The following is a 71,733-nucleotide window of genomic DNA, read 5'->3' on the forward strand; positions in this document are numbered from 1 at the left end:
CTTTGGTGTTTTTCGGCCAGAAACAGCAATTTTGTCCAGCGTTTGCACTTTTTTAAGCTCACTATTTCGAGTTAGGTACAAAAATAGCATATGCTTGCAATATATCTCTCAATATTTTGAGAGCTTTCCAAAAAGATACAACAGGTCTCTATTTTCTCAAGCATTTTCATTAATTTTCGACCCTATAATTTTTGCCTGAGACCGTCATATTTGTCCGAAAATCACACCAAAGTGTCCGAAAAGAAACAAGAGCCGCAAAGGAGTGGATAAATATTTCCTTTACAAATGTTGAAATAATAAGGGAGCGGTCATAAAGTATCTACTAGGGGGGGGGTGGAGGATTCTAGGGGGGGTTCGAAATTTTTTTCGAGGGTTTAGGGGGGTTCCAAATTTTTTTTGAGGGTTTAGGGGGGGGGTTCCAATTTTTTTTGGGAAACTCAAGAGAAAATGTAGGAAGTCTAATTTCATAGTTTTACGTTTGAAGATTTCAAAAATTTTTCGGCCTTACGCCCGACAACCCATACTTTATCTTATTGGGTATATGTTCATTTCATATTGGCATTATTTGGGCATCATCGCCTTGCCCTTTTGGTTTGTAACATTGAGCTAGGTGAGGGAAGTAGATTAGTGGCTCTCACTGCTCATCAGAGTGGTTTGAAAAAGTACTTCTTAAAAGAAATTTGTCAAAACAAAGTGTCTTTTAGCTAAAATGGTGGTGAAAAGTATTGAAATTTTCGCCCGTCGGCGCAAACCATGGTTGCGCCTCCTTAGCATCTGCTAATGTCAAAACACCTTAACATTTCAAATTACAAAAAAACAGATTCCAAAGTTTCTTGACTCAAAGATTCCGGGCGTTACTTTCAACCATACTGCTCTTGCAGTTTAATATTTTCACTTAATAATGGAGGGCGCAAGTAAGGACAAAAAATACCAGGGGCGCCAATTTCATAGTTTGCACCCCCAGAAAATTAAGCCCGGTCGCTACTGGGGAAAGTAAGCCGTATTTTTTTCCAAAGCTCAGAGAAAACCACTTAACCCTGTTATACTTTAACTTAACAGGGCTAGACTATCTCCCTTACCTTATTTTGACATAAAAAACTGTCATACAAACAAATAACACTCTTTGTACCGCATCTGGATGAATTCTTTTTCGCGTAAAAATTTTCTTATTAGAGGGGGGGGGGGTGCGAAAAAATATTGGGCCTTATGAGGGGGGGCTCGAAAATTTTTTCCAGGTTAGGGGAGGGGGTGCGAAATTTTTTTTGATTTTTCAAAATATCCTCCACCCCCCTCTAGTAGATACTTTATGACCACTCCCTAATTGATGTCCTCAAAAGATTTCAAAGTGCTTTAAATCTCAGATAACATCAAGCAACACAAGTCCCTAAGAATTTCAAAATTCCATTTATGTTATTGCCAGTATTTACAGGATTATTCATAAGATGACTGTAGGTTCAAAGCTAACGTACGGATCACATAATTAATATTAAAAGCGCTGATTTGCAGAAATATTATATAGCCAAAAAGGGCAAATATTTAAAATGAAAGAATGACAAAAAGGAGAATATTTCGCAGTAAGAAAACCAAAGAAAATTTTATATATTTTCAAAATGAGATGAAATATTTTGCATTATACTTTCATATATAAAATATTGTAAAAAATGTTAAAATTTAAAGTAACTTTTGGCGAGTTTTTTTAAATAATGTATATACGTATATACGTGCTAAAAAGTAAAAAACAGGGAAACAATTTCATATCTTCCGACAGAATGCAAAAAAAAAAAATCTCATCTTTATATACTGGGAAACATTTCATAATCTGAAAGAATGTCGATAGGAAAAAATTTCCCTAACAGAAGCCATTTTATGATTTCCAAAAGCATGCTACAAGAGCAAAAAATGTCACATACTAGGAAACAATCAAAATTTCCAAAAAAATGTCAGAAAATAAAATAAATTGTCATGCCAGGAAATCACTTGAGTTTTCTTCATTTTTTAAATGCATGTGGAAGAAAATGTCAAGTTCACGTCAAAAATTTTCCACGTTTTGAATGCACGTGTAAGAAAATCTCCAAATTTATCACAAAAGTTTCCACGTTTTAAATGTACATACCGTCAACTGCATTAACTTGGGACGATTGGTGATTGGTCGAAACATGGGAGTGTTTGATATCTGGTCTGTATTTTCACTAAATCTCTTTGACAACAAATTTGTTTTGATAACTCCACCAAGTTTATCAATCATTACTTCCTTTCATAACATGTCACGATAACTTTCACTGATAGCGCCGATTGGAGAATTAGAGAACGCCACTGCCTAACCGCCTATCGCCTGATGGGATTAACAAATGACGCGTGTGTAACTTGCTCCGCGTGTGTAACTTGCCCCGAGAGTGACGTCAAACGCTCCATAGTTTTGCCATTTTTTTAATATGCCGTTCATTAACTCAAATAAAATGACTTTGGAGGTTCGGTGAAATCCCGGGGGGGGGGGGTACTACCCTTGCCGACCGACGGGGGTGCTCCGCTGAGGTTCGAAAAATGGACCCTACGTGGGACTCGAAATTTGCGAAAAAGTGACCCTGAATGGGACTGAAATTCCAAAATTTTCTCAAATTTCCTACTTTTTCCCCAAATTTTCCAAAAATAGGCACCCTACGAGGGACTGATTTTTCTATTTTGGTGTTTTTGCGACCCTACCTGGGACTCGTGGAGGCTAGAAAAGGTACCCTGACCAGCAGAGCATCCCCGTAACCCATCTTGCCCTAGTACCCCCCCCCCGGGGGTGAAATGGTGGCCACATTGCCGTCCCATGTTTTGTCAGATAGTCCCAAGTTGGAGCAGTTGACGGTAAGAAAATCTCCAAATTCACGACAAAAGTTTCCACGTTTATTAAAAACAAACATTGCAAAAGATCTCTAAATTCACAACTAAAGTTTTCCACGTTTTAAAATGCACGCGGGGAAGAAAATCTCCAAGTTAAAGAAAAATTGTAATTGTACATGTGAGGTGATTTCAAATTATTTACATCCATATTCAATGCAATAAACCTTTTAAGAAGTATAACATAACATTCTTCATATTGGGGCCGTGGTGTTCCGGATCCGGTTATCAGCTTTAAAATTTGAAATTTATTATAACCGCAACGAGTTTTCACTAACTGTCACTAACCCCAGCAGTTAATTCATTGTTGTAGATAAAAAATCCAAGGGAAATGCAATCATTAACCAGTCAATTTTGCTCCATGTTTAAATTTTTAGCTAAAATCAGTTCATCAACCATTCCCATTGTTGCATTGTCGACATTGCTTTCGTTGGGTGCAAACTTTTTTCATATTGCAAGTATGTAATTTTTCAGGTATAACATGGTCAGATTTATTCACAGTCACTTGCCTTCGTACGATTATGTAAATATACAAACAAAATTGAAGTTAGTGTGTTGTGAAAGTTGATAAAATGTCCTGTTTTTCCAAGACCAAGAGATTGCATCATCCAGTCATCTCTCATTCCAAACCAACAGAATGTAAACCAAGGATTTATTATACACTGGATATACAAGAAACAGATTTTTGCCGATTTCTCGTGTACTAGCTATGTCCGCAGTAATGATATTATTGTTCACTCTCCTTCCCTCATTAAATGATTTTTCGAAGCATTTTTATTGCATTTCTTATCAAAAATCACTCATCCAATTCCCAAAAGAGACTTAAAACTTTCCTGTGAGAGTCAGATTCTTCCACTTAATTGCTAATCATAAGTCGTTATGACGTTTCAAGCTGTGAGAAAGATGCAAAAGACGTGTTGTGTATAAGAAATTGAATGTTGACACCGGAAATTTTCAAACTTTAACCTCAAAAAAACCACCTTGCCACCACGTGCCTCCAAAGGATTTTCATACCACAGTTGAACCAAGACACTCAAGTCTTTTGTACATTAATTTCAGCTGTTCTGGGGACAGTCTAGGAAAGATATTTCCAATTGAAAATTTTGTGTCATTATAAGCATTCTATCTGAATTTCTTGTTTAATGATGTTTTTCTCACATTAGATTTCACAAATGTATCCAGCTCGAAATGCTAGCCTTACTTTCAAACTTTTTTTCTGTAAATGTACAAAAAGAAAGAGCTAGAGAATCTTTTAAAAATAAGACTGATAAACATTTTCAAAAATCAGACATCTTCGAGCCGCCATGACAGTTGTCCTTTGCGGACAAAGCTAGAACATCCATTGTTTTCTGAAACAATGAAAATACAATGAGCGCTCTCCATCGTTTTATGAGTCGTTTATCCAGTGTATAATAAATCTTTGTGTAAACGAAACATCAAATCTAGAAAAGAAAATTAAGAAAAGTTCACTATCGACCATTTCTTGTGACAATCGTATAAAAATCATGATCCATTTCGACTCATCAAAGCATCAAAACCAAAGCAAGCAGTATGGTCCGATCAACAATACGCTTCTGAAACGGCCGACGTTATGCATTATGCCCGATCGACAAAAGGAGAATAGAGCGGATATTTACCACAGACGTTTCTCGAAGAAATGACGTCTTCCGCCTCGAAAAAAGAACATCCTACTGTTTTTACCGCCGGAGCTTGATTTAAAAAGAGACTCATGCACAAACTCACGAAATTGACCAAAACCGAGCGTTAGACTTGAAGAAGGAGAAGGAGAAAAATTACCGTTTTAACAAATATTTCCTATCTAGATAGGAAATATTTAATTAGCACCTATTTTTTCATGAGTCCCCTACAGCTTAGCTTTCCAAAAATGTGCTTTGACTAAAAAAAATCGAGCGATTTTACAAATTTCCCCCTACTAATAACTGATAAGTCTAAACTGTAAATTATTATATACAGTTGCAGCTCTTTCATTCGATCTTCAAGGGGAATTGGATTTTCATCGAACAAGGGAGCTTATCGAATAAGGGAGCGTCGTTTATGAGAGTTTCTTGTTGACGGGGACTTTAAATTTCATCGAATAAGGGAGCCTATCGAATAGTAGAACGTCGAATTAGAGAGCGTCAACTGTATGTAAAAGTGCAAATCACACGTACCTCTTTGCAGACGACACACTAAGCTCGTAAAGAAGATAAATAGTGTTGAAGATGTCATTAGCTTGCATCATGATATCGAATCAATGGAAAAAAGGTCAAAGGACTGGCTACTGAGATTTCACCCGGATAAATGTCACGTGCTAGCTACTGAGAAAATTTTTGAACATCAAACATGGTCATTCATACAACATGGGCGGGCTAATCCTGGAGCACGTGGAACAAGAAAAAGATCTCTGAGTGATTATTGTCGAGGAAATGAACTTTGAAGAACACATCTTTGGTAGAACGAAAGCCAACTCAATCGTTGGTCTGATCAGCAGAATTTTTGACTTTCTTTCATCAGAAATGCTCCGCACTCTTTTTATAGCGCTCGTCCGACCTAATCTTGAGTACGCTCAAGCTGTTTGGTCTCCACGACTCATCAAACACGCTGATGCCATCGAGAGTGTTCAGAGAAGGGCCACGAGACTGGTTAGCGGGTACAGGAACACTTACAAATACCGTCCCCATAAGGTTAACCTTCCGACACTGACGATCAGACGTAAAACTGGCGATATGGTTGAAGTATAAACATCTTAACGTTTATGATAAATGATGCCATGTCAAAAGTTTATCCTTCGCAAGCGCCCGAAACGTCAACACGATTACAAATTACAAAGAAAGTTTGCAAATGATGGTGTCAAAGGGTATCAAACAAATAACTAATAAGATAGTTCAATGTCCATATAACTTTCAAACAACTTGAGAAAAAAAGATTCCAAAATGGTTTCCTGAAAGAAAATGAAATCAGCAAGAAGTGACAGTTTTAGGCATATAGTACTTGAAAAACGAGAAAAATAGAAGTAAGTAAATTTCAAATTGTCATAAAAGATTAGCCAGCTACGACTTTAGGAAAATTTGTTGTAGTATTCACAAATAGATAACGAAAAACTATTTCAAAAAACTTTAATCAAATTTTCCAAAAGATTGTTCACTCTCAAAAATCTCGGATTTGAAAAAATTTTCACAGAAATATTTTCCAATAACTCGAATCATTTTGACAACAGGTTCAAAATCTATGATCATTATTGTTTTTATCACTGAACAATGTCAATTGAGTATAGAACCTTATCAGGAAAGGCAAGCAAAAAGGTTGAATTTTTGTCACGTGATCAAAAAAATTTCTGCTGGGTGACGTCACAACAGCCACTCCACTACAGTGGCTTTGAAAGATTATTGACCAATCTTTGACGTCAATTTTGATCATGTGACCAAAATGAACACTGCTAACATGGATGGAGCTTTAATTGTTTTTCTTGTAAATGATTTTATTTAAAAAATAAAGACACATATACGACAACTCCTTTACAGGCAAAGAATCAGGAAATTTATCATTTGAAACATGGAAATAAGGCCCCCATTTTTTTGTGGAGACATTGTTTTTACCCTATGAAGTGCTAACAAGGGAAATCCCCCTAAGGACCATATAAAGTATTCCTTGCACACCTCTATGCTGACAAAGCAGAATTAAAAAAATATTGTCCAATAATTTGTGTTTAAATAATGCAGTGTAAGCAAACAATAGTAGAATTACTTTAAATGATGTTTAATTTTCATGAAGAAATAACATTTATACTATTGTAAATATAGTAGGCCCGGCTCGTAACAAAAAAACATCAGAGGCGTGTAAAATTGGAACAAAGCACCAAATTTGAACCCTATGAAGGGTATTAGAAGGGTATTAGAAGGGTGACCAAGAAAAATTTTAAAGGTCCCCCTTATTTTTGAAACCGTTTAATGGAAAATCTAGGCTCGAGCCCAAGGGCCCAATTTTTATGGAAGTTTCAAACTGTATAGGAAAGGAGTCTGACATGCGTCTGATCAAAGTTGTCTTTAAAGACACTCATTTTAAATACAGATTTATGAAGCAATTGAGAGAACTAAAGAGATATCAAAGGCACGACAAAGTTAGCATTACTGACGATTTAACCAAATCCGAACGCGAACAAGTTAAAGAGTGAAAACTGAAAACTCTCGAAAAACTATATCTAGAAGACTTTTTAAGCGAGTATGTTCGATTTCTGTACTAAAAGGGAATTGTTTGATGTAGAAGTGTCATTCTTTAAGCGATTTATGACCAAAATGAGGGGGAAACCACCATTTCTTCATCAAATAACTCCCGTTTAGTACAGAAATCGAACATACTCGCTTAAAAGTCTTCTAAATAGTTTTTCGAAATTTGGTGCTTTGTTCCAAATTTGCATGATAATCAGACCTACAAATACTACAATTGAGCAAATCATAACAATTTTATTTACAGATCACCAACCATCTAGTTAGACAAAATCAAAATTAGTCATAAATGTTTAAAAAAATAGTGCCGGCATGCAGTGCAAAACTTTATCATGAATATATACAACAAGAACCAAATTAAATGTCTTTACGCTAATGTTTACAAAAATCTCTTTTTTTGTCAAGAAAATAATTCAAACTTAGAAGGTTGTCCGTGATTTAAGACGTTTTATCTCATAAAATTGTATTACTTGTCTCCAAATTTGGCAAATTGCGCTCGAAAGTGGAGCCATATTGGTTTTGGTATACGCTCAAAGAGTGGTCGTTATTCACACTCACTCTGCGTTTAAATATCGGTGCCGGTTTTGTGGATGGTGAAAAACACATGGTTGCAGAACGCTGATTATTTTGGCAGATTTCTTCGGATGCCGTAAAAACACCCACCATGCTTTTTGGTCTCGCTCTAAGTTGAGCTGGTTTCTCACTCTCGCCTAGACTTCCATTTCGAGGTGGTTTGGGCGGTGTCTGCTGAATATTGAAGCTGCTTCTGAGTAGCAAAGAAGGCTCGGTTTCTTTTTTCTCTACTTTACAAAAGCATTCTTTCGTTTGAATCTCTAGCGAATTTCCGTTAAACGACAGTCGAACATTAGAGTCGACAATGAATTTAACATCCATGAAAGTGACAAGCTTATCATCTGTGCCCGGCATATTTTCCATACGGAAAGCACCGATTTCATTATCATTCGGACTACCTAAACTACGGGAACGCGGCTGCCTCGGAACACTGTAATGTCCATCATTGTAACTTGACATGTATACGTAATTTTGGTCTTGAGTACATGCATCTTGAGGTTCTTTAATTCGAGAGCTTCCTGTTGCTTGTTGAATTTTTGTATGATTACAACTTTCAAATTTGTGCTCATTTGGTGGGCGTTTGTTTTCTTCAATACTGGATAAAGAATCTTTGGAAGCTCTGCTGGAAAGGCTTCCATTGCTCAGTCCAGAACGTGTCCTGCTACCATTACTGCGACCACTGTCCCTAAGATTTTAAGACCAGAACACAATATGAAAAACACCGTAATACATCAAATTTCAATGAATTTAGTAAGTTTAGTAGGTCAGTCTCAAAAATGCTCGTTAAAAGATATGCAGGAGTGCAACACTTAAATAAAGAAAGAATTTTTCAGTCTTGTTGAAAAGCTCCACTTCTAATTATAGTAGAGGGCATTTTGTAAAATCGCTCGACTGTTTTGTTAGAAGCACTTGTTATACATTTTTGGAAAGCTAAGGGGTAGGGAAATCGAAATTACTATGTTTCCAATTTTTTTTCGGACACTTTGGTGTGATTTTCGGACAAATATGACGGTCTCAGGCAAAAATCATAGGGTTAAAAATTAATGAAAATTTTAGCTCGAGAAAACGGAGACCTGTTGTATATTTTTGGAAAGCTCTCAAAAAATTAGGATTAGAGATATATTGCAAGTATAGGTGATTTCAGTACCTAACTCGAGATATTGAGCTTCAAAAAGCGCAAAAACTGGACAAAATAGCTGTTTCTGGCTGAAAAACACGGTTTTCAAGGGTTAATATCTCGAGTTAGGTACAGAAATCACCTATACTTGCAATATATCTCTAATCTTAATCTTTTGAGAGCTTTCCAAAAATATACAATAGGTCTCTGTTTTCTCGAGCTAAAATTTTCATTAATTTTTAACCCTAGATTTTTGCATGAGACCGTCATATTTGTCCGAAAATCACACCAAAGTGTCCGAAAAAAAATTGGAAACATAGTAATTTCGATTCCCCTACCCCTTAGCTTTCCAAAAATGTATAACAAGTGCTTCTAATAAAACAGTCAAGCGATTCCAAAAAATCGAACAAAATTCCCCCTACTATTATCTTTTCAACGATCGCAAAACCTATTTAGTTCGAATTCTATAAAAGGTTACAGCCGTTTGTGTCTTCCTTGGAGTAATTTGAGAAGACTTTGATTAGCTTTATCAGTTATGGAAGCAGTAGTTATGGTTGTTATGTATTCATCAGAGGGTGTTTTGCGCAGACTGAACCAAGTTTGAAGAAGTTTGAAATAATCCTGATCCAAGATGGATTTCCCTTCTCCAAAGAATTATCATCCATAAAAAGGGTTGAAATTATTCGATCAACTATTACATGCTTACCTTGAGCTGAATGAAGAGGAGTCACAGATGAAGGTGTCATGTTCTTCAAAAACAAAGTCTTCTTCACAGATCTGCTGGTAAAGCTATAAAAATGGAAATATATCCAATAAAATATCAATTACATTGAGCCGTATTGGTCCTTTTGACTATTTGGATCAAATTACAGTATCATTCTCATAATTACACCAGTACCAGTATCTAATTCAAGTAATGAATAAATTTCCCTTACACGCACTGCTCCCCTATTGCTTTCACCAAATCTTAAGACACTTTGTGTATCACCCTTTTTGAGAACGAAGGAGTGACTGAAACTATTGGGAACAACCCGCAGTTTTGTCCCGCAAAAATCGAGGAAGGTAAAAGCGCTGAGTAGTCAAGTCAATAAGTATTTTGATAAATAACTGCTACTGAAGGCACAACGTACACAAACTCGCTATAGAGAGCCTTTATAAGCTGCAAAGAAACGTATAACTTACCAAATAAAAGAAATTCAACAAAACCTTATGAAAAACATCATTCATTCTTTACTTTCATTGAAAATAGTTCAAAAGTGGGGTATGTATACAAATTATAAGTATCCAATCGTATTATTATATAACACCTGTATTATTTATCACACGAATTTTAAGCGACTTCAACCTATCCAGCCCGCGGTTTAGGTGGCCAGAGTAAGGTTTTGTGCTTTCAGGGCTAGTAGTTGTATCCGTACGAAATAAGGTGCATTATTCTTTTCACCAATCTTTGATATGTGGAACGTCTTCCGTATAACTTCGAGCTAACACCCCTCCTTTGAGTGAAATTCTTCAATAAACGCCCTCTTAAATAAACAACCCTTTCGAATAAACACCTCCCATCTAGGAGGGACATCTATTTGAAACAAATAGTCGTAAGGAAGAATCAAATAGAGAAAAGCTTCATCATCGTACCGGTTGCGTAGGTTTATCAAGATATTGTGAGCTTAGGGTTAAAGTTTTTTAATGATTCCTTCAAAAAGCTTTTGGTATATAAAACATTAAAATTGGCTCAGTCAGTCAAAAGTTATGTACATTATGTTAAAAAAACTTGAAAAGTTTGACCTATCCAAAATGTCAAAATTCATTAAAAACAATGAGCAAAAATTTCAAAACTTGTTAATTTTATAAATAGAAAAGGAAACAACGAAAATTCTTTGACCATTTAGGCAGTTGACGTCAAATACAAAACTGAACGGTCGTCGTCTGAAAAATGCACAAAGATGGCGGAAAAAATTCAAGAAAATAATCAAAAATCACCATCAATAAACGACTTTTGCAGCCCGTCAAAGTGCATCATAAATGAAGAAAACGCACTAAAAGATACCCTACAATGCAGGAAGTGCCACCGTTTAGTCCATTATCTTTGTACAGAACTGCCACTTTACCAGATCCAGATATGCTTGTCATACAAATCAAGAAGTTTCCAGTGTCAAAACTGTACCAAAATCGCGCCACAGGTAATGGAAAGGTATAATTCAAATGAAACATCAAAAATTGAAGGATTCAAAAACGAAATCAAAGCCTGTGAGAATATAATGAAAAGGCAGGACGAAGAAATAAACTATTTGAAAGCACAAGACGTCAATGTTATGGTCAACGAAATGAAAGAAACTATGGACACCAGAATAACCACGCTTGAAAAGAAGATTGAAAACATCATCGAAAAGAAAGAAGAGAAAAGACCACCAATGAGCTACGCTAAAATCACATCCAAACACATCGAGAAAAACATTGGAGATGCGATTCGAAAAGAAAAACAGGAGGAGCAGCTGATTCGATCTACAGCACGCAACCTAATTTTTCATGGGATTGATGAATCGACAGATGAAACTGAAGAAGAAACAAAAATCGAGGACGAAGAATTTATCCATGATAAAATTATTGGTCAGCGGCTCCATCTGAGGAATATAAAGATTACCGAGACGCAGCGGATCGGGAAATTTACGAAAGAAAGAGAAGATAAAGCGAGATACCGACCAATTAAAGTCACATTTACGAACGAAGAGGACAAGAACACAGTGTTGCAAGCAATAACAAAAGAAAAACGCTTTCCTTACCGAGTGACAGAAGATTTGACCAAAAATGAAAGACAGATAATCAAAGAATGGTGTAAGGAAGCCGAAAAAATGAATGCTAAAATCAAGGAAGACAACACAAAATGGAAAGTCCGGGGGAGCCCGCGAAAAAAACTCTATTTCAAAAAGATCATTGTAAAAAGTACGAGCGGTTTATAGAGGCCCATGTGTCTTCACGGTGGCCTGCAAACCTGTAAAGCTTTATTATTATTATTTAGGCGAGGCCAATTTAGTTCGTTTTTAAATTGGTCTCGCCTTAGCTCACAATATCTTGAAAAGCCTCCTGTATACTTCTTGGCGCACCCGGTAAATTCTTTCCGTAATCAAACTAATTTCGACCCATTTTTAAATCTTTAAAATGACGGGCGTTAATTCGACAGACCAGTTTTTTATTAAATAAAAAAATATCAATTACCGGTGGTGAAAACACACCGTCAATTTCATCTTCGCCAATGAGACCATTACTGCATTCATCTATAGAACTTTGTAAGAAGTCGAACCATTCCATTTGTAGCTCTTTATTTTGGGCAGAGAAAAAGTATTGACGTTTCCCTGTAGACAGGATGAGCAAGTTCTCAAGTTTGTGGGGGAAGCAGTGGACATCTTTGGTAGTGATGGTGCATTGCCGCAAGTTGATGATACCTATGAAATGGCGAATCATATGATTTTGAATTTTTGATTTTCACATTGACCCCTACTGGAATTTATCCGGGATTCTTAAAGATCAATCCAACCACCTCTCTTCCTTGAAGTCAAGGCTTTAGAAAATATTTTAGCCTGAATATTCAAGCTTTAAATTTCAGAAAAATGTAATCTTTTATCTCAGCAGTTTTGAAATTACAGCTTGGTCTTATACACCTTTTCGACCGTAGCTTTATCCGACTAAAACCGTCCCAGTCCTTTTTTCGCACCTATAGACACTAGAAAAATATGTTAAAAAGGATTGGTTCGAGTTTAGGGGGGTAATTAAGTGACATGCGCCTGACCGCGCGACTATGGTCGAAAATGTGTATTAAAGACACAGAAATTTATTTTAAATCAGCAAAACATATTCTAAAACCATTTAAAACATCCAAACACTGAAGTCCATAAACAAGTTTGCAAGTATGCAAGTGTACACCATGTTTTCTTTGAAAATAAATTTTTCTTTCACTTTTTAATGTTTTCATGTAACAGAAAGCTGTACCTTCACAGCCTATTTCTATTAAGGAATTTATCCTCGTATGTAAATTGAATAGTGCGGAAAGGGGTCTGACCCCCTTCTTCTAGGCATCCCCCAACCTTTAAAAATGCCTATCCCCAGGATTTTGGACAATAATAGCTAACAAACATATGTGAAATATTTTCAGAGAGAGAAAGCGAAATAATAAACTTCTTTCTTCTTTTTGACTACTCTAATAGAAAACTTCCTTTCTTGAAGACCGGTTGCAAAAATCAGTTTTATTGACAATTGAATCATGCTTGATGGTGGGCATAGCATATTTCCGGCCGGAAAAAAAAAATTCTCAAAAATCACACTAGGCTAATAAGCATCTTTGCGCAAAAAATCAGAAAAAAACTAAGGATGAAATTTAGAGAAAATGCTAAAAAACCAGTTTTTCCGGCATATTTCCGGCATATTTGGCCGGAAAATTTTTTTCTCAAAAATCGGGCTCATATTTTAGGTATTGCCATTTGAGTGTGCAAAATTTCATGAAAAAACATTATATTAAGTACATCTCGACAAATTCAAGAGAAACCGTTTTTCCGGCTGTTTCGGCGATTTTTAGAAAGTTCCAGCTTCAAAGATCGGTTTTATTGGCAATAGCGCACCGCGCTGAATCAAAAAATAGATTTTATTTTTGACATAATCATTACTCTCGAGTTTGTACAAGTTCCAATCCCATCAACCTTTGCGTTAATCTCTTTTGCACGTTAATTGCATCGTTTGACAAAAGATATGTAACAGCTTGCACGTATCTTTAATTGAGCCGCGTTGAATTGTGGGATTGCAACTCGTACAAATGTCAAAAATAGTGAAAAGTAATAATTATGACGTATGCGTTGCGGAGCGCTATTGAATCATACTTGATGCTGGGCATTGTTATCACTTTAAATGATGCTTTACAAAAAATAAGTTCCGACGGAGAAATTATTACTTCTTTTACAAACAATGATACAACAGACTTGTTTACAAGTCCAATGTAATTCCCAAATGGCATTCCTTAATTAACAGGTCATTACCACACAAATTACGTCTGAGATTATTTTGAACATTTTATTTTGATTGTTTAGAGTAAAACCAATGAAATCTGACGTATATCTAAAGGGGAACCGCCCACTGGGCGACTCATTTGTTGATGTAATTATTCAATGATTATTGGTTTAGCTATATATGCAAAAAATACCCATTTAAGTGGGGGATATGCCATAAATTCACTTTTACAACTAAAACGATTGAAAAGTTATTTGGAAAAACTCACAACAGCTTGACGGAAGGTGAGATTTACTTTTTTCAATTTGTTTGGGACAAAGAAACACTGCTGTCCCTTATAAAAAAAGGCTGTGTGTAATAAGTAGGGGCTACAAAAGGTGAGGTGAAAAGATACTTTTACTTTTTCGTGCTTTGATTGTAAGGGTACAACGCTCAAATCGCCACCATTGGTCTTATTTAAACCCTGAACTACACACAAATCTGTAAGGCCTAAAGGCTAGACCCGCGGTCTTTATCGAAAAGTGAAACACGCAATTTCACTGGTTTGAGAGATGCAAAATAGCGTTTGCCGCCTACTTTTTTTGATCTCGCGCTCCGAAAACAATTAAAATGCTAGATTCTATCCGTTGATTGGCACGAATGTTAAAAAGTCAAATTTCTGCTTCACTTTTTTTGTTGGAGAAAGCTGAAAGTTGCCTATCTCGCCCTTCGGGCTTTACAGATCTGTGGAATTACATAGGATAATAACATTAGGATAGTACTGTAATTTACACAGTGCTTTTCTTGAAAGTTGCCTATCTCGCCCTTCGGGCTTTACAGATCTGTGGAATTACATAGGATAATAACATTAGGATAGTACTGTAATATTATGGAACAGATTTATCTGTGTATTCAATGAATCTTTGTTTCTTTCTTCCACTAGGTCACAGAAAAAAAACAAGATGAGTACCGATATTTGATGACCTATCTCAATTTCATGGCCAATTGGGAACACCAAAGCGAAACAGATATTCAAAGCGTCATCGATGAGCAACGACTATTCAAACAACTTGACGATTTCGAATCCGACAAAAAAGTGGATGACGTGTTTAAAACCATGATTGATCTGGCGAAGAAGGTACGCGATGAGACGATCGAGGCTGATGCAATCCAAATAGCAGCTGATACAGCGGCTGTGGCTTCTTTCTGGTCTTTTGGGATGGGTATGGCCGCCTTTGCATCTCTCGAAGCTACCGAAATAGCCTTGAAAGCTAGTATTTCCAAGAAGAGCAAAGAGTTGAACGAGAAAATGACAACGGCAGACAGTGATATTGCTAAAAAGATCAACAAAAATGTTTTTGACTACATCAGTCTTTACAAGAATAACAACAACATTATAAAAGCTCAAGATCCAAAGGGAATGGGTTTGAGAGAAGCACGTGATGCAATTCATGTCTGAAGTTGACACTCATTACGCTGGCGATGGAGGCTTGACTGTCTCCAACTTTGTGCAGATGGCAGCATCAGCACGCATCGCCTTCAACGAACAAGAAATTAACGACGTTTACGACGCGCTCGATTCACTTAAGGGCTCTGACCATAGTCAGAAAATTGATTTTAGTATCTGAACATAAAAGTTGTGTTTTAGATTCTCTAACACTTTTAACAAAGAATTGCCTTTATAAATTGCTTTTTAATCAAATCCCTTAAGAGTAATTAAGAATTTACTTGCAAAAATGACGTTATGAACTTTAAAAAGACGTTAATAATATGTTGCATCAATTTCTTTTATAAAAAGTGCTAAGTTTTAATGGGTAATTAACCTTTTTGTTTCGAACTTTTTTCAAACTGTCCGTAAAGAATTGAACTATTTTAAATTTTGCGGAAAATTTTTCTAAAAAGATGTGTCAAAAGTTATGACTGTTTTTTTAAGCAAAATCCAGATGAAAAATTGATGAAAAACCACTATTTTGAAGATTTCAAGACAAAGAAGCATTTACAAAAATTTTCCGCAAAAATTGTTATTGTTCGGTAAAAGATACACCATCTACTGCGAAAAAAATTTCAAAATGTTTTTTCTCCGCCAAAACTAAGGTCTTCAAAGTTGAAATACTCTTTCTCGCAAAAGTCTTCATTTTCTTCTTCATCAAACTTTTTCAATGCAATTTTTGAATTTTTAGATTCAGGAATAGTTTGTCTAACAGAAAATGTATAACATGCCATAGTCTTGTTGGTTACATCAGTCAAAAAACACATTTTAAACACGGCAATTATGAAAAATTCACTATGGTCAGAGCCCTTAACATGAGTAACAAAGCAGAAGGAGAGGTTCAAAAGTTTACCGACAAGTTAGCAGGATTGAAGATTAAAGATCACGGAGCTCTCTTCATCGTCCACGGAGCATCATTGGCGTTCGCTCTCAACATACTTGGTGTCGCTAAAGATATACTCCAGCGCTGCGCAGAAGCATCAGAGTTACCGTTGGAAGAGATTGACAATTCGGCGTTTGGAATGATGGATGCTTATGGGAAATTTGCAGCCGGTGTGGCCATCATCTTATCTGTAGTGGATGTCATCTTGAAGATCCTGGATATCAAGAAAGTCGTGCAACAATCCAAGAAAATGGTAGACGAGCTCAACCAAAACATTAAGCCTGATTACAAAGAATTTTTCAGAGGAATCAAAAATGCAGCGAAAGCTTACAATGATGCTATTTCAAGCAAAAACACCAAGCAGTAAATAGAAATTGACAGAACATTGATGACGAATTTAAAGAGATTTTTTTATTTGTTAAACGACATGTATATTAGTGATTTTAAGACTTTATAGCCACGAAATATTTTGATTATATGAACAGAATTTGAAGCGGGTGAACCAGACAATTGTGTTTCTGTTTTCTTTAAACTCTGACTTACGTCCTGTTACTCACCAGACCTAGAAGGGTTAGGATTAGAATTTGTAAGCGTCTTAAGGTTAGTCAAGTGTTGTGCTATTCAATTATTTTCCTGACAGCATATAGAATATGAAAATACTTTTAAGATTTTGGAAAATTTTTGGGCAAAATTTATGGAGAAATTTAAAAAATGTTGGTTATTTTTGCAATTTTTTAAAGTACATCGACTCAACTTAATTACATTAGGTATTTCGATTCGGGAGATTTCCAGGCAATATTCCAAGTCTTAATGAGAAATTTTGGAGCAAGATTTTGAATCCTGAGGTCCTAAGAACGTCCTTACTAGGGTTAGGGATACTAGGGTTGCGAGTTGACGGGGGGGGGGGGGGGGGCCGCCCGACTTTCGAACTTTAGACCCTTACCCGGACTAAAAAGAAGAAAACAAAGGAAATTTTTGGGAATTTTACGACCCTTAGCGGGACAAATTTGACCAAGTTTGACCAAATTTCCATCTTTCAGGGGGTAAAAAGTTTAAATTTCCTATTTTTCTGACCCTTAGAAGGGCTGAAATTTTATTTTCTGATTTTTCCTACCCTTAGCGGGACTTTGGAAGTCCAAAAAAGGTACCCTTAAGGGCGGCACATAGCGTACCCTCTGCCTAAGTACGGATTTTGACGCAGAAAACTTTGCATTGATTTTTTTATAGATTCTTATACCTAGAAGAATCTACACTACATACCATATTACTTCGAATTAACGTCTCTCGTGTTTATCAATTTTCATTTACTAGAGAAGGCACTTAAAAGAAGGGGCTGTTTATTAAATAATTCATTAACAGACCAAGAGAGGAGGGAACGTTTATTCGAAGTAATACGGTATTCAAAACTTCCTTTATTTTTGGTCCAGCGCGCAGCAGAATGGACCTTTAAAAAGCAACTGATCGAAAAGACTTTGTCTTTGTCGGGGCCTGTGCGTGCAATAAATTAACAAGTCCAGGCTAAACCAACCGCCGATCTAGAATTTTTTGCCCCGCCTACCCGCGCGATGTTTGACCTATGTTTTGGATTGAATTAGTAGTAGAGTCAAATTTCCCGGTTTAGATTAAAGGGTCGTTTCAGGTAGGGTTAGGGCTAGGGTTGGGGATGGGAGTTAATCCCGGGAAATACATCAAAAACTTTCAAAACTTAGCAATACATAGAAAGTGTCAAAGAATAGAAGCTCAGATAGGAGGATGGGAAGGAATTTTTTTGCGTCACTTAAGGAACCCGGTACGAACGACATTCGGTTATTGCCACGTCAGCTGGACCTTCACACCACTCCGGCTTCTTGTTCTTTTTAATGAAACAAGCGTGAAATGAAAATCACCTCAAGTTGTTAATCCAGGCCAACAAAAATTTTTATCGGAGTTTTTGGAAAAGGCGCCAAATTTTAACTATTCAATGTTGGCGTTGCCAGAATTCATCATCATCACTATGATTATTGGCTCACAAAATAATTTAAAACACCATAATAAAAATGGTTCGGGGCGTGTCCTAGATGAGATCCTAAAATTTATAACTAGCAACTTTGCTTTTAAGGAGAGAAAAACAAACTATTCAAAGCAGCCGACAAAAGAAATATTGGACATCGAATCTTGGAAGAAAATCGTGTGTTGGAAGTGAGTATTATTGTGTTTTTCTACCAGCTTACAAGGACTTATTCTTTTTGAAATTGTGTTAGATTTTCCACAAATTAACCAGGAATAAGAATAACTAAAACTCTCTATCGACAATTTCAGAAATCTGGAAAGCAGTGACACAACAAAAAATCTGTTTCCAAATCCTCCTTTTAGTGTCTGATTCTGTTGGCACCACTAGTTTGTTGGCCTATCTTAACTTCATCTCTAATTGGGAGCACGCTGTGGATGGTGATGTCCAACAACTCATCGAAGAACAAAAATTATTCAAAGAATTGGGTGATTACCAGTCAGATACTGCCGTCGACCATGTTATTGATCACATTATTCACTTGGCCAAGAAAGTGCGTGATGAAACCATTTCTGCTGATGCAGTTCAAATATCAGCTGATGCAGCTGCCGTGTCTTCCTTCTGGTCATTCGGAATGAGCATGGCTGCTTTTGCATCTCTAGAAGCTACCGAAGCCGGTCTAAGAGCTGACATTTCCAAGAAAAGTAAAGAATTGAACAAGAAGCTTGAAAGTTGTGATACTGACATTGGGTCGAGCATCAATCAAAAAGTGCACCATTACATTGCAAAATATAAAGCCAATAATAGTTTGATCACTGCTTATGATGTCAAAGGATTCAGCTTACGTGAATGTCGTTCGGATTTGATGCAGTTCATGGCAGAAGTGGACACGACGTTCAAACACAAAGGTGGCCTAACTGTCAACAACTTCAAACAGATGGCTGCTTCAGCTCGAAAAGCCTTCAACGCCAAACAAATAGAAGAAGTAACGAAAGCAATCGATAAATTACATCTGAGCACAAAATCGATAAATAATGTACAAGATTTCATCAACATCTTGGCAGGATTTCAAATCAATGATCAACATGCTGTCCAGATCGTGCAAGGATTCTCATTGGCTCTTGCTGCTTCTTCGAAAATAAAGGTTGCTAAAACAACGCTTCAAGAGTGTGCCAAAACTGCTGACATCCCAGTTGCAGAGGTTAGTAGTGAAGCCTTTGAGATGATGGATGCTTGTGGAAAGTTTGCAGCTGGTGTTGTCATCATTATCTCAGTGGTCGATGCTGTCTTCAACGTTCTGGACATCAAAGACGTGGCGAAACAATACAAACACTTGGTGGACGAACTTAATCACAACATCTAACCCAACTACAAGGAGTTTTTTAATGGTATTCGTGACGCCTCAAAAGCTTACATGGAAGCTTACAATGTTACACCTCTCTCTGTTTCTGGTGGATTCCCGCCTTCTTCAAACTAAGCGATGTATATTCAGCACAAGTATTTAACTTAGCACTGTGTATCATTTATTTGTGAATTTTCTTCTGTCATTAGCCAAAAGCCAATATGAGAGTTTGAATAAAAATTTGAGCATATGATTCAACTTGTTTTTCGATTTGAATGATTTTGCAACCACAATCGAGATAGACAAGAAAACTTTTCCTTGCCTTAGCTGTCTACCAGCATGCAGGCGAGGGCACCACTCTACTTACTTGCTCTTGAGCTGCTGAGCATCAAGCAGCCAGGCATCAAATGCCATTCAGGGTGTCTATGGCATTTTTGTTCACCATTTTCAAGGTTTTCAAGGTTTTTTTGGCAAAACTTTAGCGTTTTTTCAAGGTTTTATACCATTCTGGACCATTTATTGGGTATTTTCAAGGCTTTTCAGAACTAAAATTGACTTAAATAGTAAAAATCTTTGGAGCTTAAACATCGACCAAAACTTCACTGAGGACTCAAGCCAAAACAAGACAACTATACTGTCACAATCATGCATTTTCAAAGTTTTCAAGAAATTCTTTCCCATTACATTCACTTTCAAGGTTTTCAAGGTTTTCACCCTGCAATTTTTTAAGCCTTTAGCTTGGATTCGAACTCACTACCTTATACGTTTCGTGGGATAAGTGTACCTTTACGGCCAAACGACCTTTTAGTGAAAACCTTTTAGTTGAAAAACCCTGTATCTCTCCTTCTCAGATTTACATCTTAGCTTCTCAGACTCGAATCTTTGTCTCTGGAATCTTTAATACACAAGTTGAAAAATCAAAGTCTGAAGACAAATCACGCTTTTACTCGAAATTTTTATTTGATTTTTTCGGCCTGCGGGATAAAGAAACGGACCGAAACTCGATGGGGATTGATGTTCACATATCTATATGAATGGGGATTTCAATTCTTTTGTTTTAAAGTCAGAAAATTCAGTGGACCATCATGGACAAAAGGTTGTAGACAAATGAAATTTTAGTGAAAAATGATGAGAAATAGAACAAAATGACTCTTCAATGTGTCTGAAATAGGAGGGAAGTTAAGAAAAACACTTTCGAAGTTGTTGCATTGCTTTTGAATTGCTTTTGAGGGAACCACAAGCAAAAGGTCAGCGTTTTGATACTGGTGTAAGCCAATTAATCAAGCCCTTGTGGTTTGCCCTTGTGGTTAGACTGCAGTGGGTGACTTTCAAAGACTTTGAATGGGTTTGGAAAGCACCCAGAACCTCTTGGAAAATTGTTTTTGATCGATATTGAAGTATTTTGCAAATATTGCAGAAGTCTATACAAACCTTTTGTCCATGATTGGAGATGGCAGTTTATCTAATTATTTTCAGTTGGGACAAAAATTGGAGTATAATTTTCCAATGGGAACGATATTTTGGCCAATATTTCCAGTGGGAAGGGTTCCCAGTTGGTCAGTGAGTTTTTTTTGGGGTTTGCAAAAGCACACTCATTTCGTGGCCGGATGTTCTAACTTTATGCCACGGTGGACAAATTCGATTAAGCTATTAGTTCGATTGTCTTTTTCATCATAAATCAAGGTATTAGCAACACTTGCCTTAGCTTTGATGTATGTTCTAAAATCCTTTTTAAATGCGTGCACTGCTTCGACTTGATATAAATATTAAGTTAAAGTTACTTGAATTGGGATCTCAAGTGGGGTAATGTGATATATCTAGCATTTACCTTTAGGTTCTTTAGCTTTCTTCTTTTCAGTCAAGTTTTTCCAATACATCAGATAACTTTCTGTTCTCTGTCGCACATCTTCGTGGAACCAACTTTTATCTTTGGTGTTTCGCAAGTATAACGCATCGTTGCGTCCAATGTCTGCTAACACAAAATACCTGTTGACAGAAATAAAGGGATAAAGAGCGTTGGACGATCACTTTATTTTACTTTGAGCAAGCCTGGCTTATAATTAGCAAGTAGTAAATCACCGGCACCTCAAAGACATCTATGATTCATGAAGACTAGAATGTTCTTTTACTCTTTCATGTCCTAGTTAAATGTCTCTAGAAAATCACTTCTGACCAAATTCAATAATTCTGTACAATCCTTCATGACGAGAACATGTCAAAAACTTTATTGAGTTGGTTTACAGACTGTATTCTTAGATGACGTTGATTCATGTTGAATTCGTTCAAATTCGTTGCAACAATTGACGCGTATTAGACTTTGTCATTAACCCTTAAAGTACCAATGACTATATACTAGGCATGGGCTATATATGGCATGTAATGCCTAGTTTGAATTAGAAATCGTCATTTTTGGTCTAACTCGTAGAAATTGGATCTTTCCAGCGAGATTTTAAGCCAAAAAGTCAAAAAAATGCAAAAATTTGACAAAAATCGACTTTTTTGCGGAACGACCGTTTTGAGGGCGCGAAGCGCCCGAAAGGGAGTGTAGCATCCTTTCTCTAGATCTGGGCGTGTGGCGTAAAAAATTTGTATATGCACGAAATTTTCAAAAAAAATCGTACGGTGACATATCGACTTTGTTTCGTGTTGGATGGGATCAATTTTCTGTAGCACTATTAAAAGTATCTGTTTTGTAAAAATATTTATTGCAATAGAATATGATTGATATCAAAAGTATTATAAAGTAAGACTTTTGATTAAAATTGCAACTTTTGTACAAATAATAGTAATAGTACCAAAACTTTATCTCTTTTGCTTTTTTCCCGCTTCTTCCAGATGTCTGGGCTCAGTCTTTTTTTCTGCGTTTCATTTTCAAAACAACAAAGATGGCCCTGAAAACCAACGAATCTCTTCGGTTTTTGAGGTGCATGCATTAACTTTTGGACTGATTTATGGCCCATTGAAAGGTAAATCTTCATTTTTTTTCACCTTTATAGTTTCAACTACCTTTGGAATGTTGCTTTAGTACTTTTTCTTTGTGTTGACTTTTTTGTATTAAATTGGATTTCATCTCACAAAACAAAATGTTTTTTTCTCGGCCATGTGTTTCATGGATATCATATGGCCATGTTTTCTTTCCACAGCTTATTTTTTTTCATATGGGTCGTGTGTTTATTATTTCATTTTACTCTAACTATAATTATTTTCATCTCTTCTGTCTTCAGGGTTCAGGTGAAGGAGCTTGATTGATGTGATGGGTGACTTTTAACTACCGATCGGCCGACTGGCTGAATCAGCAGTGTTTCAGAGTTTTGGTGGGTGAACGTGCACAACAAAGAAGCAGCATAAAACTAAAATATACATAGTATATTATGACTGTATGAACAGATTGTGATTGATGGAGAATAATAAAATGGTCCTATCCTGCTGAATATAAATTGTGCCAGTTCCATGTTATTCCGTGCAATGTTTATGAGACAAAAGAGAAGACTGTACTGGAAAGCAGAATCAAAATGATAATTACTAGTTGCTATTTTCGTCTTTGAAGATTTCTTCAATATTTATTCGATAATGGAATCATTTTGATTTGGCTTGATTGATTGTTGATTCCTCCATTATCGCTTGCTGACTCTCGAGAGATTTTTGTTTAACATTGGAGCTTGATCATCATCAATTAGAATAATGCCGATTTATATTTGTACGATAAAGTGATAACAAAAGCATGATTGATGACTTTAGCCCAAAAGACAACTTAAATGATAAAAGTACCTATATGTTACTTTTGATGCTAGCTCGAATATATTTTCAAACAAGATATCTTTCACAAAAAAGTGTTTTTTACTGGCGAATCAACTTATATTTTCATAAACTCTTTGACGTGAGATTGTAGATAACGCTTGTTATTATTTACCGCCTAATAAATAGTAATGACATTACTTTAATATACTTATATGAATTATAGAAGTTTTTGAATTTTATTCTGCAAGGCAAGGTTCTTGAAAAAATTAATTTGGGCTGGTTTGGATTGATTTTATAAATGAAACATTGGAAACATCTTTTTGCCGAACACACAATATCGCAAAAATAGACTCACAAATAGACAAAATTTCCTCACGCAAAAAATCTCACTAGTCTTGATAAGTTACTGGAAATTATTGCTAGGCTGCTGATTCCTTTTCGAAAAATTGATACTACATTTGAAGTGAATGATATCATAAAGAGGTAGCACATTCTGAGAGATTGTATACTAGGTTCTAATGGCTGAAAAGCTCAAGATCATCGTTCAAACTACGCACTATTTTCTTTTAAATTTTGAAGGGAAATGTATAATATAATTTTTGAATTGTTGATAAATTTGTCTTTGTAAAAGTTTTATAGAGAGCTAAGTAATTGTTTCAAAAACTCACAAAAAGATGGGATAAAAGTATTTCAATTTATTCAGATAAACTACCAGCCTAAAGCCTAATGTAATATCTTTGTTGTTGGTCATTCAGCCACAAGAAACATGTGTGTTCTTTTTTGTCACTTGCACTATTTTTTATAAGAACCAGTAAATTTTTGCACTTTGAGCCTGAAATTGTTTTTGAATTGCTCAAAACCCGGCGTATTTAATTTTTGAGCCTCGTATTGTTCTTATAAAATTCTTATAAAAAAGAAAGAGTTGAGTTGAAAAACATTATCAATAAATTAGAGCTAAGCATTAGCTCATGTTAATTTCGAGGAAGCGACTAACGCTACGCCCATCACGGCTCTTACGCCCTTACGCATCAAACATACGCCCGCTTGGTGGCCATCTTGAATCGTAGCCTATAAACCGTGACCGAAAATCGAAACACATTCTTTTAAAATCATAATGTTTTGGAATTTGATGAGTGAAGTCATGTGGATTCTTGGAAATTTTATCCTGTAAATTTAATCAAGCTGTTGTAACTCGTTCATCCTGTCTTAGTTGGAACCATCTTTGTGTAAATTATTTGGCATTCTGTCGTGCATGGTATCAATCAAATTTTGGGATACTGAACATTGCAACTCCCCTTTCTTGTGTGTTTACATTCCGCCTGGTTGATTTGAGAATCCGCGAAATGTGGTGACCTTTCGAGACCGTTCCCAATCCATTTGTGGCCGTAACGTAGCCTTGGCTTGTCTGTCAACCTCCACACACCAATCAGCGGAGTGCTTCCTGCCAGTCCTGCCCTGTTGTGACCTAGATTCCATCAACAACTCCAAGTGTGCTGGGTGAGTCGTTTCCTTTTTAGAGTTTGTTGTCCCATCTATACGTGTCCAGCATTCCCACATGCATCTCTAATAGCACACTGACTATTACTAGCCATAATTTTCATTAAAGTGCCACCGCAGAAGAACGATCAAATAAGTTGTTGAATTTGGAAAGAAATGTTACTGATAGCCGTTACTTTTGTTAGAATGGCATCTTATCTGAAGCAAAATTTAGTCTACAAATATTAGCAATTTGTGTCCATCTCATAGATATCTTCTTATAGAGATAAGATAAAGTTATTTATCTGTTTTTTTTGTCATCTCTTTTATTACCAAAATAATGGTATATGATGGTTTGTTTATATGAGGCTCGGAAAACACGAGTTAAAAAACATGAGTTAAAAAACACGAGTTACAAAAACACGAGTTACGTTAAATGTGACGTCATCAATGGGAAATTATGACGTCACAAGTAGATAATTTAAGTCGTCAATTTATGGTGAACCTTAATCTTACGAGTTAATTAACTCGTCAATTTATGGTGCACCATAATCTTACGAGTTAATTAACTCGTCAATTTATGGTGCACCTTAATCTTACGAGTTAATTAACTCGTCAATTTATGGTGCACCTTAAATTGACGAGTCAAATTTTCATGAAACCAAGTTGGTCAAAAATTCTAAAATTCAGATTAAAATAGGCATACATTCAATATATTATTGAATTGAAAATTATTAGTAGGCAAAATAGGTTCATTACGAGTACAATTTAAAAATAATTGTACGAAAAAGTTTTAAAATGTTTTGCTAAAAAAGAATATTTTTAAATGACGACATAAAAAGGAAAACGGTTATTAAATGAATTAAAAGATTTATTAAAAGTGACAATGAATAGAATTATTTCGTAACCTCTTTGTTAAAGTTCTATTTTTCGATTTCCATTACGCAATCGAGAATTTTCAACATTTATTACCATACAAAAAACAGTTTGCAAAATATGTTTCCGGAATTTGAAACGAAAGTACCAAATGGAAACAATATGAATAATATACCATTGATTTTCTTGGTGATAAAAGAGATATATTTTAATATTAGGTTTACGAAATTTTACCTGATTGAAAGATATTCTAGGACTTAGATTCCAGGCTTCGAAGAAAAATCTTTAAAATGTAAAATTAGGGTCCTGGGTACTATTTTGGAAATGAAAAAGCATGGAAGAGAAATTTTCAATTCAATAATATATTGAATGTATGCCTATTTTAATCTGAATTTTAGAATTTTTGACCAACTTGGTTTCATGAAAATTTAACTCGTCAATTTAAGGTGCACCATAAATTGACGAGTTAAATTATCTATTTGTGACGTCATAATTTCCCATTGATGACGTCACATTTAACGTAACTCGTGTTTTTTGTAACTCGTGTTTTTTAACTCATATTTTTTAACTCGTGTTTTCGAGCCTCTGTTTATATCATACTAAACGCTACTGTACTAAACTGCCATTTTATTGTAATAGTCAAACGACAAGTTTTTGAAAAGATAAAGTTTCTAATTTCCGTTGCTCAGAGCGGTTAATAACTACTTGTGGTTTAAATAGGGAATTTCCCAACAAAAAGGGAATTTCCCTTAATTCAACTCCCTGAGGTAATAAAAAAAGACATATAGAGCTTTGAAAATGGGTAATCAGATCAAAACAAATCCGGAAACGTGTTTTTAATGATGATAAAACAATAGAAATACAGTCAAGCTAAGAATGTTACCGGTACACCATTTAACCGGAACTAAAATACTGAAAAACGCGCGCAAAATTATGAGATGTTTGCCCAACTTTCTTATGCGCGAAGCTATGAATGCCATCCTCGGAAGCTTTAGGCTTCCTGTGGTGGCAATTATGCCTCACCCTAGCTGGATTCCCTGCACTAGTTTCAACATGGTTCAACTATCCCGTTTTTTATTTAGACTTTCTCAACTTCAGTTGAGCTATTTGGAATTAAAGTGTGTCTGTCAGTGTGTGGGTGTACGTGGGTGCATGTGCAGATGTCGGTCGTCACCTGGATGCATGCTCAGGACCTGGGGGTTGGCTAATTTTGCTAAAGTTTGTACATTTAAGCTCCTTGGGTGAGTCCTTGGGGCATTCTTCTTCATTCTTCTTGGGAGTTGGCTGATTTTGCTAAAGTCTTGTACATGTAGTTCCTTGAGTGAGTCCTTGGGGCATTCTTCTTTATTTTTTTTTTTGGGGGGGGGGGGGGGTGGCTGATTTTGCTAAAGTTGTACATTTAAGCTCCTTGGGTGAGTCCTTGGGGCATTCTTCTTCATTCTTCTTGGGAGTTAGCTGATTTTGCTAAAGTCTTGTACATGTAGTTCCTTGAGTGAGTCCTTGGGGCATTCTTCTTCATTTTTTTTTTTTGGGGGGGGGGTGGCCGATTTTGCTAAAGTTTTGTACATTTAAGTCCCTTGGGTATAAGTCCTTGGGGCATTCCTCTCATTTTTAATTGAATTTAGATGGGAGGGACGTACTCCATAGGTTCTGGCATACCTGGTCAATACTATGAAGTAGTTAATATTTTGCATGCTTGTTCCTTGGAATCCTAGGAGTGTTTTGTTATTCCCCCTAGAGGTTGATTGGTGCGAATTTTGCACACAAGTTCTTGAGTGTATCCCTGGGTGTGCTTCATACTTTATTGGATTTTGGGGGTGGGGTTACTGGTTTTTGTCCTAAACTTGGTACAAAAAGTGGGCAGGCTGGAGACCTCGAAATTGTCTGAATCCGCTTCAATCTCGAGCACATTGCGCTTTGGGTGAATTCACTGGGGCGTTTCCCCATTTTTCAGTTTTGCAATTTAGTTTTAGGGTCACCAATTAAAGGCTGAGAACTAAGTCGAAATTTGGACATACTGGGGATCTCTGAAGTGTTTGAAAGGCAAAAATTTGCAATCATGGTCCTTGGGTGAATCCCTGGGTTAGTTTTTCTTCATTTTCAATGTGATATGATTCAAGGGTGTTGTCACACCCCATAACGCCAATATATAACACCATTACTTAGTTTACAGGATACTTTAGAGTGATTCGATTTGGCTGGAATTTTGCACATTTGCTCCTTGGGTAATTCCTCAGTCCTAATTAGCATGTGGGTCTACAATTGGCCTCTGGGAGACTATGAAGATGCCGAAGCTGAGCTGGTGTTGTAAGCACCTCCAATCTAACTAGGGAAAACTGTCCATTGGGGGATAATTACTGTGCTCATAGTCACATTTTCACCACATCGTCTTGCAGCTCAAGTTTTAAAATTTTCATGCCGCCCCACAACTTAGATTTTCAACTTTATCATGCCGTCCCGCGGCTTATTTTTTCAATTTCCATGCCAAAAATTTTAATTTTATCGTGCCGTCCTGCAGCTCAACTTGCCAACTTTATTATTATGCCGTCCCGCGGTTTAGCTCTTCAATTTTCATGCCATCCCGCGGCTTAGTTTTCAAATTTTATTATGCCGTCCCGCGGCTTAGCTCTTTAATTTTCATGCCGTCCCGCGGCTCAAAATTTCAATTTTATTATGCCGTCCCGCGGCTCAAGTTTTCAATTTTTCGTGCCGTCTCACAGCATCATGTGTTCTTTTTAATCACCCTTGGCGTTACCTCTGGTTTAGGCAACGACCCTAATCATCGTATCTACTCCTAAGACCTGTCTCGGGACCCATAGCGATCATAAATGTTCTATGCGTAATGGCGATCCTATGTTAGATTTGGCGGTGGTTTTGGGGGTGTGGGTTACTTCGTAACCCCTTACACTTATAGTTAGCGGCTAGTTTAGATCAAGTACACACTGCCTCTCGGGCACACACGACAAGTCCCCCCCCGGGACTTTAAGGTCACGACATAGCGTAGTCCCAACGGTATTAAGCTAAGGACACTACACTGCCACGCAGTACCCGCTACGAGGTCGCTCACAGCTCCCGGCTACGCACCTCAGGCCGTCCCGCGGCTTTCTCAGTGGCTGTCCCGCAGCCCTAGGCGTTTAAGTTATCAGTTATATTGCATGGTACATCCCCAACGTCACCCCAAATCCTACATCAAGACGCAGCCACGCAGCAACGCAAAAACTTAAATTACATTTTCATTTTACATCCAACTCGTTTCGACAATAAATATTTCAGAACGCAAATACTTTGTCTCTATTTCTCTTGTTTCCACTTTGGTTTTTTGTTCGATAATTATTGAATCAAAAAACTCTACATTACGTCCATCTGACGTAGAAATTAATTAGAGCTAAGCATTAGCTCATGTTAATTTCGAGGAAGCGACTAACGCTACGCCCATCACGGCTCTTACGCCCTTACGCATCAAACATACGCCCGCTTGGTGGCCATCTTGAATCGTAGCCTATAAACCGTGACCGAAAATCGAAACACATTCTTTTAAAATCATAATGTTTTGGAATTTCCCACCCGCCCTTACTTGCCCAAAATAAGGATAAGCACCAGCTCTTACTTTCTTTGCTTTCTTTCGTTTTTTTTTTCTCTCGTTTCTTAGGTGACGTCGACCGGCCAACGACGACGGCCAATCAACGATGTCAAGGCGCTTTTTGGTCCCAAGGTTTTACCTCATTTTCATACGCGGAGGATGTTTAGTCCAGGGACCGCCTAGTTTGGGATGTGCCATGTATCATCAGGGGGGTGTGGGTTACTTCGTAACCCCTTACACTTATAGTTAGCGGCTAGTTTAGATCAAGTACACACTGCCTCTCGGGCACACACGACAAGTCCCCCCGGGACTTTAAGGTCACGACATACCGTAGTCCCAACGGTATTAAGCTAAGGACACTACACTGCCACGCAGTACCCGCTACGAGGTCGCTCACAGCTCCCGGCTACGCACCTCAGGCCGTCCCGCGGCTTTCTCAGTGGCTGTCCCGCAGCCCTAGGCGTTTAAGTTATCAGTTATATTGCATGGTACATCCCCAACGTCACCCCAAATCCTACATCAAGACGCAGCCACGCAGCAACGCAAAAACTTAAATTACATTTTCATTTTACATCCAACTCGTTTCGACAATAAATATTTCAGAACGCAAATACTTTGTCTCTATTTCTCTTGTTTCCACTTTGGTTTTTTGTTCGATAACTATTGAATCAAAAAACTCTACATTACGGCCATCTGACGTAGAAATTAACTGATAAAAGTTTGACTTATAAAAATAATTTGTTAGTGTCGAAATTTCTTCGCTTTGCGAAAACGGAAGGGTCGTTCCGCAACCCCTTTTATGTTGATTAAGATTTTGAACGTTTTTTTACCATTGAGTGATTCAATCAATGATTGATTCAAGAGCATCCGAAATTTGGTCCTGCTTTACTTGATTCTGTTCTCGAGCGTATTAATTTGAGTTTTACAACTGGGTACCTTTCTATCATTCAGGCAGGTCCACGCAATTCCCCTTACCTACCGCTCCCTTCACCGCCACCCAGTGCACCCTTCCTAAATCGGGTGGCACCGAAGAGACTCTAAGCTTTCCAACGAGCTAAGAACAAGCTTCTAACTCCTTCTAAATCTGGAGATATAAGCTTTTAAAGTTTGAACTAGTGATTTTCTTTAAAAAAATTAGAAAAAATGACGGTGGTATACTTAAAGGGTTAACGTGATCCAAGCCAAGTACCAATAGTGGTGACCCTACCAATAAAAACATAAGATACCTTTCATGCCAGGACTTTTCATTCATTAGTTTAACTTCGGGAGGAGATTTGTAAAGAACACCTTCTTTTTTGATCAACCCCATAATGATGATGTCATTAGACTATTTTGCTTTGTTTTGCTGAAAAGAACAAAACAAGAAGAATCATCAAAATTTCTTCCATCGTGAAGTAAGAACTTATTTCAACCGTAGCGCAGTGGTAGAGCTTCCGGCTACGGTGCACAAGGTCGTGGGTTCAATCCTCGGCCGGGTCATACCAAAGACTTCGTACTTACGACAAAAAATGGTACTTGATATGCCTCTCTGCTTAATGCTCAGCAATTGAGAGGAGGATCACCTTCGGGTAGATAGCTATCGAAAGAGGAATCTTCGAGTTTGCGGTCGCAGATTTATTTACTTACATTTTACTGGGAAACTTTGTAACCTTTCTATTTTAGACAGACCTTTACGATGGGATTCTATCTGGTGGTTCAGTTCTAAGTAAACTCCTGCATGCTAAAATTGGTTTTTCAACAATTCTTTGGACAACAATCAGAAGTGTTTCTGTATGAAACCTTACTTATGTATCTCAACCAAACATAGACGATTCCGATCTAAAGAAAATATTTTCTTTGAAATATATGATCTGGGACAAAAACAGATTGCAGACTCTTGACATTATGAAAACCACCCTCACATCTTACAGCCTAAATAATGTGAAAGAAAATGGAACAAGATAAGACTCCTTATCGATAAAAAGTTCGTAGGTAGAAAGTGACCGAAAAATCGCTTGGTGACGAAATTTTTTACAAAAGCATTTTTATAGCCAACCAATATTTTGTTGACGAAATTTTTTCACCGACGAACCGTCTACCTTAATTTCAAAGGTAATTTATCAGCCATTTTCTCCTCTATGTCGAAGAACACACAATGAAACGATTTAACCCCCTTCTTTATGAAACCAATGAAAACACAGATTGAAACGAATCATCCATATTACCAAAAGGAATCAAAAACCTCTTGCAATTCACTTTACTGGAAAGAAAATCAGATTTTTTTAAATCAAAACATTAGAAAAATGGGACAAAAGGTTGTTACATAAAGGTATTCCCCTTACCAAAACATACTTTGAAAGGTATAATGAGTGTTAAATATGTTTTAATCTTGCTGAAACATGTTGCAAATGTATATGTAAGGCGTATATAAGGCTATATTTATTCCAGTACTCGAATATTTCCTTGAAATTTCTTTTACTTATTAAAATATTTTAAATGTTTTGAAATAACCTACAGTTTAAAGAGTTGAGCACATCCTAAACCCGTTGAGCCTTCCGTTACCCATTAGACCAAACTCAAGGCTCCCTGGAAATTCCCGACAAAAACCAACCAACCTAACATTAAATTCTTACCCCCAACTTATAAAGACTATATTTAACTATTTAAGGGCCTCCACTGGAATTTTGCATTGTTAAGAAAACTAGATATAGGGGCTACAGGGCTACATGGCTAACAGAAGTCCTAACATTGAGGTAAATCTGGCAACAGCAGTACAACTACAATCAACCAAATAAATTCTGAGACCCGTTCCCCACTGTCAGCGTTTAAGTTCTTGGTCATTTCCGGACTCAACATTGACAGTGGGGTGAGGGGATGGATTGTTATCCTTCAGAAGAATTTAGAATTGCTTAAAAATTATGATATCTCAAGATATTTGTTGGGGGATTGTAAATAAAAAAGGATTGGCTAAAAAGTACATTGGTGTTTAGCACCTTCACTATTCCCTTTTCCTGGATCATCAAATCCTTTGCTGTAGGAATGGGGGAAGAGGACAAACAACCGGCTTTCTATAAGTATCTGTTTGAGGACAGTAATTTTATCGGAGAGCAAGAACTTAAATAAATAAAAGAGGGCAAATAGAAGAGGGCTCAAAGTAGGGGGTTTTAATTTCATCTAAAATGAATCAAGTTTGATGTTGGAAAATTAAAGCTACAGTACTACTAAACTACTTTAAGCAATAATGCTTTTTTAAACTAACCCTCAGCATTTTTTCAAGTACTTTTACGTCAATAACGCTCTCTTGAAAATAGGCACCTAAAAATAAATACTGTACCTTGATGGAAATGTTTGGCATAGTAAATGGTGTACAAATGCTGTGTATGCGTGACCAAATAGCTCGATACAATACAATAACAATCTTTCAGCTAAAAGATAAGAAAAGACACGCAGAAACATTATTAAACAACCAAAGCATAGATGTGATGTAAAATTTTCAAATCAACCAGTGTTGAATAGAAATAAAATATCCTGCGCTATAAAATTTGCGCTATTAGTGAAAACAAACAGTATCTTTCAGCAGAAATGAACTAGCAAGATGAAGAAATATTTCTTTCCAGCCTAACTAAATATTTGTCTTCTTATACGAATGTGTTCGCAAAGATGAATTTTAACGTTGTCGAAATATCTTTTTTACAAAATAGAAAACATTGAAAAATTCTTATTTACAGTGAACGACCCTTACCGTTCAGGATATACTGTAAGTTCCCGCAAAGGGGAGCAGAACCCGAGCCTAATTTCTATAGATTTCGATGTTGAAAGCAAACAAAATACATCAAACTGACGCCCGTGTTGATTCGAACGTTTCAACGCCCAAAAAACAATATTTAGTTGTTACATATGTTGTTGATGTTGTTAAAATATTGTTCAGAAAAATTGACAAACGCGTGTGCAACGCACTTGGTACTTTCGTTAGCTACGGAAAGATCATTCAAACAGGATCCAATTTTCAAAAAAGCAATGTATTCACTCATGAACAATCACTGATCATTTTCCGGGCCCAAAAAAACTTCTAAATTTACCAAAATAATTTACTCAAAAAAAGAAGTGTGAAAGTTTTACGCCTGATCTCGAAGTCTTCAGGCTATCCAAAGTTTTGAGCTGCGAAATGTTCTTAAGAGCTTAAACACCTTCCTTGCTAGGTGATATGAGAAGTCTTCCCTTTAACCTTTTTTAAATGAAAACTTGTGGCAAGATTTAACAAACTCAACACCTCAAACTCAGCAAAAGAATTAACCTGTCTGAAATTATTGCAGGGGAATTTTAAACATTCAAACGGGGAATTTACTACATCGCCTGTATCGCACTACATATTTAGAGCGAATTTACATAGTACCATTAAATAAGGAGAGGGAAAACACTTTCAAGTGTTGTTTTTCTACGAAAAATTGTTGCGTAAAATAGGGAAACCTCCCTTGTTTGAATGTTATAAGGAATTCGTTATTACAGTTGCATCTCACCTTTCAGCTAAAATATTCAAGATGTAACATGTTAAGGTGAACTGCTGAGAGTTGAAAAAACTGTAAGCAACTCATACTAATTCGATTGTTTTTATCTGCTGTTTAATGGGCATCCTTGACTAAAAAGCGCACCTTTTTGGAAAGAAAAATGTCTAATAAAAACACTAAGGTCTGTCTCAATATAATTTGCAGTGGAGACAAAAAGGCTATAACTGACATAATTGACAGAATTCGAATTAGATAGCGTTTTTGTGTTTGTTGAAAAGATAAACAGAAGTGGAATATTATCATAAAAAAAAAACTCAAAAAAGATCGGAAAATGAAGATTGAAAATGAAGAAGAAGAAAATCAACTTCTTGTAGAATAGTGCTATGATCTTAATTTTTATATCAGAAATACTTAAAGGTTTCAGAATGAGCATTTTTTTTCAGTGAGGTATTGGCAAAGCGCCAAGGTGATGAAAAAACCCCCAGCTACTGATAAAAATAGGGTTAAAGCAAATTGAATGAGACTGCTGAGCTAGCCAAAATGTTTTACGCTTAAAATTACGTGGTGATGTTTGAAAGAGAAGCGTCGTCGGCCCTGTTTTGTCATAAAGTAGATCTACCTACCACTCACGGAATTTAGGGAATTGTGGTATAAAAAAATCTAAATTTAAATGAACTTTTACCCTTACCCAAATCGGCTTTTAATTTTTTTTCCTAATTACTGAAAATGAAAGGTGCAAAAATAAAAGACACGCGAAAATGAATGGAATTAAGGAATCATATAATATCTCAATCCCTCGAACTTCTTTCAATGCCTTGTTAGATCCTGTTTATACCCCAAAACCATGATTTGACAAAAAAACACGAAATGAAATATTTAAAGGAATCAAATGGAAGATTTTGATCCGTCCCCTCCTATCAACCCTTAATTGAACAAAGACGAGATACCTCGTCATTGCCTTGTCGTCCCAAACAGACTGGTAAGTTGGGGACAGACTAATATATAAGGGTGAATTAAGATTCTGAAAAAGATGCTAACGTAGAGAAAACCCAATCCTTAAAAACACTTATTGGCAACACTTTGTCTCTTCAGAATTGAATGTTCTCTTTGATTTGCGACTCTACGATGAGAAGGAAATTATTTTCCACATAGATAACAACTAAAACACACACCAACAAAATGCTGAGAGTTGTTGGATGGCCTTATACGCTCAAATATTTATAACATGCAAGAAAATTGAGAAAGACGATTTAGTTTGATTCTGAATATCTATGTATAAGGAAAGGATTCCAAATGGCTCTCACACCCCTGATCTTAAAACCTATCGGTTACAAGAGCGAGGAGCTCAATTGGAAATTGATTTGTTGATTTGAATATCAATCGGATGAAGAGTTGATAGGCGACTCCGAAATTGGAAAATCTACATTTAGACAGAAATTTTTCATAAGTTTTTAAGACATAAAGAGGAATTATTAAAGAGACTTTCGATGCGTTGAGAGCCACACCCAATAACCATTTTTGCGCACAGTCTCCCTAATAAACACGTTACAATATTCTTATAAGAATGGTATTTGATGTTTGATACCATTTGGCGATATACACGTTTTTTGTAAGAACATCCAAAATTATTGAAGCCTTCTGATGTTCTTAACTTTTTCAGATTTGAGCCTAAAAATGTTCTTACCATGTTCTTATTTTCGCTATTTTGTGGGTAATTTTGTGCGGTTCTCTAAGAAATCGGGTGTTTTAGAGTCCCCAAAGCCTTTTTTGTCTAATTTGTTCTCTAACATTTTGGCCATCAAAGCCTCATGTTCTTATATAGTCGTTCTTATTAAAAAAATCGTGTAGTAATATTTATCTAAGTGAGTGTTTACAATAAGGGATACTTTAATGATAGGGGAATACCTTGAAGGTATTGTTGAATGTTTGTTTACCATTAAAATCGTATATTTATAAGACAGTGTGCAGTCGCATCTAAAGGCTTTACTGGATGTTTGGATGGGAGGATGAATTCAATTTTTCTTAGAATATTAAAACTTTTTCAAAATATTACGATTTGATTTTCGTTTATTTGATTGCAAATCAAGGTAACAAAATCTTCAGGCAAAAGACCTTCACTATCAGAAAAGCCCTGAAAAATTACAGTTTTCTTAAGAGGTAGCTGTGCATGTTTTAGGGTACGGAAAATTAGATTTAAGCCAATGGAATCTTGGAAATTTTTATACTGAAGTTTTATTAAGCCTGCGGGAAAATTAAGCTAATTTATCTGCATTTGAAAAGGTACTGCGAGGGGACACTTCTCTATACCTAATTTTGACTTTTCAATGATTAAGTACTTAACGATATAAAATTAAAAAAGACATAATGACTACAAGAAAGTCAAGCGACAGCAAGTGGTACTCACCTATGTGTCATGAAGAAGTGTTGATGAAGGGCATGGTAGTCAAATCCCCGCCCTTCCCTAAGATGAATAACGAATCTTCCTACAAAGAAAGATGGATGGAGTTGGTCAGAGTTGACGCACCCGATGTCAGAAGGGTAAGAATAGCTTATGAATTTTTTTTTAATTTCACTGCTTAAAGCCTCAATCGCAAATATTTCACGAAAACCTTGTTTATGCGGCATGGTACGTGATCCCCCGGGCTAGGTTGCACGGGCTAGATGAATATTGATTAATTAACTTAACAGATGAATTTTAATTCCGTTTTTTGAAAATGTGATCCGCCAGTGTCTTTGGAGAAAACGGATAATATTTATGCTTACTAGTAAATCAACAACGCAGTTTGGCCAATTAAGTCATCCAAAACAATCCCGAAGTAGATCAAAAGCCTTCGTTTGATTAAACCTTTAAATTCCAGCAGGATATACAAAGTGAAGGAACCGATTCCAATGAGGGGATCCTTTCTAACTATCAAATATGTTTCAATTTGAGGAACAACTGCACACACCTAGGCATGATTAAATTTATGAATGCTTGCCAATTGAAAATACTTTCCGTCTAAAATTGATGTGAAATTATTTCCATAGGTGACAGACCAGCATGTGAGCACTTCAGAAAACAAGAGAACCTTTTCACAGGGGAGACGCGTTTCAGCAACCTCAATGGTGGAGGAAAGTCAGACGTCCACGTTCTTCTTAAGGTACTGGGAATCAGAGGAACATAAAATCAAAGGAAAACAAATGTCTAAAGGTATGTTGCTATTGGATGGAAACTTTGGAAAGGTTTTGCTCTTGCAGTTGTACAGTAACTTGTTAGTCATAGAATTATATCATCTCGTATGCTTAAATGGACCCCTTAAATAGCTGGATTTTAGGTAAAAATCAAGGGTCAGATTAGGTAAATTAGGATATGAACCTGAAATTGTGAGATTGTTTTTATAAGAACGATATGTTAAGAGGTCTGAGGCTGAAAGTGCTAAAAAATAAAAAATCGCACTCAATCTTCGACAAAATCTTTTACTAAAGAGTGTAACTATAAGAAGAATTTGTACATGCAAATAATTTTTATTGAGATTTTCAAAGCATTACTTTACGCAAAACCACCTTTCATCCCATCCATTCAAAAGAAGTAGACGAGGAACTAGCTTTGACGCGCCATATTCCCATACTCTCTTATCTACAACGAAATAGAAGCCCGAAGGGCTAGAAGCGAACCTTTTAAAGTTAAAAAACGCTGTATTTTTGACAACAGATTGAATTTAGTGGTTTCGTTGTTTTTGAGAGGTGTGTTTTTCTTAATCTAGCGGAAAATCTAGAGTTTGTAAAAAAAACACGCGGGCCGCTCAAGGCCGCGCAACAAGGTAGGATTTAGCGGCTTCCAGCCCTTCAGACTTCTATTTCATTGCTTATCTACGATTTAGATCCGATCGAATTGAAAAAGACTTTCAGCGTAGTGGAACAAGCACATCCACGCTTCCCTGATAAATATCCCAACACTTTCGCTCTGAACACCACAGGAAGAAACTACTTCTTCAATGCTCCTAACGAAGAAATGGAACACAAATGGTACGAACAAATCAGCTGGGCTATCAAAAACGCAGAAACTGTAAGTGAATACGATCTTATGTTCAGTGGCGTTGTGTCCCCCACCCCTCAGCGGAGCTTTTTTGAGGGGCGCCAAAATAGATTTTTTAAACGCCCACATCTTAAAAATCATATTTAATGCGCCTTAAATTGCGCCCAGGATCAATTTTACTGAGATAATTTTAAATTACTTGCAATTTTTTCGCTCGCTTCGCTCGCAATGCATTTAAGTGGTATTAATTTCTTTGCAATCTAGCTAATTTACAAGTTTTTTTGTGTACAATATAGCATTATTAAATGAAAATCTAACTGCGCCCAAGACCAATTTGCTGACAACAATAAAACATCACTTTTTTTCGCTCGCATTACTCATTGTTTCTTTCCATTTTTCACTCTAGCACTTGTCAAATTTGCCTATCTTTATTTAGTAATTTGGGGTGTCTTGGCAGTCGATTAAAAAAAATTTCTAGTTGGTCCCAACCATGGTGGGGCCTGTTTTTTCCTTTTCCATTCATCAAAGATATATCTACTCTTATCCACTAAATATTTCCTTCCTCATTACGCCTAGGAAAATGAATTAGTAAAAGTTTAGAAACTGGTGGGTAGGGGCGCCACTTTGTAAAATCGGGGGCGCCATTTAAAAAAATTGACTTTGGCCCCTCCAGAAAAATTTTCCCACAATGCCACTGCTTATGTTGTGTACACTTATAAGGAAGTTTATTCTAATACGATTTCCATCGGTCCAGACTGTAACGAAAATGTGTTTTTAAATTTCCGTATATATAGAGTTTGCTACAGATAATGAAAATCCTTCAGTGGATTGTCGAAGTTTTTTATCACTCCCTTTAAATTTGAAACTTGATTCCTGCTCTTTCTTTGACAGAAATACGATTCAGTTATAATACCAGACGAACAAACAACGAAGCCAAACCGCCAATCCCTCCGAATTCGAAAGAACAGGTGAGATTTCTGCCTGCAAAAAGATTATATTCACTAAACTTAAAGAGAAAATCGTAGGTTCTTCCCTTAAATTTCAGAAATTCTACTTAAAATGGATCGACTACGGTCGAGCAATGATGATGATGATGATGATGGATATGAAGTCTGTCTCAATCAGCGGAGGGAAAATAGACTGTAACTTTTGATAGAATTCAAATAAGATAAAGGTCATAGCAAAAAGCCCTCGTGCTTCAGTTAAATTCGAAATTTTAGTTTACTCTTTTACCTTGACAATTCAGTCAAATCTTTCGAAATCCTTATTTTCTTGACAAAAAAAACTGTTCTAGTCTCCTTGCATTGCTTGAAATTTCGAATATATATTTGCAGTGCGCAACCAAGAGAAAGCTCCGTCATTGAAGAACCTCGTCAGAAAATCGCTGACCATTCGCATGGTAACCCTAACAACAAAACAAGGAGATCGTCATCTATCGATTCTGGTACGGTTCCTGACATGGAAATAACCAAACATTATGTGCAGATGACATCTCCATCAAATGGACATTCACCTACTCTTCCTCCCAATGGGAAACATGAGTATGTAAATACACACGACAGATCTGATTCCATTGGAAAAGCTGACCCTTCTAAGGGCCTCAGAAGGTAAGTTGTTGTACCCTGAGTATCAGAGGCCGAGTTTTCAAAGAAAAATATCAACCTCTGACGACCATGTATAGAAATATTATCGCGCATGTGTCAATCTAATCACTAAAGAAAGAATCAAAGATGAAGAGCAAATATACCATATTAATGAACTACAATCAAATTCATTTTTTTAGGTCACCGCCGTTAAATGGAAGACCAAGAATACCGTCCCTAGACTTGAAACCACAAAGGAGCGTATCGTTTGATGGAAACAACAACTGTATCATCACACCAACTTCACCAACAGCAGAACCTATATACAGCGAGCTGGTACCTTCGTCTACTTTTACATTCTTTGATGTCACCATTGAATTTCCGGCTGGTTCAAAGATCTCGTATTGCAGTGATGGGATGACATTAATTACAGAGAAATTGAAAGTTTCACTCAGCAAATTGAGTCATGTTTGAATCTCAATAAAGACTTCGACTCAATAACTGCATGTGGTATGATAAGAAAATTAGTTGAACTTCTCCTCGTATTAGCAGATATAAGCGAAGTTTATGTACTTGCACTTTTGAGGACGGCGGAGTGGCCTAAGCGATTTGGAATTTTAAACTTGCAAAAAGTGCTGAACTATTTACCATCGTCCTCAGTTGATTAGGATATACACAAATAAGAAACTAACCGTCTCTGTCGCTGAAAAAACACATATACACAAAACTCGCTTTAGACTGTTCCAAAGATGGCATTTATGAGAACCTTTAAAAGTAAGTAAGTTTATGTTAATAAATCAAACCTCGCTTAAAGACAAAATAACTACATTAAGGAAAATGAACTATCTATTGATCAACTATCTTCGTTGTAGAAGATGAGAACTTAACTGGAAGTTCGTACCTTTCCAAAACTTTCGTTAACATGAACATTTTAAATGGAATCATAGACAAATCGGAGAAATTTTATGGAATATAATTTGAGTATTTTCTTAGAATCGTATAGTAAATCAGAGAAATTTTGGGTTGCACGATTTGACGAATGTAAATAGCATTGAAAAAAAAAATTAAGTATTGGGCTCTTCCAGAAAATCGCTGTACATGGGGGTGGAGGATCCGAGGGGTAGCGAAAAATCATCAAAATTTGCCTTGTCCGGGGTGGTGCTCTGTCCAGGGGAAATTTGGTTGTCCCGGGGGCCAAAAGTCACTTTGTCCTGGCGGTAAATCACTGAAAATTGTTATATCCTCTACCCCCCCCCCATATTCAATTTTTTTCTAGAAAAGCCCATTCTGGCATTTTCTTCATTATCAATGTATTATTTTGAGAACTCTCATATGGGCTGCGGGCGGCTCCTTTCTTTTATTGTTGTTTATTTCTCGACATGACACTTCAATGACAGGGAAACTTATCCTCATTATCTAACTGGTTAGGGCAGTTATAAATACTATCTTGTCAAGGAGGAATAATTATTTGTTAAAACCGCCTCTCCTGAGATTTAGTTTTTTTTTAATTTTATCAAATTTTGATATTTTTTCTTATCTTTTACTAAAATTTACGAAGAAAAAATTCGTGAGAATACATCTAAAATATTCTTAACAATAATCTTTGTACACAAATCTGTAATGCACAAGTCAATAAATCTATAAAATTTGGAAAATTTACAAAAGAAAAATTGGTGAAAATGATTCGTGAAATTTGAGTCCTAAAAACACCTGTATATAAAGCTATGTACATTGATACTATATTACAGTGCTAACTGAACCAGAGAGGAAATTTTTCAAATTCAGCTTGACGTAGTTGAATATATGATATTCCTCAAATTGGCTAGACAAGCATTTTGTTAAAGGTCCATCTCTGGATATAAACATTCTATTGTTCGAATGTGCATGGCGCGTATGACCTGGTTTTCTTTCAATGTTGGCGGATGCTTCTACGCCCCTTGTGGTAGTAGAAAACCTCCTCTCAACATCTTTAGAGCATCCGTCATTATCTAGAACATCATGAGAGACTTCGATAACGCACGATTCAAGGGTCGCTGATAATATTGTCGCTGGTAATCACTCGTTGATTGTCGTCGCTTCTTTTGGACGAAATTTCGTACACTGTCGTAAATCTTTTGAGACGACGACAATTTTCGTGTCGGAGATTGAGGTGGCGTCACTGAAGTAGAATCGTAGTCGCTGGAACTGGCTCGGCTGCGTCGCTTAATACGTAAGCTAGTCTTTTCTTGTTGTGTTTTGGTTAACACTTGTGTGAATATGTCTTGAATATCATGTTTGGGAATACAAGCGGAGGTTTCCACGAAAAAGCATCCGTTATCCACGGCGTATTCTTGTCCCTCGTATAAACTGACCTCTCGGTCTTTCGCTTTATCGTTCTTTGTACCCACCACTATGATTTTTAAGTCTCGTTTGAAGTTAAGGTAACGAACTTTGGCCATTAGTGTGCGTAAGTAAAGGAAACTAGTTCGGTCGGTGATAGAGTAGACAAGCACAATCCCATCTGCGAAACTGACCAATGCTTCGTTCTAAAAAAGAATTGTGATGGTAAATGAATGTGCGTGGTAAGCCTGTTCCTTGTGCCTTCACTTAAACTTAAAGGCTGAAAAAAGCAGAGAAAAGAACAAGAAAACGTTACTTTCACCAGGGATCCGATAAAAACAATCGGTGGAAACGACCATGTTAAATATTGCAACCCTATTTGAAATATCATATTAATCAATGTGGGTGATTAGCTGTACTAAATATTTGCTTTTTTACTTTGAGTGAAAACCGCAAAGTAAATCACAGCAAAGTATTTCCTGCTTAATGTGAATTGTTATGAAAGCAATTTCCTCTACTTTATTGGTTTTAAAGGGCACAGGCATATAGCTCAAATGTATGATGAGTTGCATTTTTTACCATCGGGTACCTGATGAACGGGAGGTTTTTATACATTTAATAGTTCTCCGGGAGTATTTCGGAAAAGCTTAAAAACGTAGGGAAGAGTATTTGTGGGAAAAGAACACAAAATTAAAGATCTTGGTGTTTTTTGAAGAATACTGTAATACCTCGCAAAGGCTGGAACATCTACGTATTCAACAATTTTATTATTTAAAAGAGAGGAGTGAAAAAGCGGATTTACGGTCGTAGACAGCGCCTTTTAGGTCAGCCATGGCTTGCAAAACGCCAAATCTATTTATAGTGTAATGAAAATAACTTCAACTTCCAACAAAATAACACGAGGTATTTGACACGATTATGCATGACATAATCATGACTGTGGGTCGTAAGTAAGGGTTTGACAGACTCTCAAACAGTCCATCATATTGACGTCATTTCAAAAAATATTTGGAATAATTTCATAAGAGTTTCATGGCGCCTGGAACATTCGTAGACGGGATAGGGGTGATAAGAATAAACCTTGAAATCCAATCTTATTACAAAATGTTTAACGCAACCGCGCGTTCAAACTTGTAACATATATTCCATTTAAAAGCACTAGAGTATATTCGCTTAGAAATAGTGCCATGATAGTCCATGCGTTTGAACACATCAATATTTATCACGGGCCAGCTACAAAGTAGGGTGATTTAAGTCTTATTCACAGACTTCTAGACTTTCTTTAAGAGATCATTCATTAGAGGGTAAACAAAAGCAGCAAAACTCTTTTAAAACTAAAACATAGAAGGGATCGAAATAAAATTTGATAATCAAATGAAGACATACCTTTCCCTTGGTGTCGATAATGTCCATGAGATTTCCATTATGTTCAAAGTGATATGCAGTGTCGGTCTTCGTGCTCGTCTGTGGAAAGAACTGGCCCGTCAAGCAACGTAAAACCAACGCTGAAACGGAATTTTAAATTGATGAATTATTATTTCATTTGCAAAATAGTCTCAAAAAACAAAACCTGATAATGCACTCCAAGCTGTCGATGCGGCCCGCTTATTAGAGATTGGATTGTTAAGAGACAGAAAAGTAGGGGTTGAATTCTGTTCTCTCCAGCAGACACTAGACAGGCTAAATTTGTAAGATTCATGGTGCAAGAACTAGGTAGTAGCCATTTTATCTACAGTCTTACCTCTACTCCATTGCATTGCTTATATCGCATGGACGCCAAGAATTGAAGATTGATATCTTATAAGCAATAGAAAAGATAACAGACACAAACCAAAAGTAATACCTGTTTTACCGGAGCATTTGCCGCCCATGACGATAATCTTTGAAGAATGGTGCATCGTCGAAATTGAAAGTATTGTGTCAAAAATCTTCTAAAAAAATACTAATTTTGGTAATTTTCCAATTTCGACTAAAACTTTTTAACTTACAAGTTACAGATAGTCAAGCAGTGGTAATAGTGTGTTAATAATTTTTCGAACTGAAGATATATCTTTATTTGGTGTTCATTATATACTGTAGAGTTAGTAAAGGAAAATAATTGTTTTGTTTATGTCCGTTGTATACGGTCATTAAATCACTATTGTCTTTCATTCTCATGGTGAATTGTTTTAATAAAAATGACATCAAAAATTTCTATTGTTCAACGAGACAATGGGAAAAGCATTGATTGATTCATGCTATTTAGAGGAAATATTTCCATTGTAATTATTTCCTTTGATTTGTTTTGTAAAATAATTATGAAAAAAGAATTATCGATATAATGGTTAAATGTATAGTAAGAATGTATGTTATTTTCTTATAAGTAATAAGTCATGATAAGCCAAAGATACCTTCACAACTTTCAGACTAAAACTTTTTTCTGATCCAAGTTTAAAAGTGACTTCATAAACTTAATTTACAAATTTCAAGGACATTTTTCTGATAGTACAGATATACTTATGATTGACAGTAAGCTAACCATAATCAATGATATAGCTTTTATGCAGGGAAAGTGCTATGTTTTGCAACGAAGCAATATTTCGACGTGAGATTTCAGGACTCACTCTTAGAAAGTAATTTCAATATTTTCAAAAATTTTAGATGAATCGATTTTCATAGCTAATGAGTATTTGAAAAAGAAAGAATTGTATGCTCAGAGGTTTCTTATAACAAATAACAAAATATCAATTCGGCCAAAGTCACGTGATAAAAAAGACTGCTGATAATTGGATAAGTAACATGAAAAAGAAAGATTAATTTTCCCTCTAACGAAAACGGTATAAACAAACAAAACATGTTATATGACTTGACATGAAAAAAAACATTGCGTCATTCAAAGATTCTGTGACGCCCTTCAAGTTTAGGAAAATTATTCTCTTTGCAAAACATATTTTTCCAAGCTCAAAATTCCTAATCTTCCCGAACGTACTACAGCTGAACATTGTGTTAATTCTTAGACGTCATACAAAGGAATTCCATTTATCCCATCATAATACTACGCTCAACCTTATTACTACGCAATATTGAGTTGTTCATTACCTAAGAAGCGAGAACACTTGTTTTGATAGACTGTTCGGCGCTGATAAGTGGTCCGGTGTAAAAGGCGACCTGCAGACTGTATATTCACTTGACCAGCTTTTAAAAGAAATACCACGACGAACGTGTAAGAGATATTAGAATCCTAAAAGATTATCCTTAAATCATCATAATGGAAGGAATGAATACCCGTGGTATGGGAGATAATAATACAAATTTAATAACGAACTCTACAACCCCGGGGGGCACTCACAAGATCTGACCCACGGCACAGCTTTTGCGGGACCCTCGAAATACACTTTAAGGGTGTACTTTTGATAGAGCGCACTACAAGGGTCTTATTTTAGCTGAATACACTGTAAGGGTGTGTTTGGAGACTACTAAATTAGAAGCCTGACAGTAAAAGTTTGATGTATTCTTTAGTTTTGACTTGCACCCATTTTGATTTGTTTTGCACATTGTGTCGACATCTCAGGCTCATTTTCAGGTGGAGTCAGAAAAAAGAGATATGAAATCAAACTACAAAATAAGGGTCAGAAACGTTCGGTAAAATTGGCTATAAGGGTACCGTTTCACTGCTCAAGAGCTGCACTGTAAGGGTCCGATTTTGAGAACTATTTTTTGCGGCACATGTCGTCATTTAGAAATCGAGTGCCCCCTAGCTACAACCATTGCCGAGGGTATTAGTAAGAACTTTAGGACATCTTATTATTCGAGGCCTCTTCTTTTTCTGACTAAGAATGCTTAAGTTTGAGCTTTAACCGGTATACAAGGTAATAAAGAGGGAAAAAGAAAAACAAAAAGAAACTAAAGCTGTACTTTTATGATTGGGCACATAACTGTACATATATTAAATAGAGAATTGTAAAAGATCGAATCGAGTCCAATCGAACGAGAAAGATTCCTCACATTTTCTTCCCCTTAATCATTTTTCCTCCATTTTGTCAAGATTTTTATTTTCAATTTGCATGGAGATGTGAAAATGTTGTGAGTTTCTTTATCATTGAGATGAAGATTTCCTCTCAGAAAGTTTCGAAAGAAGGGAAGGATGGGCGACAACCTGAGACAATAGCAGGCATAATTATATGGCATACAAATTTGAAGATAATTACAAATCTGTTTATGTTGGTCGTGAATTGATTTGATTAAAAGATATTCCACCACCATCAAATCGATTGATTAGCATAATTTTGCGCAAGAGAGGGTCAATCAAACGCGAATATTGAGCTACAACAGAAACTGTTCTCAATTAACGGTTTTTCACAAAGTGATTGCGATACGTGATTGGTTCACTGGACACACACGAAGAGTCACAGAGGCACACCCTTGTTCACCTCGTTCCCTTCGTATCATCAGTAACGTGACGTGAAAAAAACCTGGAATGCACAGGGACGAAGTTTTATACCATCAATAACGTCCGGTAAATTCACATTTTTAAGCATAGAACACTAAGGGTGAGTAAATTCCTGGTAACGAGGGTGAAATTGTACCTTCCAAAACGAAATTAAGATACTGCAAAGAGGAAACAGTTCAACCCAAATTTTAAAAACATGGATAACAAGATATTGATGTCGCAGCATCTCCTTTAAAAGGAAAAAATACAAAGACTGAAAACCGCAAAGCTGACATCATATTTATTTTCGTTTATTTTGTTTATTTCCCGCGTCCTGTTATTGCACGGTTATTGGGAACTCCCTTCACGATTATATACTCCCCCTCATTTGCTCGTGTTTGTAACTTGCGATGACATCAATGAGAGAAGCGATAGGGAGAATAGGGAAGTGAATCAATCAGACTAATTACCCCCGAAACAATTTGTTTTCTCTCGCGCCTGCTTTCTAATTTGGTTCGTATTAATCATTTTATGGTCAACTAATGGAAAAAAATCCAAACCAAAAAAATTAATTGCATTTTAAACTTCTAACATACCAGTGCCTTGCCAAAACTCATTGCTTCGAAAGTTTTGATATACACGTTTTTTTTTATAAGAACAAACTATATAAGAACATGAGGCTTTAAGAATATTCTAAGAACATACTAAGGCTTTGGAGATTTAAAAACATGCAATTTCTTATGAAATTACATCAAAATGCTCAAAAAATGCTAAAAATAAGAACATTTTAAGAACATTTTTAGGCTTCAAATCCAAAAAACTAAGAACATCCGAAGGCTTCGAAAATTTTTGACGTTCTTATAAAAAAAAAAACGTGTACAGTACAAACTTTTTTTAATAAGAGCATCCAAAATTTTTGAAGCCTTCGGATGTTCTTAACTTGAGTTGTAAACCTGAAAATGTCCTTAAACATGTTTTTATTTTCACCATTTTGTGAGTATTTTTGAGTATTTTGAGTATTTTAGAGTCCACAAAGCCTTAAATGTTTTTAAACTAGAAAATAAGGCCCAATTTCTTCACCTGTCACAAACAGCCTGTAAAGATGTTCATTTAAAGATATTTGTTGTGCTACAAAAATTTTTGAAATTCTCTCCAAACCATCCACCTCCCACCTCTAGTTTGATCCCTTCGGTGGTTAAAAGTTGTTTTCTTAGCCTGCTTCCCCGATGGTAAAAAATTATTCAAATTCTTTACTCCTTTTTATTTAACATTATAGTGAAATGCGTGGTAGTCATATTGAACCAGATGGAATTATTCATTATTGTGATAGATAATTTCAGTCATCAAATACCACGTATATTTATGAGAAGCATTTATTTAAATTTTTCATTGCGAATGTCGATTCAAAAAAGGATTTTTCTACTCCAACCTCGATCACTTTAGATCGTCGGAGGTTCTAAGGAGGCAATGGATCTTCACAAAACAAGGCTTTTCCCCATCAAAAGCAGTCCATACCCTTTTCTAAACAGAACCTTTAACAGAGTATGGAGTGTTCGGAGCCCGGGGAGGGCTCTCATCATATGGTCCGACCCACGGCATGTGCCACCCTTAAGGGTAGGTTTTTCGAGAGGCTTGAAATGCACTGTAAGGGTATGCTTTTGATAGAGTGTACCACAAGGGTCTTTGCACACTCATAGGCACGTCCTACTGATGTCGTACTTAATTTCTTCAGGAAATGAATGCATGCAGTAAGTATTTTATTTGTCCTCTAGAAATAAACTTTTCAAACGTCAAAGTATCCTCACTATTTTTACTGCACGGGAAATATGTAGATGTGCAAAAGATGTTTTTGGTGTAAAAAATATCATTTTGATAGAGTTGACGTCAAAATTTCGAAGAAGAAATGTATAATAAATGAGAAAAGCACGTAATCGTCTGATAGGCGATGCCAAAATAATATTTGTTGAAAAGAGCAATTATGAAATAAGATGAAGAACAGCTGACTTAATGAATTAATTACATAGAGTGTTGAACGAAAAGAGATGAAGTAATCACAATACCGTTCTTTCGTTCATCTTCTGAAGCCCACATATTTCAAAAGAAACCATGGTGAAACAAACTGAAAACATTATGCAGAGATAGTTCAATATATTCAAACAAGTTGTGCGCACAAGAAATAACAAACATTCGCAACAGAGTTTCTCGTGTCTTGTGCATCCGTGTTTTGAATCCAACATCGGACTTCATCCCTACGAAACCTACGATACTTCACCCGGGGAAATTTGGTGGAATAGGCTTTTAATAGCAGGGAATGAGATAGCAAAATAATGTCTTAAATTCTGAACGAATATACCTCTTGCCACTCTAAAACTTTCATTGTCCAACAGCTTTTTAGTACATTGATCTTTTGGAACTGAAAGTAAACAAGAAGGGAATTATTAAAGTTTCGATTTTGATCATTCCAGATCTTATTTTAAACTATGGACAGCTTCGCAATTTCTATACCAATGTCAACATTGCTAACAACATGGCGGTGGTGGAGCCACGTGAATTGTTGTCGTTTGTGTTCAAAGTTCAAATAAGTATATCGTACATGGCTTTACAGTAAAAGTAATCGAAAATTTCGACATTGGATCGGAATTTTGACAAAAAACCTTCCTTGACATTTTGACCATTTATAGAACACGTGGACAACGAGATAACAAAAATTCGACCGAATATGTTTTACAAGATCCTGCATACAGTTTTGTAACAGCCCGTCCGCCATCAATTCAGTAAGGCCCGTGCTGGGGCTCTAAAGCTATGCAGCGAGTTTTTAACTCCTCCTATGACTGGAGATATATTACGGTTTAAAGTTTACACTAAACAGCCCCGTTTCAAAGATGTGGTTGAGCCCAACTTCACTGAAAGAATTGGTTCAAAGATCGTCTCCGGTGAAAAAATTACCATGAAATTACAAACCGACTGGTCAAGTATCCTATTATTTCATCTTCATTGAAAATTTAAGTCAAGACTGTCAATTTTTTCTGGAACATGTGTGTGAGAGCCAATCCTAGTTCTTTCCCTTATAGTATGCAGGCCTATGCTTTCTACAATCCTTCTTTTTTCACTGTTATTTTAGTTTTTTCGGCTGGTTCCGATTTTATGCTTTAGTTTATTTATATTATTGCGCGCGTTTTATACTTTCACTAAACACATCTTTTTACAACCTTTTATCTGTGATGGTGTCTAACTAAAACTGCTTGGCCTACCTGCACAACTCTATTTCCACCATATAGGAGGATATGTTCGTAAGTGGCCGAAATCCTGAGGAACAGATCATGTGTTTTGTGAAAGTACTTATTTGTTATTGACTCATATTGAGTTGCTTCTTCTTTCCACCCTGACTCGCATTGAGTTACGTTCTTCCAGAGGTCGTTTTAGATCTTTAGTTTTTTACTTTGATGGATTCCGATTTCATTATTTTTTTCCATTTCTTTACAACCTTTTGTGGATACGTATTCATTCTAGATATTTGTTGTGATTTGTCTTGTCCTTTTGTTTTGTGGGTTTGTCTTGAATTGTTGATAGACTATATATCACATATATACCTATGAAAAATAAATCATTATTTTAAAAGTCTTGAACTCATATTTGAGTCCTTGTTTTCATGCATTGTAACACAAGAAAACAAACGGCCATGTTTTTTCGGCTTGTATTTCCGCGCGCAGTAGAGGAAAAGCCGCGCGGGGATACACACGAACAAAAGTTAGCCGATGTTTTTAAAAACTCCAGCTCATCAGTTTATTTATTGTCATTTCAAATTTTAATGTCATAAAAGAAGTCTGCCGAACCACCAATACAGATTTAGCATTCAAATCCTTTTTAAATATAGAATTATTTAAATTTCTCAAAGAATTGATGAATGAAAGTTAAAACCATTAATAATCATTAATAGAATCGAGCTAGATTTAGAAAAAAAAAGTGGTCAAAAGCGAAATTTTTGTTTTTGGCAACAAAACAAAATTTAGTACAAAAATGCAGATCAGAAGCAAGTTACTTTCAAACAGCAAAATATGGTGGAAAAGTTAGATGAAAGTTTCAATAATTTCAGTACAAGAAATTAAATCGTATTTGCAGACTTCCAAATGTCCAGAATGTTTTATCATCTTATCGTGATCGTAAAGATCTTAACCAGCCCTCCAGTGAGATGCTTGGGTCAAATCTTTGACTTGGTTGAAACTGGACACACCTTTGCGAATGAATCTTATTACGAGGTGACGTTAAAGAGCGATCGACAATGTATTGGCTTGTGCAAATATAACCAATTATGCGTCGCTTATGAAGCGACGCCGATCATATCAACAACGACTGGAATAAAAGGCGTCGAATGTCGATTCTTTGATTTCACACATCATTATTACCGCCAAAATGTTGCATTTTCATTGGTCGAGAAAATTGGTGCCCGATTGTATTCAACCAATATTGAAGCGAAAACGTGTAAAGATTGGTATCGATATGGGTACAAAAAGAATGGTGTATATGAAGTAAAATTGCAAAGTGGAAAACAAAATGTATATTGCTTCATGGAGGGTGAGGGCGGAGGGTGGATGGCTTTTCAAAGGCGTTTCGATGGATCAGTTTCATTTCACGACAAGAGTTTTAGCCAGTATGAGAATGGCTTTGGAGTATCTGATGGTGGAGAATATTGGTTAGGCCTTGAGAAGTTACACCTTTTGACTACATCAAAATCTCACGATCTTTTTGTCATCGTCAAAACCTTCTCCAACGAAACTCAAGTCAAGCGCTTTGCTAGTTTCGCCATCGGTACACCAGCTTCGAAATACGTTTTCTCATACGATAAAGTGTTACCACGATACAGTGAATTCGAATTGTTTAAACGCCCTCAGGGACAGAAGTTCAGCACCTTTGACCAAGATAATGACTCGAAAGGTAACGGCGCGTGCTCCTCGCTTTACCCTGGAGGATGGTGGTTCAGCAATTGTCATGACGACTTTATGAACGGACAATATTATCCGACTGAAGTTAGCGGTTACGGCATGGGTCTACATTGGTACAAGTTTCAAAATAATAATTGCTACAAATCGCTAAAGAAAACTCTTCTCCTTGTCCGAGAGAATTAAAAACGTTGAAATGTCATGATTGAATTTCTAACCTAAAATATTTTGGAATTTGTTGTTTTCTCAAAAGATGGACCGTAGAATTGAGACTTTTTAGATGTAGAGCACCCCCTACCACCAAGGTAGCTGCTAATAACTTTAATCACACGTGTGATAGTATTGGCACAAAAGGGAAAACTTTTCATTCAACTACATATTAAAACTACAAATTTAAATAACTTTAAGAATTGTCGATTGACTTTAACCATGGATTGTATACCCTTTCTTTTTTTTCTTTTTTTTTAACTGCTGGACACACTAAGTACTACAGTTGAACCCAATGAAGTATAATCCCGAAGGGGTGAATCTCCTAGGAAGGATTTGAAGCCTCGAAATCCTAAATAAGTTGCACGGTCTTGAGCTGTCCATGTGGTTCTTATAAAAATTTTAGATTGAAAGTAAAATTTTCCGCTATATTTAAAAAAATATACTCAAAAACAAGGAAACCGCTAAATTTAATCCGTCGTATTAATGTCTGCTAATTAGAGAGGAAGAAGTAGGGTTATGGACATTTCGTGCAAAAAGACTTTGTGTGCTGAATGGATGGCCCGCTAATTGAGAATTTTGGAACCTTTTTTATGAGGATTTGACTAGGTAGGAAATAGCGGAGGAAAATTGTTCGCCTTTTGGAGTGTCCGTTAATTGGAAGTTTTACAGTATATTACTTTACATATGGATATGTTTACACTAGTAGTATTGTTAATATATGCCCTTTATTGGAGGAGAATTGTACAAAATATAATCAAGAAATTAAAATTCCAACAAATAGAACAGTGGTCAGCTTGCTTGACCTTTTATGTCGCTCCTAATTCGCAATTAAAGCTCGATCGAGAATTGCGATTCAATACTTCCACTTTATTTCATTGGATTTTTGATTTTTCGAATTTGGAGGGGTTAAGTGACTTCCAGACTATAGTCTCAGCCTCGTTGGCTTATTTATATCCTCAGATCCTAAGTATTAATTCTCGTGTGAAATCTCAAGGTTAAAACTCTACTTCCCAACCGTACTTTATTTAAAGCACTTAAAAATCACTTGCGGTTTCAAAATATTGAGGGGATTCCCCTTTTTAAATATTAAAAATCAAGCCCGAGTTATGGGAAAGGCGTCCTCGTTCATCTAAGAAAAACAGGAACACGAGAATTAAGCCAATTGAAATCAGAACACGTCACCAAATTAATAAACAGTTTGTTTCGATTAATTACAATATCGCCTTCGCGAAAATAGCGGTCACGTATTCAATTTCGCGAACTCAAATTGAAATAAATTAATTTGATCTTTGTAGTGTCTGTTAATGGAAAACATCTTAAAAACCCTATTAGCCCCAGAGGGGGGTAGAATCTACCACGCTGGAGTTCTTTTGTGTTGGAGAAAAATTTTTTAAACGACAAAAGCTTATTAAGAGTACTTGTGCAAGATTTTAGGGTCATAGGTCGTCCAGATCAGGTTTTAAGACTTTATTGTGAAACATGACTTAAAACCCAGCTAAAATGGCTTAAAACTCAAAAATTTAAAGGACTGATAACTTTTGAACTATTTAACCAATAATTTTCAAATTTTGACACGTGATAGGCATTGACAATATAAATTTGAAAAATTAAAAAAATAATTGAAAATGATGATGTCATCGGTTTTTAACCCCCCACCCCTGGGGATACAAAAATCTAAAAAGCTTGGGGTTAATAGGGATTAGGTTTTACATGGGACCCGTCAACGGGGGGGGGGTCCATGGCCTCCCCACTTTTTGGTGGGCGATATTTTTTTCCAAAACATTGGCCATCTCACTCAAAATGGCTCGCCGGGGCCCATGTTTTAGTGTTTTTAGTTTCAGGTCCCTACAAAAATTTGAATCGCAAAGAAATATTCGCGACATTTTTGCACATTTATGAGTATTTGCGAAGATTAAAATGACGTTATTGACCAAATTATTAACTCTTTCCTTTTCCTTTTTCCTTCCTTTTCCACACCGCAAACATTGCTACTGGTTTGAAAATGAAAACGAATAAATTGGGCGACTCGTATAAACTTTCACTTTTCATTCTCATTGTTTTCGGGTTATTGATAGAACATTACAAGGAAGTGTTGTTCATAAAAATTCTTTGGTAGCCGGGAGCTGACCATTAACACGATTGATGAACTACTAATGATATAAACAACACATATCAAAATATCTTAAGAATTTACGTTTTGAAAATCACAACATGTCAATATGGAACACAAGTGAAAGATTCAAGCAAAAATGCCATTGAGTACTTTACTTAAGGGGAACAAATTTTGCTGAAATTTTTCACTGCCTTGTCAAAAATATTTCTCGAACAATTAACTTTTTTTATAATCTTCGAAATTAAACCCTAATTCTTGCCAAAACAGTCATTATCAGGCAAAAAAGTGATTGATTGGCCATGCATATCTTCCCAAGGAATACAGGTTAACTAGTTAGTAATCAGTGTTAAACAATATTCAAATGGTCTGGAAGACTCTTGTTACTTTAGCTTTAACTTTTTCCCCGCATCCTTTTCAGTAGACAAATCATCCACCTTAAATTGAACACTTTCGATCGTGTGACCAAATAATGGAGCTTTATGTTTCCGTTTTGAATGGATATTTGGTCGAGTAAAAGCGATTTCATTTGATTGATAGTTAGGAAATATAACAATTGGAGATACTCCCAAAAATGACCAACGGGTTTATGCAGAGCCAGCTATATTATTGTTAGATTTTTAAATGTCTTTATCTCTTTATACCGCAGTAAAAACTGAAAAACCTTAACACAGAATTCTCTTAGAAGTTTTGAAAGCATGCCAAAAAAAGAGTCAATTATGCAAACTGTTGTAGTCGTTTAGGATATTACACCTCCTCCAGTAAAATATACAGATCGATGTTTTGAAAAACATAATTTCCTTTTCAAATTTCCTTCATAGATGTTTAGTTATTTCTTGTGTTTACCTATCCAATATATATTGGCTAACCAATTGATAATTATTTATTTGTTTCTTAACTATCTCATTTGGCTCGTTTTGAACTGCTTGATTCTTTTAACTTTTGAAAAGTTTCTAAAGATATTTTGTAAAGTTCTTCAGATCAGACATAACGATTTAAAATACAATTTTGGGTCGAAATAAATTCACCAACATCTGCTACATTCAATCGTCATCCGAAATGCGGCAAAAATTTTAAGGCTTTTTCTGCTTGATAGGTTGAAGATTCGCGTCAATAGTTGTGATCCATGTATCATCATTTATGAGATTCGCACCGGATTGGCTAGGAGGCGGAAGAAATAATTATTATAATGGGTTTCTCACTTTGTCGAATACTGTCGAATACTACATTGAGTGGGTTGAGCTTGTTAATGGCTAATTACTGTTCTAAATAAATCTTTTTAGTGAGTTTTTACGTCGGAAATGAGATTCTCTAATGAAGAAATCTCAGCGAAATTTGCCATTTGCATGAAATGATGACGGTGGGGGGGGGGGACTAATTGCACAACTAATAAAACCAACACAAGGTGCTTAACCAAGGACCAGTACACAGACATTGTAAGGTTTCAGCTCCAGTGAAATTAAGATTGAATAATTAGCTTGCTCTTGTAGTCTGTTTGCTTTTTCGACGGTCGTGAGTAGACCTAGAATGGAAAATCACCGAAAACCTGAGCTGGGAGTGCACTCCTGTCTTACAGCGCAAAAAAATTCCATCTATCAGTCCAATCAGTGATAAAATTCTATTGTTCCGATTCAACAATTCCAATTGAGATGGTTTCTGAATGAATTTTTTCACGGAATTTCAAATGGGCATGAAATCAAAGTCAATTTTCTATGAAACAAAACTATTTAAGAACATAAGACTTCGCTGGCCAAAATATTAAGAACAAGTTAAGAATGTTTTAAGGTTTTGCAAAAAATGGGCGAAAATACGGAATGGTGAAAAGAAGAACATTTTTAGGCTTAAAACAAAAAAAAGTTAAGAACAACCGAAAGCTTTCAAAAATTTTGGATTTTTCTTGTTGAAAAAACGTGTACAAATGGGGCTGAAATTGTAGGGTGTTTTTTCACCGGGGAAAAGGTTTTGGCAGAATTTTTCAGGGAGGTGGGATCTCACTGGGTTTGTGACACAAGGGAAGAAAGCAGCCGGTGAGGTGACCTTTTTTTCCGATGGTCTGAGAGTATGTTTCAGCTTGAGATTTCGATCGGTTCTGATCGGAGCTTCCTAAATTAATCAGCTAGAAATGACGATGTATTCTGACGGGACAGGGGTCCTATAATTAAATTTATTTAACGTGTTCTTGTTATCTACAATCGGCGCCGAAATATTTGGCACAAAAGGGGAATTCCCTCAAAGCTTTAAACCCGCAAGTGATTTTGAAGTGCTTTGAAGTTCAGTTTGAAAATAGAGTTTTAACTTTGAGTTTTAAAATTAGACTTCAGACTCAAAAATAAAATATGGCTGAAAACATAGACTGGACGCCACTTAACCCCTCCAAAATCGAAAAACCCAATGAAACAAAGTGGAAGTACTGAAATTACAATTCCCGCCCGAGCTTTCAATTCTGGAAAACGTCAAAATACCCAAAATTGCCAATATATTTCAGCGCCGATGGTAGGTAACCCTAGAAAACTTCAGAACACATTTTTAAGGAGACAGGGGTATAACCAAGACCAACCAACAACCAATCTTGTTGCCTAATAACCCTAGAAAGTTTCAAAACACATCATTCGTGGAAAACACATCCAACTATAAACAGGGTGTCTACGGATTTTTTTTCGGGATTTTCAAGGTTTTCAAGGTTTTTTTGGTCATTTTTAAGTGGTTTTTCAAGGTTTTTTGGCAAAAACTTTGGCATTTTTCAAGGTTTTTTGATACTCAGTTGATATGGCTCTTTACAGGAATTTTTTTTTTCAGAGTGGTAGGTGGAAGAAAAATAGAGGACAGCAAATAAGTAGTAAGATATGGAGAAAGCTGGCACATTTTTGACACCTCCAGCAATGCCGAAAGTGAGTGACACTACAGAAAGTGAGTGACACTACAGAAAGTGAGTGACACCACAGAAAGTGAGTACACTACAGAAAGTGATTGACACCTTACAGAAAGTGAGTGTCAACCACAGAATAAGTTTCAAGTGGTAAATAATTTTCTGGTTATCTATAAAAGCATTAAAGTCATTTTCCCTATCGGAAACACCCGAAAACACCAGAATTTGAGTGTTACTAAAATTGCAACACATGGTTCAAACTCAACACCTCCAGTAAATAATTTTCAGGTTATCTATTAAAGCACTGACCTTCTTAGTATAATTTTTCATAAATCATAAAAACTGAGTACATTGTTGACAATAACACCATCACCGACCATGTGAAAGATTTGATATATAGGTAATTTTATCAGTAAAAGGAAACATGTGCGAGATAGCAACAATTTTGATTAAAGAAAATAACAAAGTCTTATTTTTAATTGTAAAAGATGAATTTGGAAACGTTCGTTTTTTGAAAGTCTTCAAGGCATTTGATTGAAAATTCTTTAAGCGTTTATTAAGCTAAACATTTTTTGAGGTAAGCAACACTGCTACACGTGTAAAAATCGAGTCCGGTATAAACAAGTCGAGGTTGATGAACTAAGCAAATCAAATGAAATTCTCAAAATGGAAGAACAAACGAAAATTAAATTTTGATGTTGAAAACTACCTTGATAAAGACAAGGATGATTTTTTATCATAACTCAAGGACCCAACATTTGAAGTCCAAAGAAAATTCGTGAAGGAGGCTCCCAGAGTCAATTAAATTATCACTATTGTCTAGCTACTGGAAACAAGTGTTCATAGAAGATGGTTTTTCGAACTTCGCGAAAGTTGTTAATGAAAGGGAATCAAACGATATTTGCAATAGTACGCTGGATGGAGGGAGAAATTGAGTATATAAAGTTGGAACTCTTAGCTGATGATCGATGGGTTAAAAATCTAAGATTACAAAAATTTTAGATTGTTAAGGGAATGAATGAAATAGTTTATTTAAGAAGAAACAAAACAACATCGATAACAAAATTGAACGTAGATACACCAAAGCAAATAAAAGATATGTAAATATTTAGGATTTTAGGATTGCTTAAATGAATGTAAAGATGCTCAATATATAAGTTATTACTATAATCCAAAAACCCTATGTGACCCTACTTTGAGCTAAATCGTAGAGGCAATAAAAAAGAACTAAGAAAACAAACATTTATTGATTGATGGTAATATATTTCTAGCTTATAAAAAACAATGTTACCATTTACAAGGATCAAATCTCATTCTTTCATTGCATCATTTGGAATTTGTCGATTAATTAGAAAGCGACGTTTTTCAACAGCGAAATCCAATGCTTCTTCAAAATCCATATCTTCCTCATCTCTAACCCTTTGTAAAGTTTCCATCACAGATTTATGTGTTTTATCCTTTTTCATTGCTCGAAGAAAAAGGATCTTGTATTTATAAATCTCATGAATTGATAAGTCAGTCTCTTGACATTCGTTCAACATGCTCTCCCAAATATTAAATGTTTCTTTAACACCTTGAGATTCTTCACTATCACTGGACATGGACTCGCTGTCTATAAAGTCCTCATCAGACTCTTCATCTTCTTCTTCAGATTCTTCAGGGTGGGCCTTTGCAACATGTCGATTGTAATTGCTTTTATTGGAAAAGGTCTTTTCGCAATCGTCACATTCATACATCGTGTTTCTCCCGTTGGTTTTAAACTTATTTGAAGAAGTAGCATCCTTACATACGAATTTATATGCAAAACACAAGAGTAATCCGATATCGGGTTTCTCTTTAGGATCCAGGTTTCTCTCCAAGATCTTTGTTTCTTCCAGATTACCTAGTCTTTACTAGTCCACGTTCGTTTCTTGGTCCGGGACTAGCTTGAGAAATCTAGTTTTACTTGATCCTCTTTTGGGACTCCAGTAGTCCTATACCTAGTCCTTGTTAGTCCCTTTTTTGAGACCAAACAATTCTTATTGGTGGCTGCAAAGTAATCCCTTTTTGTTTCAACATAGTCCCTTTTAGACTTCTATTAGGACTACCCGATTCCTGTTTCGGACTACTTAGTTTTGATAATTCGTTTTCGGAATTAGCTAAATCCTGTTTTGGATACCCAATTTAAGCTTCAGGAGTATCTAATCCTCTTTTGTATCTACATAGTGCTAGTTTAATTATCCTTAGGATTAACGGGATTAGCTAATCTTTCTTTGGAACTAACCAATCCTTATTTGGATTGCCTAATCCCTCTTTGGGACTAACTAATCCTCATTTGAGATTACCTGATCCCTCTTTGGGATCAACTAATCCTCATTTAGGATTACCTAATCCCGTCTTTTGGATCAACTAATCCTCATTTGGGATCACCTTATCTCTCTCTGGGATCAACTAATCCTCATTTGGGATTACCTAATCCGTCTTTAGGATCAACTACTCCTCATTTAGGATTACCTAATCCCTCTTTGGGATCAAATAATCTTCATGTGGGATTACCTAGTCCCTCTTTGGGACCAACTAATCCTCATTTGGGGACTAGCTTGAGGAATCTAGTCTTACATGATCCTCTTTTGGGACTAAGTAGTTCGGTACCTATAGTCCTTGTTAGTCCCTTTTTTAGACCAACCAATTGGAACTACATGATTCTAGCTAATCCCTCTTTTAGGATTACTTAATCACTAGTTGGATCCTTTCTCCCAATTCACATCAAAGGCTCATGGTATGTTGTTGTTGTTGTTGTTGTTGTTGCTGTTGCTTTCTTTTTCCTTTTTTTTATTGTTTTTTTTTTCGTGCGTTTTTTGTTTGGTGTGGGATTTTATTATTTTGTTAGTTACATCCGTAAGTCCCGCCAAAGGCGGGGCTTACGCCCCGGGCCCCGTCAGAAGTGCAGTGAAAGTCAACTTTAGGTATGCTATAAATCCGATCCGATCCGATTGACGTTTTAAGGTATCAATACGCAATAAAAGTCGTAACGACTGCTAAGAAATTAAACTATGATTGAAACAATGGATGTAAAGCTAAAACATCCTTTTAGTATACTCGTTAGCTGTTTAAGAGGTGCAGGGAAATCTGTTTTTGCCCAAAAAGTCCTACTTTCCAACCATAGAATATGTCATTCGATTGCCGGCCAATCTTGATGAAATGTTTGACAAATCGAAAAACAATCTGCAAAGGTGTTTATCAAAAAGTGATGACTTAAAACGTCAAATTTGATCGGATTTATAGCATACCTAAAGTTGACTTTCACTGCACTTCTGACGGGGCCCGGGGCGTAAGCCCCGCCTTTGGCGGGACTTACGGATGTAACTAACAAAATAATAAAATCCCACACCAAACAAAAAACGCACGAAAAAAAAAAACAATAAAAAAAAGGAAAAAGAAAGCAACAGCAACAACAACAACAACAACAACAACATACCATGAGCCTTTGATGTGAATTGGGAGAAAGGATCCAACTAGTGATTAAGTAATCCTAAAAGAGGGATTAGCTAGAATCATGTAGTTCCAATTGGTTGGTCTAAAAAAGGGACTAACAAGGACTATAGGTACCGAACTACTTAGTCCCAAAAGAGGATCATGTAAGACTAGATTCCTCAAGCTAGTCCCCAAATGAGGATTAGTTGGTCCCAAAGAGGGACTAGGTAATCCCACATGAAGATTATTTGATCCCAAAGAGGGATTAGGTAATCCTAAATGAGGAGTAGTTGATCCTAAAGACGGATTAGGTAATCCCAAATGAGGATTAGTTGATCCCAGAGAGAGATAAGGTGATCCCAAATGAGGATTAGTTGATCCAAAAGACGGGATTAGGTAATCCTAAATGAGGATTAGTTGATCCCAAAGAGGGATCAGGTAATCTCAAATGAGGATTAGTTAGTCCCAAAGAGGGATTAGGCAATCCCAAATAAGGATTGGTTAGTTCCAAAGAAAGATTAGCTAATCCCGTTAATCCTAAGGATAATTAAACTAGCACTATGTAGATACAAAAGAGGATTAGATACTCCTGAAGCTTAAATTGGGTATCCAAAACAGGATTTAGCTAATTCCGAAAACGAATTATCAAAACTAAGTAGTCCGAAACAGGAATCGGGTAGTCCTAATAGAAGTCTAAAAGGGACTATGTTGAAACAAAAAGGGATTACTTTGCAGCCACCAATAAGAATTGTTTGGTCTCAAAAAAGGGACTAACAAGGACTAGGTATAGGACTACTGGAGTCCCAAAAGAGGATCAAGTAAAACTAGATTTCTCAAGCTAGTCCCGGACCAAGAAACGAACGTGGACTAGTAAAGACTAGGTAATCTGGAAGAAACAAAGATCTTGGAGAGAAACCTGGATCCTAAAGAGAAACCCGATATCGGATTACTCTTGTGTTTTGCATATAAATTCGTATGTAAGGATGCTACTTCTTCAAATAAGTTTAAAACCAACGGGAGAAACACGATGTATGAATGTGACGATTGCGAAAAGACCTTTTCCAATAAAAGCAATTACAATCGACATGTTGCAAAGGCCCACCCTGAAGAATCTGAAGAAGAAGATGAAGAGTCTGATGAGGACTTTATAGACAGCGAGTCCATGTCCAGTGATAGTGAAGAATCTCAAGGTGTTAAAGAAACATTTAATATTTGGGAGAGCATGTTGAACGAATGTCAAGAGACTGACTTATCAATTCATGAGATTTATAAATACAAGATCCTTTTTCTTCGAGCAATGAAAAAGGATAAAACACATAAATCTGTGATGGAAACTTTACAAAGGGTTAGAGATGAGGAAGATATGGATTTTGAAGAAGCATTGGATTTCGCTGTTGAAAAACGTCGCTTTCTAATTAATCGACAAATTCCAAATGATGCAATGAAAGAATGAGATTTGATCCTTGTAAATGGTAACATTGTTTTTTATAAGCTAGAAATATATTACCATCAATCAATAAATGTTTGTTTTCTTAGTTCTTTTTTATTTTGCCTCTACGATTTAGCTCAAAGTAGCGTCACATAGGGTTTTTGGATTATAGTAATAACTTATATATTGAGCATCTTTACATTTATTTAAGCAATCCTAAAATCCTAAATATTTACATATCTTTTATTTGCTTTGGTGTATCTACGTTCAATTTTGTTATCGATGTTGTTTTGTTTCTTCTTAAATAAACTATTTCATTCATTCCCTTAACAATCTAAAATTTTTGTAATCTTAGATTTTTAACCCATCGATCATCAGCTAAGAGTTCCAACTTTATATACTCAATTTCTCCCTCCATCCAGCGTACTATTGCAAATATCGTTTGATTCCCTTTCATTAACAACTTTCGCGAAGTTCGAAAAACCATCTTCTATGAACACTTGTTTCCAGTAGCTAGACAATAGTGATAATTTAATTGACTCTGGGAGCCTCCTTCACGAATTTTCTTTGGACTTCAAATGTTGGGTCCTTGAGTTATGATAAAAAAATCATCCTTGTCTTTATCAAGGTAGTTTTCAACATCAAAATTTAATTTTCGTTTGTTCTTCCATTTTGAGAATTTCATTTGATTTGCTTAGTTCATCAACCTCGACTTGTTTATACCGGACTCGATTTTTACACGTGTAGCAGTGTTGCTTACCTCAAAAAATGTTTAGCTTAATAAACGCTTAAAGAATTTTCAATCAAATGCCTTGAAGACTTCAAAAAACGAACGTTTCCAAATTCATCTTTTACAATTAAAAATAAGACTTTGTTATTTTCTTTAATCAAAATTGTTGCTATCTCGCACATGTTTCCTTTTACTGATAAAATTACCTATATATCAAATCTTTCACATGGTCGGTGATGGTGTTATTGTCAACAATGTACTCAGTTTTTATGATTTATGAAAAATTATACTAAGAAGGTCAGTGCTTTAATAGATAACCTGAAAATTATTTACTGGAGGTGTTGAGTTTGAACCATGTGTTGCAATTTTAGTAACACTCAAATTCTGGTGTTTTCGGGTGTTTCCGATAGGGAAAATGACTTTAATGCTTTTATAGATAACCAGAAAATTATTTACCACTTGAAACTTATTCTGTGGTTGACACTCACTTTCTGTAAGGTGTCAATCACTTTCTGTAGTGTACTCACTTTCTGTGGTGTCACTCACTTTCTGTAGTGTCACTCACTTTCTGTAGTGTCACTCACTTTCGGCATTGCTGGAGGTGTCAAAAATGTGCCAGCTTTCTCCATATCTTACTACTCAAATAAAATTTATTCGCTTTTGGTGCCCGGGGAATTACTTCCACAGTTAAATTCCTATTTCCCTCTCGAGAACAATACCACAAAAAGAAATACTCCAGCTCCCTAGTCTTCCAACTGTAGAAATAAAGAATTAGAAGCAAAACCAATTGTTTACAGTGACCGAGGAGGCGCAAACATGGTTTGCGTTGACGAGAAAAAATTTTGATTTTGACTCTTTCAAATGGCTAAAAAACGCCTTGTTTTTGATTTTGTTTTTTACAAAATTCAGTTGCAAAAGAGTAGTTTGTTTTCTAAGGAATCCTCTAAATTTTACTGATAAACGGTCATTATTCCAAGACGCCCTGAAGCGATTTAAAAATTGGAGAACAGCCGATTTCTTAGGGCTCATGCATAGGAAAATTAGTGACAAAAACTCAGTTAATGATAAAAGAATATGTTGCATTCGTTGCAACAGAATCGCAACAGAAACAGGAAAACATGGAATTCTCTAAATGTTATAAAGGTTTAGCGCCGCACGCGATTTTTTACTTATTCTCACTTTTCGAATGAGTGGATAGTGCTTTTCAAGGTTTTTAACGATTTTTCAAGGTTTTCAAGGTTTTTCCCAGAAAATTGATAGTTTTCAAGGTTTTCAAGGTTGGGTGGTTCATTTTCAAGGTTTTCAAGGTTTTCAAGGTTTTCAAGGTCCCGTAGACACCCTGATAAAGCAGTAATAAGTTTAGGGAGACAAAAAGTGCGATAAAACGTTTCCTAGTAATCAGAACACACCATTTGTGTAAAAAACTTGAAGGTCATAACATGTAGTCTTCTAGAAGATAAGAAAATATTTATTTCTAAAAAACTGCTTCACCGACTATTGGGATTATGGAAATAGACAAAAACTCTCCCAAGTAATCTTCTCTACATATAAACGCAGCAGAAAAAAAATTCCGGCTGCAAAAAGACAGGTGAAATGAACCGTAGAGAAGGAGAAATTATTTCTGAAAATCAAAAATTCTTCTTGTTCAGAATGTGAGCGAACATTTGTTTCCTTTGTTTTTACATTTTTGATTTTTGTTTGCCAAACTTATCAAACAAAAGTCTTGCCATTTGAGACGACCTAGTTTAAACGCAACAAATTAAATAGCGAAAGTGCACCAATTTTTGATTTGAGCGTTTTTTTTTAATTATTGAACTATTGGAAATTTAAAGGAAATTGGCGAGTCGACTTGAACCATAAACCATAAATATGGATATCGTTTAAAAGAGAATTTTACTACCGGCGCAATATAACGAACAATGAAAACCCTAGCAAACTGAGACTTAGAAATTTTCAAAAAGAAATAAAACCTTAACAACATTCGACCATCAAACATTAAAGATGGGAATCATAGAGAAGCTCCGTGAATCGATTCCATGCGTCATCTCCAGACGAACATCGTTCATCACCATGACAATCCTACTTGGATCTTTCTTCATAGTGGAAATGGTTGTCGGTTATATCACCAACTCCATGGCTTTGATCGCTGATGCCTTCCACATGTTAAGCGATGTCGCTTCATTGGTTGTCGGATTTTTGGCGTTGCAATATTCAACCATGAAAGCACCAAGTGAAGTGTATACGTATGGGTACGCCAGAGCTGAGGTGCTGGGAGCACTGGTCAACGCTGTGTTCCTGGTAGCTTTGTGTTTCTCCATTTTCATCGAAGCGTTAAAGAGACTTGTTATCTTGGAGGAGATTGAGAATCCGGTGTTAGTGTTGATTGTCGGTGCTATCGGGCTAGTAGTCAATTTGTTCGGCATGCTTTTGTTTCATCAGACGGGACATGGTCATTCCCATGGTGGGTTATCACATTCGCACTCGCATGGTGGTGGAGGGGATTCCCACGGTCATTCGCACACGCACGCACACGGCCAAGGTCATGGTCAAGCCCGTCCTCCCTTGATGATTCCCAAGACACAAGATAAACAAGAGACAGATACTAGCGTATTCGACCCATTAGATGATGGAGTCAAATCTCATAGCACACCGGTCAATAAAGGACCAACACCGGAACTAAGTAAATCTAAAGATTCTTTTACTCCAAGCCTTGAAGATGTGCCCGAGGAGAAACCAATTGAACAAAAACTAATCAATGAAGAACAAAAGACAAAAATAAAGACATGAATTTAACAGGCGAAAGTACAGTTTCCATCCCTTGTCACAACAGTCATAATACGAGTCGCCATTCGAAATGCACGAACGCATCCAGTGAAGCTTTCAACAGGTCGCATATCAAAAACATATCAAGTAAGTCAACAATTACCAGTAATGGAGGGTTCGAGTTTTGATTGTTTCATATAGAAAGATTTGTTGGAGTTTGGACATCCATGAGGGGGGATCAGGACGACACTGGTGCTTCTTCACCTGCCTCCAGAAAGATTGGTCTCTGATATTACCAGTTAGATATAGCGGAAGGCCAGAAAAACATGTAGGCAACCGTAGCATAACGGGAGAAAAACCAGCTACGATGGGTGAAGTTTTGGGTCCGAATCACAGCCGGGTCATGCCAAAGATTCCAAAATGGTACCTGATGCCTAACTGCTTGATTTTTAGAGAAATGTATTGCCATTAAAGATGTTTAGGGAGGATGTGATATTTCAAAAAAAAACCTTCCGAAATTCCCAACCTTTACAACGACTAGCTTTCCCAAAATTTTAAAGTATTTATGGTACTTTCAAATATCTCCAAAAGAGATTCCTTGGTAAGGTAAGCTTTTTTTTACCACGTGAACTAGTAAATACTAGTTCAATTATTTCAGAAACAAGCCAAAAAGGCATCTGGTCAACACATCATAAAATACACATATCAACCCTTTAGCGTCACGGTCTGCTTAAAGAGAATTTTTTTTTACCATAAGAAAAAGCGGTCTTATAAAAAAAATTTAAGATACCCTTTGAGAATAGTTTGCACTCCATCGCAGAGCCAGAGGCCCAAGAAAAAGTCTTATATGGCATGGGAGCTTTGGCGAGAATTTGATTGGTTTGTCTTGTGTAAAAAGCCGACTGCACCACTAAGGGGAGGTAGGTGTCAACGGAACGTGTAAAACAGGTGAAGTAGGGAATCATACCTTTCTTTTTCCATTCTCTACAGCGGCCGAAGATGCAGAAAAGAATAACCATCGTTTCCCAACCAAATTCAAATCAGCCGGACAATTAAACATCCATGCAGTGTACCTTCACATTTTGGGCGATGCATTGGGAAGCATCATCGTCATGCTGTCCGCTCTTATTATCATTTATGCTGAAGGTGAGTGAGAAGAATGATGCGTTTGTATTAGAACACCCCCGTGTCACAGACCCACTGGGACCCCAGCCCAATGAAGTATAAGCCCGAAGCCAACAAATCCTACCAAAGATGCGCAGCTAGGGGCGGCCCGCCTGGTTTTTAAACAAATGCCAAATTGAAACTAAACTTTACCGCTAAATTTCGAAAAAAATATCACTCAATCCGGCATAAATAATACGGCGCATATTCAAAGGCTTCACTTTTTCTTGCCTGAGAAATGTTATAGATTCGCTTCTAGCCCTTCGCGCTTAGACTTCATTGCCCCAGCCCCACTATGAAATTGGGCAAAAATTTCGTCCCCGGTGAGAAAATACCCTGGAGTTTCAGCTCCATTGGCAAATTGGCTTTGATTGCACTCCAAAACCATCCCCACTGGATTTTTTAGCCTTGGAACAAAATAATTACTTTCCCCATTTGGATTTCAATATAAGTTTTTATAACCGCCGAAAGTAACTTCCACTGGGGCTGTGAGACAGGGGTGTATTAAGGGATCCTGTTTCACGTTGACTGGACCTTGACCTTTGTTATTAATCTTTCTCAAACACCAACACCCCCTTATGGAATATAAAGCGTAGTGGTAATCGTACTTGCCTTCCGTGCGGAAAGTCCAAGTTCAATTATTACTGTAAGGGCCAGGGCAAACCAGTCCAACATTTCTTCCAACGTGATTTGTTGTTGGATGCTGGATGAAATGTTTGATGGAAAAACTTGGGTCGGATGAAGCGAAAATCAAGGCCGGGGCAAACCGATCCAACATTTTATCTGACATAACTTGGAATAAAATGAAATTCAAAAAATAAAGAAAAAAGTACCACCAAACCAATCCAACGAAAAATTACACAATTCAATGAGAGAGCTTCTTTGATCTCACCGCAAATGTTGGATGAAATGTTTGATGGCGATCAAACTTCATCCAACACCGTCCAACATGATTTTTTTCTTCTTTTTTTGAATTTTCATATTTTTCTAACAATTTGATTTGACGCAAACCGGTCAGAAAAAAGGCATGTTGGATGAAATGTTGAATCGGTTTACCCTGGCCTTAATACTACGGCTCATTTGGCAAGTGGGCGTACCTTCTTCTCGGGCAAACTATACTGAAGCTCTCTCTAACGTTTTGTATAAGATATCTTTGATCACCCGCATTCCAGTAATCCATAAGAATACTTACAAATGATTTTCGTCACCACAGGTACATGGACGTTATACGTGGATCCAGGAATGTCTATTATAATGGTTGCCATCATTTTGAAGACATCAATCCCACTGTTAATCGAGACAGCAAAGATCTTGATGAATTCTGTTCCACATCACATACAAATCAACGACCTAAAGAAACGATTAGTTGAACAAATCAAATGCATACACAACGTTCATGAACTCCACGTGTGGCAATTAGCTGGTGAAAAAATTATCGGTAATATATTTGTAATGTTTTTCACTTTTGCATCCGAAATTCCTACAGAAATTATCGTTGAAACGCGTTCAAGGTTCATTTGAATCCTCGAGGGCTGTGTTTCAAAAGAATTCACGTTTTTGCCAACAAAAAAGATTATGGAAAATGTGTTGGTGCGTATGTTCAAGACTATCAAAGTTTACACAACTTTTTCATACACAACTCCAATTTTCGGGGAGTCCTAGGGTTGCTTAGCATTCTAACTCATTTTCTGATGAGCTTGCTTTGACCACCCCTGATATCATATAATAATTTATGCTTATTGGGGCAATAGCTATCGTTTGCCATGCTTAGATTGCCTAAAAAGCTTTTACTTTGCTTCTGAGAAAAATTTGGCAAATTTGAACCCTCGAACCTTAGCAACCTGGTTTCTTATTAAAAAATGTGAAAATAAGGATATTTCAATAAACCAGGCCTTTCAATTATCGCCTTTCCTGTACCACCCCAAATGCCCATATTTACTTTTGAGATGAGTCTTGCCTTACTTCGCATATGTCTTTTCCGCGGAGAAGACTTTGGTATCTGGCACCCAGATGGTGAAATTTTCATCCGACACGCTAAAGCTCTAAAGGTCGGGAAAATTTTCAACACCTGGAAGGTTTACATTACAGAATTTTACGAGACCGCGTAAAGAATTTTGCAGCGGGAGGTCTGGTAACCCAGCCCTCGTTTTCGGGGATTGACGGGTCCAACCGAAATATTCATGGGTTTACACGTAACACCCGACTGGGAATGCGGCACATCAAAGGCCGACTATCATTCCTCTCCGGAAATTGGCCCGCTCCTTTAGAGCTTTAGCGTGGGCGGCCGCCAATACGCCATCGGAATATCAGATAAAAGACTTTGGTACAGGCTATATTGTTGTCTTGATTCAACTGTTTTCTATTTTGATTGTCAACTATTTTTTTAAATTTAAATGTCTTTTTCATTAAATGTCTTTACCAGTTCTCTTTATTTCACTTCGACAGCTTCTATGCACGTCAAGCTTAAACACCCATTCGATTACGAATTAACATCGAACCGAATCAAAGAGTTTTTCCACGATAATGGTATTCATTCGACCACTATACAAATCGAATTCGATCGAGTCGATGACATTGATCGAAGAGGACCGTGTATGGTCGTGTGTTCACTCGATTCCGCTTGCGATGAAATGATGTGCTGTAAACCCTCGCATTCAACGTTCGATTGAGTCCACAAGGAGTTTAGCTTCAAATCCAAAGTTCTCTGCGTACTAATATTTTTTATGCTCACCAATACTAGCGAAAAATAATACTACCCTATTAGTACCCTTCTCGCTTTCTGGCGTTCGTTATTAAGGTGAGTAAAGCCTACGATACATGGAAACGAGACTGTTTCAAATCATACAATAAAGATCGAGCAATGTCGAAATACATTTACTGACTCATTGACTCATGAATTCGAGAGATCTAGTACCCTCTCAATTAGCCATCATGGAGTTTCGAAAAACCAATCGATAGAGAAAGGAGATGCTTTTAAAGAGAAGACAAAATGGGCGAGGACGAGACAGAGAGAAAATTAACCGTGTTAAGTAAAGTATTACAGATGACAAGTGGAAACGAGTTATGACCAAATTCGAGTCGAAGAGACATGTTTATAACGGTTCGATAACTCGCAGGGGGGGCATAAGATTTGTTCGTGTTATGAAAGTTTAAGTTATAGGGACTTTACAGTACTTAACCTTTGAAAATGATGCTGATATGTAAGTTATCCCCTAGGCCCCACTATGTTCAACCATCTGTATTTCAATGACAGCATATTTGATTAACATTCTAAATAAACTCCAACCCGACGTATTTTAAAAAGATTCGTAAATCAGATAAAAAAGTGTTTTGATTTTTTCATCTCCGCTCTTGCAAACGGTCTAAATTTGATTTAAAAAGGGAATTTATGGGGACTATTTTTGTCACTTCTTCTTGATATGTTTTTATTGAAGTTTTGAAGATTTTTCCCTTCCTCATTAAGTTACAATCAAAGTTTAAAATCGTTTTGATTATTACTTCTCACGTTGTGGAAATTGTTTCCGATGTCCGGTGGTGAATATTGTATTGTTATGCCTTCTCCTGGATAATATTGTTATTACGCCGATTCTGGATTTGAATCTGCGACTCCGGAAAGCTGGGGTTCTAAGAATAGTAGTCAGTACACGTGAGTTATCATAAGATATTCTTTATATTTTTCAAGATAATAATAATTGTCGCTTACGAACAAACCAGAGTCACTGCGAATTGTCTAATTCCAATTAAGGTACAGAGTCCAATATTAATTATTACCAATTCTGATAAATCCCAGTTATTAACAGTTCAATGTTTCTTTAAATTTTAGTTCAACTACTTCAGTAATGTTAAAAGCTTTACTCTTGCACCGACCCAACAATCCACGTCCATTGTCCTAGCGCTTAGCTTTTATATGGAACGTCTTACGCTTCCTTGTAGTAAGTCGGGATCCGAGTTTATCAATAATGTAATGGTTTATCGTGGTTGATTGAAGTCTTCTGAATTTGTCGATTGATGTAGAATTTGACGTTATTCATTATTAATGTCATGTGCTTTTAGGTTAGGATGTTTGTTCAGTTCTGACGTATATGCTCTAACTGGCGTGCACTTAGAGATGTGTTTTCGAAGCTTGTCTTTTGGTGTTGACTTCGAGTGATTGGTGTTCAGCCACAAATTGTGAAATATGTGGTTTTGGCCATGCTGGTATTTGCGTCATAAGTTTGGTTGTTTATTTAGGAAGAGTAAGAGTTTCAGTCACGAATTCTAGGTTTGATCGTTCTGTAAGTATCTGAAATTTAGCTCATTATCATTTCCCCATCCTTGGAATAAAGCTGTCCCAGCTTTCGTTCGTCCAAGAAACCAAATTTATAAATTCGTATCCATAAGTCCATTTGTATGTATCGTTTAAGTCCGTATTAAAATTGTCCATTCTTCCATTATTTAATCGCATTCACGCCGAGACTCTGGCTTGAAAAAAAGAGAAAGACACTTTAAGAGTGTCTATTAAAATATTATTAACAGTTATTCATACCTTTTCATCCAAAATTTTTAAATACTTTTTCTTAAAGACTGTTAGATGCTATAAGAGCATCTATATTCAAATATTAAAATACTGCAACTGTTATCGTTATTTATAAAACCGTTAGATACTATAAGAGTATCTCTATTTTTCATAATTTATAATACTTATATTCAGTAAGATTTAGCTTGGTATATTAAGAATTCAAATTTTCCTTCAAAATTTTCATTATTCATAAAGAGGATAAACCTTTGCAAAAATTTTCGATGCTCATTCATGAGAGGATAAAAGGTAAAATTTTTGAAAATGTCCGTTATCTGAATTATTCATAAGAGGATAAATGTTGTAAAATCTTAAACTTTGAAGATTACATTTCTATTGCATTAATTTTCACACTTAAAGACGACAATTTAGTATTAATTAAATTCGTACACAACATATATCAAAGAGGAACCTGGAATTTAACGCTTTTCATCTCAGTGTTTACGGCTTTAATGGCTTAATCAATTTAGGTTATGTTCAAGAACTTGTTAAGAGATTATCGTCTTCTTCTTCGTGTTGAGCTAAAACACAATGATGATAATTTTAAGACATTCGTCTACCTGCAGGGTTTAAATTTATCATCCGTTTTAGTCTTTTATTTTCTTAATTTCTTATTTCTCTTAATTTTCTCAATTTCGTATTTTCTCTTAAGTTCTTAATTTTCCATTTTCTCTTAATTTCTTTATTTAAGGCTGGCCAGGCCTAATCCGCTTTATTTGTCTCTAAAATATATCAGTGATTGTCTTATCTTAATGTGTCCCTGACTACATTATGTGGGTGCACCCTTTCCTACTTTTATTTCTTCATTTTCTTCTCTTTTTATTAACCTTTTATTCAAGGATATAACCATCCTTTAATCTTTTTAGCAATTTTAACAGAAAAAAATTTGTCTCACCTATTTAGTTTTTCAATTGCCCTTTTCACACTTCTCCGGTACACTGTGTGTTCGAATTTCGCTTTCGCCCTTTTCTTGGATATTAACCGTATGATGTCCCAATCCAGAAGAGCGGGAACTCTACTGGAATACAGTCCCGAGGCTGTCTCTTTGTATATAATTTGATCAATTCCCTTTGTGGCGCTACTAATGTCCATGTTTGCATTGTATAAAATTTTGATTAACGTTGTTTTCAAAACAAGGTTCTCAACTTGTAAAAAATATTTCTCTATGCTCTTAACCTTTTGGTCTGGGTCAAGTAGACCCAAACCAACTGTCACGCTATTCGTTAGAATCCTTGTCCCCTCCATAGGCTCTGTTTCTCCCGTATATAACACTTGTTTCAACATGTTTGCCCTGTCCTCGATGTCCTTCATGCTTACTGAAAGATGAGAAATCAAATACTCATTAATACTAAAATATCCCTTACAATTACTTATTATTTTAATACTTTTCAATTACAAGATATGACCCGCTCAGTCAAGTGAACAATCTATATACATCCAATTTTTTTTTTGTTTATTTACAAGTCTGTGTAATGTAAAGTTTGTTTCAAAATTTTGTTTCTACTGTTGTTTCTGTTTCTGTTTCTTCGTTTTTGTTTAGCCATGTCCTTAACTTGGGGTACAATGGTCTAG

General features: G+C 36.3%; 6 protein-coding genes and 1 pseudogene across 6 annotated transcripts; 5 read left to right on the top strand and 2 right to left on the bottom strand.

Annotated features, from left to right (window-relative positions):
• Positions 1-6,618: 6,618 nt before the first annotated feature.
• LOC136811178 (uncharacterized) lies at positions 6,619-30,470 on the bottom strand. The gene is made up of 5 exons (XM_067067797.1): positions 30,362-30,470; positions 21,294-21,451; positions 12,007-12,233; positions 9,503-9,585; positions 6,619-8,364 (listed from the first exon to the last, which is right to left on the bottom strand). The coding sequence occupies exons 1-5, from the start codon at positions 30,442-30,444 to the stop codon at positions 7,560-7,562; spliced, it is 1,356 nt and encodes a 451-aa protein (XP_066923898.1). The 5' UTR covers positions 30,445-30,470; the 3' UTR covers positions 6,619-7,559.
• Positions 13,960-16,623, top strand: LOC136811179 (uncharacterized). Its single transcript, XM_067067798.1, has 2 exons — positions 13,960-14,069; positions 14,708-16,623. Exon 2 carries the CDS (start codon positions 16,051-16,053, stop codon positions 16,501-16,503), a length of 453 nt encoding a protein of 150 aa, XP_066923899.1. The 5' UTR covers positions 13,960-14,069; positions 14,708-16,050; the 3' UTR covers positions 16,504-16,623.
• LOC136811175 (uncharacterized) lies at positions 18,237-19,723 on the top strand. Its single transcript, XM_067067794.1, has 2 exons — positions 18,237-18,314; positions 18,489-19,723. Coding segments are annotated over exons 1-2 (999 nt in total). The 5' UTR covers positions 18,237-18,313; the 3' UTR covers positions 19,487-19,723.
• A 5,484-nt stretch (positions 30,471-35,954) lies between the features above and the next one.
• LOC136811176 (uncharacterized) lies at positions 35,955-40,266 on the top strand. Its single transcript, XM_067067795.1, has 6 exons — positions 35,955-36,157; positions 36,647-36,809; positions 37,480-37,664; positions 38,526-38,602; positions 38,969-39,241; positions 39,418-40,266. Exons 1-6 carry the CDS (start codon positions 35,984-35,986, stop codon positions 39,689-39,691), a joined length of 1,146 nt encoding a protein of 381 aa, XP_066923896.1. The 5' UTR covers positions 35,955-35,983; the 3' UTR covers positions 39,692-40,266.
• Positions 40,267-40,892: 626 nt separating this feature from the next.
• On the bottom strand, positions 40,893-43,566 carry LOC136811177 (ras-related and estrogen-regulated growth inhibitor-like). The gene is made up of 3 exons (XM_067067796.1): positions 43,380-43,566; positions 42,923-43,041; positions 40,893-41,742 (listed from the first exon to the last, which is right to left on the bottom strand). Exons 1-3 carry the CDS (start codon positions 43,432-43,434, stop codon positions 41,206-41,208), a joined length of 711 nt encoding a protein of 236 aa, XP_066923897.1. The 5' UTR covers positions 43,435-43,566; the 3' UTR covers positions 40,893-41,205.
• Positions 43,567-50,024: 6,458 nt separating this feature from the next.
• Positions 50,025-51,314, top strand: LOC136811193 (microfibril-associated glycoprotein 4-like). Its single transcript, XM_067067808.1, has one exon. The coding sequence runs from the start codon at positions 50,072-50,074 to the stop codon at positions 51,065-51,067; it is 996 nt and encodes a 331-aa protein (XP_066923909.1). The 5' UTR covers positions 50,025-50,071; the 3' UTR covers positions 51,068-51,314.
• Positions 51,315-63,419: 12,105 nt separating this feature from the next.
• On the top strand, positions 63,420-68,314 carry LOC136811180 (uncharacterized; annotated as a pseudogene).
• Positions 68,315-71,733: the final 3,419 nt, after the last annotated feature.

Source organism: Clytia hemisphaerica, unplaced genomic scaffold, assembly GCF_902728285.1.
Source record: "Clytia hemisphaerica strain Z4C2 unplaced genomic scaffold, Clytia hemisphaerica genome assembly, whole genome shotgun sequence".
In the NCBI taxonomy this organism is placed as follows: Eukaryota; Metazoa; Cnidaria; class Hydrozoa; order Leptothecata; family Clytiidae; genus Clytia; species Clytia hemisphaerica.

Excerpts from the sequence above, each read along its gene's own strand:
- LOC136811176 (XM_067067795.1), top strand. The coding sequence starts at position 35,984 with ATGACTACAAGAAAGTCAAGCGACAGCAAGTGGTACTCACCTATGTGT. Across the intron at positions 36,810-37,479 it reads AGGAAAACAAATGTCTAAAG|ATCCGATCGAATTGAAAAAG; the intron begins GTATGTTGCTAT and ends TCTACGATTTAG. Across the intron at positions 38,603-38,968 it reads CTCCGAATTCGAAAGAACAG|TGCGCAACCAAGAGAAAGCT; the intron begins GTGAGATTTCTG and ends ATATATTTGCAG.
- LOC136811178 (XM_067067797.1), bottom strand. The coding sequence starts at position 30,444 with ATGGGGTTGATCAAAAAAGAAGGTGTTCTTTACAAATCTCCTCCCGAA. Across the intron at positions 9,586-12,006 it reads ACGGTGTGTTTTCACCACCG|CTTTACCAGCAGATCTGTGA; the intron begins GTAATTGATATT and ends CCATTTTTATAG. Across the intron at positions 8,365-9,502 it reads TCCTCTTCATTCAGCTCAAG|GGACAGTGGTCGCAGTAATG; the intron begins GTAAGCATGTAA and ends TTAAAATCTTAG.
- LOC136811179 (XM_067067798.1), top strand. The coding sequence starts at position 16,051 with ATGGTCAGAGCCCTTAACATGAGTAACAAAGCAGAAGGAGAGGTTCAA.
- LOC136811193 (XM_067067808.1), top strand. The coding sequence starts at position 50,072 with ATGTCCAGAATGTTTTATCATCTTATCGTGATCGTAAAGATCTTAACC.
- LOC136811177 (XM_067067796.1), bottom strand. The coding sequence starts at position 43,434 with ATGCACCATTCTTCAAAGATTATCGTCATGGGCGGCAAATGCTCCGGT. Across the intron at positions 43,042-43,379 it reads CAAATGCTCCGGTAAAACAG|CGTTGGTTTTACGTTGCTTG; the intron begins GTATTACTTTTG and ends ATTCCGTTTCAG. Across the intron at positions 41,743-42,922 it reads TTATCGACACCAAGGGAAAG|AACGAAGCATTGGTCAGTTT; the intron begins GTATGTCTTCAT and ends ATTCTTTTTTAG.